The sequence below is a fragment of the Coffea eugenioides genome, unplaced genomic scaffold (assembly GCF_003713205.1).
Source record: "Coffea eugenioides isolate CCC68of unplaced genomic scaffold, Ceug_1.0 ScVebR1_531;HRSCAF=1224, whole genome shotgun sequence".
Classification (NCBI taxonomy): domain Eukaryota; kingdom Viridiplantae; phylum Streptophyta; class Magnoliopsida; order Gentianales; family Rubiaceae; genus Coffea; species Coffea eugenioides.
Genome location: NW_020864378.1, coordinates 5,218 through 77,306, shown reverse-complemented (window position 1 = coordinate 77,306; position 72,089 = coordinate 5,218). Strand labels below are relative to the sequence as shown.

The 72,089-nt window shown below is 39.7% G+C and overlaps 2 protein-coding genes across 2 annotated transcripts; both read left to right on the top strand.

Moving 5' to 3' along the window:
* Positions 1-16,725: 16,725 nt before the first annotated feature.
* On the top strand, positions 16,726-28,589 carry LOC113758478. Its single transcript, XM_027301319.1, has 4 exons — positions 16,726-17,113; positions 17,211-19,301; positions 27,677-27,942; positions 28,527-28,589. The coding sequence occupies exons 1-4, from the start codon at positions 16,726-16,728 to the stop codon at positions 28,587-28,589; spliced, it is 2,808 nt and encodes a 935-aa protein (XP_027157120.1).
* An 8,809-nt stretch (positions 28,590-37,398) lies between these two features.
* On the top strand, positions 37,399-41,018 carry LOC113758476 (the record flags this gene model as incomplete). The annotated part of the gene is made up of 5 exons (XM_027301318.1): positions 37,399-37,861; positions 37,978-39,192; positions 39,276-39,409; positions 39,492-39,567; positions 39,683-41,018. Coding segments are annotated over exons 1-5 (3,224 nt in total), but the record flags the coding sequence as incomplete, so codon positions are not given.
* Positions 41,019-72,089: the final 31,071 nt, after the last annotated feature.

The following is a 72,089-nucleotide window of genomic DNA, read 5'->3' as shown; positions in this document are numbered from 1 at the left end:
GAAATCTAAGAAACAGGGCTACATTTCATCAGAAGGCCTCAACAACCAATTCGGAAGCAATTCCAGCCAAAATAACCAATTACAGGCCCAATTCTTACATTCGGGTAAAACCAGGATAGCAAGGGTAATTTCGACTTTTCTCATTCCACGCTACTCCGATTGACCTGAAATTTTGTAAGCACCTCTAAAATGTCATTACCTACAACTTTAATGTTTTAATCCAAGGCCAATTCGGCCTCTAACTAGGAGCTATAAATTCGGGCGGAATGTATCCATTAGAACCCTAACTTTCCAAAAATTTCTTCCAAAACAGAAATTGGTTGCAATTATCCACTTTTTCCACCTTCTAGAGTCATTATATACCATTTCCAATCATCATAGATAGCCACACAATCATGCTCATTTTAAAACAGAAAAATCCCTAAAAATAATAAAACTTCATCACTTCAACCACAAATCACAATATAATCCATAAAGTTGCATCTTATACCACCACTAAGCATAAATTAAGCATCATTAGAGGGAGGAGAGTGGTTCTTCATAACTCACCTTAGAAACAAGAGAGAGAGAGCAACAAGTCCTCTTAACTTTCCAAACAACTCCACCAAACCCCACACAAACACTCACTTAAGGTTTTCTATGGAACCAAAGTAAGATTAAGTGGTTGTTTTGATGATTTGGAGCAAGATGGAATCAAGAACTTGGAGAGTTTCTTTCTTTCTTCTTGAGAGAGAGGGCCGGCCAAGATGAAGAGAAAAATGGTGAATTTTTGGTGATTTTTGTGATTTATTTGGTCAATTGGACAAAAGGTGAATAGTGGTCTTACTTAAGACCAAATCCCATGGTGACACTTGTCACCTTCATTAATGCTTGCCTAACTTTTGTCTCTCTTATACCAATCCACTTAGCATCCTCTACTTATCTCTTAACACCCGGTAAATTAAATCCAGTATCCAAAACTTAACCTAGTTGGCCGAATTTTTCCGAACATTTTCGCACTAGTGGGTCCCACGTTCGATATACACTCTTAATTTCTCAAAAACTAACCGATACTAGAAAAATCATTTTAAAACTATCTTTGCTCATAAACTTTATCTGGGGAATTTTTCTAATAAAGAAACTGTAGAAAAGGCGGGCGATTAAATAAAAGAAACCCTAGAAAATTAGAAAATTTTCGGGTTCTCGCACTCATTCTTTTCGGGACGTCACAGGGACCCAATCCAGATGTAGTCGAAAGGTGGCTAGAGAAAATGGTGGATATCTTTGCTGCCTTGCACTACACGGAGGAAAGGCAGGTGACTTTTGTTGTCTTCCAACTGGAATGGGTGGTTCGTTAATACGACAAAATTGGGACCGAGAACAAACGCCCAGGACCTGGGTGAATTTTATGCGGGAGTTCAATGCTAAATTCTTTCCCCCTCTAGTTCAGGAACGAAAGGAGGATGAATTTATCCGGCTTCGTCAAGGGACCCGGACAGTGGCCGAGTACGAGAGCCAATTCACTCGGCTGTCCAAATTCACGCCCGAACTCATCGTGACAGATCAACGAAGAATACAGCGATTCGTCCAGGGTCTGAACGTGGAGATCTAGAAGGATCTAGCCGTAGTCCAAATTAACGCTTTCAGCGATGCAGTAGAGAAGGCGAAACGAGTGGAAAGCGCCAGGCTCCAAGTGAGGAACTTCCAAGCTAAAAAGCGAGGATTTCCTGGTAGCGGTTCTGGACAGGGTGATAAGAGTACCCCTTCCAAGTTTGGATGGGAAGCCGGAGGTGGAAGGCAGCCGGGAGTAGCGAGAGGGGCTCAGTCCAAAGATGGCCAAGCTGGGCGAGGCCAAAGAGGAAATTTCCAGGGGGGCTCAGTTTCTGTATCTCGCGGTCCCTGTGGGCATTGTGGGAAGTCAAACCACACAGAAGACAATTGCTGGAGGAAAGAAGGGAAATGTTTACGCTGCGGAAGCGCAGACCACTAACTTGCCACTTGCCCAGTTCTAAAGCAAGATGGAAAGGGAAGCCAACAACCGCCGAGAACCAATTCTGGACCAACTAAGAGAGAAGGGACTAAACTCAAGGTGCCGGCTCGAGTGTACTCACTAGAGCCACAGCAGGTCTCAGACTCTTCCGAGGTCATAGAAGGTACGATCCCTGTATTTCACCGATTTACGAAGGTCTTAGTAGATCTCGGTGCCACCCATTCCTTTGTTAACCCTAATTTCATGTGTGATATTGATATCAACCCTGCTAGTTTACCTTATGACCTAGAAGTTAGTACCCCCACTGGGGACCATCGTTTGATCACTAGCATGGTTTATAAGGACTGCGAGGTTTAGGTAGAAGAGAGAAAATTGCTAGGGGATTTGATAAGCTTGTCCATTAAGGGGTACGATGTAATCTTGGGCATGGACTGGTTAGCCAAGTATAATGCTCAATTAGATTGTAAGAAGAAGGTGGTAGAGTTTCACATTCCTGGGGAAGCGACCTTAAGGTTAGATATAAGGAGAAAGTTAGCCTCATCGGCCTTGATCTCGGGCATTCGGGCTAGAAAACTGCTTAAGTAGAGGGGCACAAGGGATCTTAGCCTTTCTAATCAATACCCCCACTGATAAATTGAAGATAGAGGATGTACACATAGTAAAGGAATATCCAGATGTATTCCCTGATGAGTTAGTAGCCCTACCTCCAGAGAGAGAGATAGAGTTCAAAATTGACTTGTTACCTGGAACGTCACCTATCTCAAAAATCCCGTATCGGATGGCACCTGCTAAGCTTAGGGAGTTGAAATTGCAGTTACAAGACCTTTTGGAACGGGGTTTCATTCATGAGAGTGGGTCTCCCTGGGGAGCCCCTATGTTATTCGTGAAGAAAAAGGACGGGAGTCTGCGTATGTGTATCGACTACCGGGGGCTGAACAATGTGACGATTAAAAATAAGTATCCATTGCCCCATATTGATGAGTTATTCGACCAGTTGCAGGGAGCCGTGGTCTTCTCGAAATTAGATCTTTGACAGGGGTATTACCAATTGTTGATTAGGAAAGAAGATATCCCGAAAACTGCTTTCAATTCGAGATATGGGCACTATGAATTCGCAGTCATGCCCTTCGGACTAACCAATACCCCTGCCGCCTTCATGGATCTGATGCATAGGGTTTTTAAGCCCTACCTGGATCGATTTGTCGTTGTCTTTTTTGACGACATCTTGGTGTACTCCAAGACTCGTGAGGAGCATGAACAGCACCTAAGAATCGTTTTACAAACCCTAAGAGAGCATCAGTTGTATGCCAAATTTAGTAAGTGCGAGTTTTGGCTCGAGAAAATTTCTTTCTTAGGGCACGTAATTTCCCAGGAGGGGATCTCGGTTGACCCAGCAAAGGTAGAGGCCGTGACAGATTGGAAGAGGCCAAAAACCCCACGGAGGTCCGTAGTTTCCTAGGATTGGCTGGGTACTATAGGCGTTTCATTAAGGACTTTTCCAGACTGGTCGGTCCATTAACCGATCTGACGAAGAAATATGGTCATTTTACGTGGGATGCCAAGTGTGAAGCGAGCTTTCGAGAGCTAAAGAAAAGATTAACCATGGCACCGATTCTAGTTTTGCCAAACGGAATAGACGGTTTTACCATTTATACTGATGCCTCGCGGGAAGGTTTGGGGTGTGTATTAATGCAAAATCGGCATGTGATATCTTTTGCCTCTAGGAAATTGAAACCCCACGAGCAGAACTACCCAACCCATGATCTGGAGTTAGCTGTAGTTGTTTTCGCTCTGAAAAAGTGGAGACACTATCTATACGGGGTAACTTTCGAGGTTTACTCAGACCATAAGAGTCTTGATACCTCTTCTCGCAAAAGGAGTTGAATATGAGGCAGCGACGATGGATGGAATTTCTGGAGGACTATGACTGCACTATCAACTATCATCCGGGGAAAGCCAACGTGGTGGCGGATGCCTTAAGCCGGAAGGCTCAAGTAGCGGGGTTAATGATTAAGGAGTGGGATCTGTTGGAATCCGTTTGTGAGTGGAAGCCCTACCTTGAGAGTGTAGACACCAAATTTTTAAATATTTTTTATTCTATTTTTTATTTTTTGTTTTTTTGTTTTTTGTGATAATTCTTATCTATTTTTATTTGTTAATTTCATGATTTTGGTTTTAAACTTTTTTTAGCATTTTGTATAGTATTTTAGATTATTATTATCTATTGTTTTATTTTTGTATTCGTTTTTGCCTTTTAGCTGTTTATTTTTTATTGTAAGACTTTTTAGCATAAAATTTGTCAAAAGAGGAAATTATTCACAAAAATAATATGTTTTATTTCCTTTTACTGTTCATTAATTGAAAAAAGAGAGGAAAAATCATCTTTTGTTTCATCTTTTGTTACTAGTTTTGTACATTTTATTCAAGTTTTTTGCTTAAATTGTTATTTTGTGTTATTGTTGTTTAATTAAGTGATTAAAAAAAAAAGGGAAAAGTCCACGTTTTTGGTTTCGGCTGCAGCAGAAAGGAATTGCAGCTGCATTTCTCGGCTATTTGCCTTGGGTTTTGGCTCCGTTCGATCGTCATAGTACAAACCATCTAGCTTAATCTAAAAATCTCAATGGTTGAGTATCAAGAACCATCAGATGGTTCCCCAAAATACGGCTGGCTTCATCCAAACCATCGTTGAGAGGGTTTAGTTTCTGGGGCCATATAAAAGGAAAGAGAGACGGCAAGAAATGGGGAGAGGGGGGAATCTGGGGTGACGAATAGGTTTTAGAAAAGCAACAAAGGGAAAAGGGGCTGAGGGAAGAAGGCGAGAATGAAAGTGACGGTTGGAAAATCTGAGGGAAGGTAGAGTAGCGTAGAAAATGAGAAGCTTTCGACCAAGAGGAAAACCAATAGAGAGTGAGGAGAGTTTTAGGGAGGAAAAATCTGTGTAGACACCAAATTTTAAAAATAATTTTTATCCTATTTTTTTTTTTATTTTTATTTTATTCCGTCATTTTTAGTTCTTAGAATTTTAGCATTTATATAGCACTTTAGTATTTTTTAGATTATTATTATCTATTATTTTTATTTTTATTTTATTTTTAGTTGTATTTTGCATTCATTTTTGCCCTCTTAGCTATTTATTTTATTTTTTTTATAAGACTTTTTAGCATAAATTTTTGCCAAAAAAAGAGAAAATTAGGGAAAAATATGTTTTATTTCTTTTTATTGAAAAAAAAGAGAAAAAAGAAGAAAAAGAGGAAAATCGTAGCTTTTTATTTTTTATCTTTTGGTTACTAATTTTGTACATTTTATTTAAGTTTTTTTAAATTGTTATTGTTATTTAATTAAGTAATTGAAAAAAAAAGGAAAAAAAAGGAAAAACCACGTTTGGTTTCAGCCGCAGCAGAAGAAAATTGCAGCTGCATTTTTTCAACTATTTTCCTTGTTTTTTTAGCTCCCTTCGATCATGTTAGTACTGTTACACCTGGCTTTCATCGACAAGCCAAAGAACAATTTAGAAGTTGAGGCCAATCCGATGGCTGAGAGAGAAACGGTGACCTGAAGCTGTTTATGAACCATCGAGATGAGGTTTTTAGGGTTGGAGTCTGATATAAAGAGGGAGCTAAGGGTTTAGAGGAGCGAGAGGGGAAGGAAGATAGAGGTGCGGCGGCGGAGTTAGAGAGAAAAAGAGGAGAAAGGAAAACTGAAAAAGGGGGTTTTTTTGAGAGGCAAAAAGAAAAGTGCAGCTTTGAGCGTGAAACAGGAACGAATTGAAGAAAACATAGCAGGAAAGGAGAGGTTTTGGTTGAGACTAAACCTGAGGGATACAGAAGAGGGAGTGACGGCTAGAATCTGCAACAGATAGAGAGGCCGAAAGAGCTTCGGGTGGAGAACAATTTGGGTAAAGCTGCGAAGAAGGAAAACCAGAGGAGGAAGCAGATCTGGTGCTGTTTTTTGAGAATCAGCAAGGAAGTGCAGCGGTTCTCAAGCTCACGTATTCACCATCATCATCTGTACAACTTTGTAAGCTATTTTTCTGCCTTCAAATTTCAGTTTTTAAGTATGGATGCTTGAGGCTCTCTGTCATGTTTTTATCGCAGTTTCTTGGTGATTTTTCTACGTTTTTCTGAAAAATTACTGTTTTATTTGAGTGGGTGGAAGTTTTCTGGGTTTTCTGATAATTGTAAGACTAACCGTGACTTCCTTGGAATGGAGAAATCTGTGAAACCTTCGTTTGGTGTTTTGCCGTGAGGATGAGTGATGTCTACTTTGTTTTCTTGAGAATAATGCTTACATTCCTTTTGTTTTATGTTTGGAAAAACTGGTAAATAAGATGAACTCCTAGCCTGGGCTCCGTGAAATGTTTTGAAAAATGCATGTTGTTGGCCTCTCCCTGTTATAGTTCTCTTTGTTTGCATGGTCAGCCTTGTGATAGTGTTGGTGGTAAAAAAAAAAGTGCTTAGTTTGTTTCAAACTTTCCTTGGTTGCTTGTTGCGAGTTTTTCTGGTTTGTTAAAGCAGCAGACATTACCATGTAAATGCTGAAATGTTGGCCGCTCCAAGCTTAGGTCCTTTTGCGGCCTTTTACGTTCAGTTCCATTATTGGAATTTCCGTGATTAAACCATTGCATTTGGATGATAATTAACAAAACGGGTAGAAAGCTACAACTTTGAGCTTTGGGTCATCTTTCTTGCCTTAATCTCGCCCATGCAATGCTTTATCATCGGATTTTGTTAAAAATGGTAATCTGGAATTCTTGTTTGAAGCGAGAAAAGCTGCATTTCATGGTCATGTTTTTGTTGTTTTTTCTCCTTCCCGCAATAGCCCACAAAAAAACTGGTTTTGGTCATCTATTGTGCTAGCTGAAATCTGATGTCTAAATAATTAATGATGAAGTTACATGTTCTGATCTGAAGCTACAAAGGTTTTGGTGTGACTGTTTCACGGGTTGAGGCTACGCAAATAAGAAAATTGCAGAAACCTAAAACCAGTTACGAGGAAGGATAGATGATTGTATTTGGGTGATGTTAATGACATTGGGTTGAAATCTTTGCATTTCGGTTTGGGCTGTCAAATTCGTAGAGTTTGTTTGAGTTCTCACGCACAAACATATCTAGGCCGAAGTAGAAAAAGCTGCCGCATTCATTCTCATGTTTTGCTGCATTCATTTCTTCCCGTAACCGCCCACAAATCTAGTTTAGTCATGCTCAAGCTAGTAACAATGATAGTGGTAGATGATTTGACGAGGTTTGGGTTGTGTTTTGAAGCTTTTGCCCTCTTTTCTGGTTGCCAATAAGCTGCAGAGTTCGCAGCAGGAAATCGCAGAAGCAGTAAAAGCTTTGGTCACCAAATATCTGTTTGCATGCATGGAATCTTTACAAAAATCATACTTTAACCCCCCAAGTCCCTTTTTGTTATACTACGACCTGGAAATTTAGGAAAAACGGTCAATTGAGTCCCATAAAAATCTAGTTTTGATTGGTATGCTTCAATTTGTTTTTTGCATTGAATATCTATGAGTCTTGGGATGAGATTTTGGAGATTTGACATTTTTGGTAATCTTTATAGTCCTGATTTGAATTTTTAGTAGAAACTTGGAATTTTCGTCGTGTAACATAGAAAATGGTCTCTTATTTTCATGTTTAATCATTATTTTCATGTTTAATTTTTACTTCATTGATTGTTAATTAAGTGATGCCTTGACCTTTTTCTTCATTTTGGAGGGTAAAATAAGTAATTTTCATCCCACTAGGTCGTCAATTCAAAGGAGGTACACTCTATCCCATATTTTACTTTATTTGACCCTATGTGTACTTATGTGATTTATGTGTTTAATTGCATGCCTTTTGAATGTTTCCATTCTATTTATTTATTTATTCGCTTTGGCCGTCTTAATTTCGTATATTTATTTTAGTTTATTTTGATTATTTTGAAAGGCACTTGAATGCCAAAGTTGTAATAGTTAGGTTATTATTTTTATTATTCCGTTTCCCCTTTTAGATTGTAGCAGGCCTCCCCCTCTAAAAAATGTAATAGTTATGGCTTTAATTGCTTTATGTGTTTTTGCATGCTTAGGTGCTATGTGTTTAATCGCTTTCTTAGGTTTTTGGCATCTAGATATGCATGCTTATGTGTTATGTGAATTACGTGCTCACATGTCTACTTGCTTTAATTATGCATATTACTTATATACGTGTATGATGGATGTAAATGCACGTAACCGTGGCTAGTCCAATGCTAGTCATGGTTGTCCACTCGAGCTCTTGCAAGTCCAATGCTTGTGAGAGAGCGCTAGTGAAGGACTAGTCCAATGCTAGATCCAATAGAGCTGTCCCTCGCTAGTACATTCGCATGCCTTCATCTCATGCATATTTTTTCACTTTTTAGGGCCTTTTTCACCATATTGCATGACACTTTCCTTATATATGTATACCCCTTTCCCCCATATTTTCCCTTATATGTATATTACTTGCCCCTTTTGTGTGAAACATGACATTAGACTCGCATCCCATTTAAGAATTAGAACTAGGCTAGTACATTTGCATGATTAGATTAGGGAAATAGACCCCTTGGATATGGGATATGGACGAGTTGGGCTTTTTCTAGCCTTAGCACGCTCGTATTCCCTCTATTAAAAGGGAAAATTAAGTTACGAACATTAGTCCCCCGCACCCGACATGATGCATTCCTTTAAGACATGTATATTTGTATAATTATTTTATTTCTTTTCTTTTCTTAGAGTCTCATATTTTTTGCATTATTCGTGACTTCTCCAAAGGGTCATTATTGGGCATCACAACTAATGTGATTGGCACCACTCGAGTTTTGAAGAGAAATTTTGCCCCCGATGCCCCCCTAGGTCTAGGTTTTTGCATTCATATAGCACATCCAAATGTGATAAATTTCTTGGTTAAAATAAGAAAATCTTTGACTAAATCACGCAACTAGTCTTGGCTAGGTCGAAGGGGTGCCTTGGATTTCATCCTTGCCTTCCCCTTCGTCAAATGTGACTCCCGAACCTTTTTCGTTGGTTTACGTAGACTAGGAGTCATTTAAAAGGGGTTTCTTTCTATCTTTTTCCTTTAAAAAATTCATTTTTAGGTGACTTGGTACACCTTAACTCTATACCAAGTGGTGACTCCGATTTTTATTTCAAAAACGCCTTTTTAAACTATTTTTGGGTCAAATCGTCGCATTTTCAAGTCCATTTAGACCACTTTCCTTTTGTCAAAGTAAAATCATTTTTCAAATCAAAAATTCACTTTTTAAACCATTTATTTATTTATTCATTTATTTTTCTTATAAAAAATAAGGCGCGACAGCTGGCGACTTAGAGAGTCCGAGCATTTGATTTCGTCGATTATTTTCTTCTTTTAACCTTCTTATCTATTACATTTGGATGTTTAGGATTGCATTTTTTCTTTTTTAGGATTTTTGCATTTCGTGCGTATCAACTCACTCACTTACACCATTGGCGTACGATTGTTTGGATGGATGGATGGTTTATTTATGTGATTCCGCGCTTTGCATTGCATTTGGGTAGGGGATATTACCCTAGAGCCTTGCGTTGGTTCTTGATCCCTCCCCTCCAAACGAGCACTAGCATACGTGCATACGCTTTAATTTTTCACCCCTCATTTATTTTTCTTTTAGTGGCTTGTCACGCCACTCCACCCTATTAGGATTAGGCGACCCACTTGGACATGTGATCGCGACACGACATGTGCGTAGCATGATCCGAGGGGTCACTCAATCTTCCGCTTTAAGCTTTGGGTTGATAGCCTTTAGCTTTTAGTCGAAGGTTGAGGATTTTTGATAGATTCACTCAGACATGTAGCCGTAACACGACGTGTGCGTAGCAATGTCTGGGGAATCGCTCGAGCCACCGACAAAGAACCTTGGGATTGATGACCCTTGGTTTCCAAGTCTGAAGGCTCGGGGACCTAAAACCTATCGAGTCTAGATGCATTAGTGAGCCAATACCTCATGCATCCATGGTAGTTTGCCTAGGGTAGAGTCTGCTTTGCTTTATTAGGGACACTACTCACGAGGGGAGGGATCCAACCCCTTTTTCCCTTTTATTACTTTATTTCTTTTATTGCTTTATCTCGTTGCTACAATGTGATATGTGTATTTATCTGGCTGAACTAACTTTTCTTGGTTTTGTCCCCATTGCATTCACAAACCCTAGCAAATAAGAGGTCTGGCATGACCTTCTTTTAGAACCTACCCTTGTAGATAGGCTATTGCACGTTTAAGAAATTTTTGGTATATCTTGTTCATAAATTAATAATGCCATACCATTTTAGGCCTACCCTGGTAAATAAAGGGTTTCTTTAGGTCACGTTTCATTTGTGTATTGCATATTTATTCGCTTTAATAAAGTGGCATCATGCATAAACCCTAGAGGGAATGCCACTTAGGGAATCCCACATTAGGGACAAGCCAACCCTATATCCCCGTGGGTATTTAACCCTATCTTGGGATTTGCACGTTTAAATTCATGTTTAACCAGAGAAGTGGGACCTGTATGTAAGGTATTTGACATCGGTTTTTGTTTCTAGATGGAAAGCCCACGCCGAGTCCAACAGATGTTGGTAGTACCGTTGGAGGTACAAAGATGGCCCACGTTGCTTTCACCCAGTGAGATTAACCAAGTAGCCACTCGATTAGGGCACATCGGGGATTTCAAGGACATTAAGTCCGACGGCTTTTTGGTGGAAGCTTTGGTGCATCTATGGGACCCCACTTGTTCCGCTTTTAGACTAGGGAAGAGCGAAATGACCATAACAATCGAGGAGGTCGCTGGATTTCTCAATTTTCCGATTCAGGGAACTGCTGTGATATTTCCATTAGTGTCTGATAAGGCCGAATTTTGTCGCTTCACCGGGTTAAAGGAATCAGCAATACGAGGGTCGGACCAAAATATAGAGGCAAAGTTCCTATTTGATCGATTCGCGTTAAGGGATGGGTTTGAGAGGCACCTAGGAGATTTCTCGTTCACTTCCAAGGAAGTCTGGGAACGAAAGAGAGTAGGGGTGTATGGTTTGGTTGTGGCTGGAACCTATTTTTTCCCTAGAAAAGATAAAAAGATAGCCTTTAAGCTCACTAAAATCTTGTACGACCTATTCCTAGGAGTGAAAGATAAACAATGTTCTATTATACCAACCGTTTTGGCAGATATCTTCGTAGGCTGTACTACCTGTCAGAAAGGGAGAAAGTTCTTTTGTGGTTCAAATTGGATTTTACATGTATGGGGTATGGAGCACTTCATGAGACGACCGTCTATTCCCGAGAGTCGACCCATGACTGCGTACGACTGGATAGCCACACATTATAAGAGGGTTAAGAGAGAGGATCTGCCATGTGATGCATCTGAGTTTGTGAATTTCTTGAAGAATATGACTGATCAAAATATTAGATGGGTATTGGATTGGACCAATTGTATAAAACCCGTTCTCCGCACCCAAGCATCCGAATTTGTTCTCTTACTGGGCACCTAAGGAGTCACCGCATACACACCAAAGAGGTTTCTTAGACAGTTAGGACGTACCCAAGAAGTGCCGCCTGCATTTGATGTGAGTGAGTTTACCATCATTTTCAATGAAGAAACGTGCCCAAGCCAACTCCCTATGAAAGATCGGATTATTGAGGCCTGGGTGACGCTATCTGATGACGAGAGCTTTAGATACATCCCGGAGCTCAAGCAGAAGGGTTTGACGACTCCACAATACGAAGACTGGGTGAGAAGGTCCACTGCACAAGGGAAACAAGATGAACCAGCCGAGGAGGTGGAAAAGTTGAAAGCCATTATCGAAGCAAAGGATAAGGAAATTCTGCAGTTAAGTAAGTCTGTCGAAACATACAAAGGGATAGCGGAGCAAAACAAGCAATTGCACGAAAATGAACAAGAAAGGCGTCAAGAGCTGAAAAGGAAATACGGAGAATTGTATGACCAAGCTGAACATGTTAGAATTCCATATGCTAGAGAAACCAGGGATTCTGTATTAGATAGGCTTAGAAGTTTTGGCAATCTTGTACGGAATCGTCTTCGTGACATGATGTAAATATTGGCAAGTTTATCAATGAAAGCGATTTTTCTTTTGCACTCATTTGGGATTGTTGTCAAAAACAGGTTTGTGTTACAGGTCCCATTTCGAAGGTGTTGCATCATACTAGGCCCACCCTTGGCGCAAAAAGGGCTCCCCAATAGGACATGCATCCGAATTTTTTCGGATATTTACTAACTCTTGTCTTTTTCTTCTTCTTTGTTTTATTTTGTTGGAAAAGCTAAGCCAGGGCTAAAATCTAAAAGCAAGCCATTTCATATTTTCAGGTAATATTTAAACATAGCTTCTCGTCGAAGCCCCATCATAACGCGATCCCGTAGTCGAGCCCAGAGGAGTCGTGTAAACATGAGTTCACAACCAGAGCAATCAGATAGGTCTGCTACTACCGTCCAACCTGAGACTACGAGTTTGGGGGTTCAGCTAACTGAGATGCTTACAAAGTTTGGTGAGATGGCTACCGAGATGGCGGCCCAAAGGAAATTGATTGACGAGCTGATTAGCAACAGAGTTCAACCCGAACCTGTACCCGTCAGGCAGCCTGAACAAGAGCCATTTGTCATCCCTCCGACTCAAACCACCGTTACACCATCTTTCCCTATTCCACCCGAAGGAATTTTCACCTATCCCACCATAAATTTGCCATACACTTACCCTCCTAATCCTTCATTTTTTCCTACTCACGTGCAAGGCCCACAACCCCAAGCCACTTCAAATATACCACCTGAGCCACATACCTTTTATCACACTGCTGCTGAGCCATTCCTGCCAGACCATATTGTCCAAGCTAAGCCAGAAATAGGGGAATCTTCTGCTCCCGTTGACATGAAGCTGCTCAAGCGTCTAGACCGTTTCGATGAGTTTATGAGGAAAAGTCAGGGGTTGAACAAGCAAGGAGTCCTAGATTACGATGAGCTTTGTCTTTTTCCGAATGTACAGTTGCCTGAAGGGTTCAAAACCCCTAAATTTAACAAGTATGATGGGACGGATAATCCCAAAACACACCTCCGACTGTTTGCCAACAAGTTGGGAAAGCCCGTAGACGACCAGAATTTGCCTTTGACGTTGTTTCCCGAAAGTCTGGAGGGGGATGCACTCGATTGGTACTCAAATTTGAAACCTGAGGAAGTCAAGACTTGGATTGACTTGTCCAATGCCTTTGTGAGGCAGTAGGAGTATAACTGCGAGCTGGCTCCGACACGAACCACGCTGGAAGGAACAAAAAGAAAACCCTCTGAGGACCACAAGACTTATGCCAAAAGGTGGAGGAAGATAGCTGCAAAAGTCGAACCACCAATGACTGAGGACGAAATCATACGCACTTTCATTAAAGCACATGATCCGCCGTACTTTGAAGAAATTTTCCGCATGACTGGATGCTCGTTCGCCGCCATTGTCAATAAGCTTGAGGAGTACGATGACTTCGTAAGGGCTGGAAAGATCATTAACGTCTCTGCCCTCAAATCCCAGTTGGATGCTTTGCAATGACAAGAGAATAGTGGGAAAAAGCCGTAATTTAAAAAGAAAGAGGGGGAAGCTGCCTTCATATGGGATCAAAACCCTACACCCAGACCCAGATTTCAACATAAACCAACATATTCACCTTATCCTTACTATCCAAATCCTTCCCCTGTTTACAATACCAATATCTCGCACCCCCGACCTTGCCCAAACTACGCCAACCCGCCTACGACCCCTTTTTCAAATACCTCAACCTAATTTTCAACAAACTCGTCCTCGACCTCCTTACCCTCAAAGATTTCCCCCACCAAACAGACCCACCTACAACTATCCCCAACCTGCTGAAACCTACAATCAAAATCGTGCTCGAACATTCACTAACCTTGGCAGGCCTTTGGATCAGTTGTACGAGCAATTAAAGGCTACCGGTAAAATAGGTGTGATTCCCCCTCCAGCTTACCCGTATGGCGTGCCAACTGGGTATAATCCATAGGTTACTTGTGCTTATCATTCAGGAGCGCCTGGTCACTCCACGGCCAATTATCGACTCCTTAAACATAAGGTTCAAGACATGGTAGAAGCGGGGGAGATCGTGATTAGGAAAAGAGAAGAGCAAGGACCGAATGTGAACCAGAACCCCTTGCTAGTGCATGCTGGTACTGTTGGAATTATTATGGAGGATGAGGAATTCAAAGAGGTTGTCCGGAGCATGTCAAATGAGGTAGAAGCGTGTGGGATAATGGAGCAACCTTTTGTGATAGAGGAAGCATCATATAAGGAAGACAAAAGGCCCTTCATTTTAGACCTGACTCCATCCGAAAGTGCGGCCTTAGAACCTGTGATAATTGAATTCCCAGAACAGGCGCCAGTTTTAAGTCTACGACAAGTGCCGTGGAATTATAATGAGCCCGTTTTGCAAATCGGAGGCAAACCAGTTTTGAAGGAAGAAGTGTCTGTTGTTACGAGGTCAGGGAAGATTGCAAGTCCCTCAACCGCTAACGCCCCAATTCAAGTAAACAATCGTGAGCCGACTACCAAACCTGCAGTGACCGAAAGAGAAACATGGGATTTTCTTAAGAGGCTTAAGAGAAGCGAATACAATGTGGTCGAATAGTTGAACAAAATGCCTGCCCAAATTTCCATACTGGATTTGCTTTTCACCTCTGACTCGCACAGGGATGCATTACTTGAAGTGTTGACCAAGGCTCGTATTCCCAAGGATATTTTGGTTGATAATTTCTCGCACATAGTTGGAAATGTATTGGCTGCTAAACAAATCACTTTTTCTGACGAAGAGCTGCCTACAAAAGGAACTAGTCATAACAAAGCCTTATATGTAGCTGTGAGGTGCAATAGAAAGATGTTGCCTAAAGTACTGATCGACAATGGGTCTGCCCTTAATATTTGCCCTTGGAGCACATTGGTGAAGTTAGGGCTGCAAGATGTTAAGTTGAAACCCTCAGAGACCGTGGTTCGAGGATTCGATGGAGCCCAAAGGGAGTCCATAGGAGAAGTAAATTTGGTGGTTGAAATGGGGCCCGCTCAATTTCAGATAGTTTGCCAAGTTATGCACTTTCCTAGTGTCTATAATGTTTTACTCGGGTGACCATGGATTCATAGCTCGGGCGCTGTGCCCTCTTCCTTGCATCAAGTATTGAAATTCGTGGTGAACGATCAGTTGATAACCATTTTTGCTGAAGAAGATTGCATTGTAATTGCCGATTTCGAGCCTGAGGAGGATGGTGACCGAAATGCCTCTGTGTCTTCCTATCGTGCAGCTGATATTGTCTCCGTGAGTTGGGTAACAAGTGAGGACTCAAAAGATAAAATGTTTTTGCCAGCCGCCAGTGTCATGATGGCCAAGGAGATGATTCGCGGAGGATATGAATTTGATAGGGGGTTGGGACGCAATCTGCAAGGCATGCTGAAGCCCGTGGAACTCATCGAAAAGAAGGACCAATTTGGGTTGGGATTCCATCCAACTGCTAGGGATATACAAGAGATGAAAGCGCACAAAAGGGCAGAAAAGGAAGGCAAGTTAGGTGCTTTAGACATTTCGCCATTACGCTATACCTTTCCAAAGCCAGCTGAAGTCATTACATCTGAGTTTAGCCCAATTGACGAACTGGAGACGAGCCTGACTCATTTGTTTGTGGGAGCAATATCCGAAAATGGGCCGTCAGATGATGCTGAATTCCCAGACATTCCCCAAGGAGCTATACAGAACTGGACCGCCGAGTACTTCCCCGTGCAAAAGGAGTTTCGATAAATCTACAGGGGGTTGTTATTTATTAAAGTTCATGAAAACTTTTCTTGCATATGTAAATAGTTCAATGAAAGCATCTTTTGCACTTATGTTTTACCTTGTTTCTGTTTTGATCTGAAGTTTTATGAAAGTGCATAGTTTGTTTTATCATACCGTTCATTTATGTGTCTATTTACTTATTGTCTCGAATTTCTTAAATTCTTTCAGATGGCCAAAAGTAAAATTATTTGACCCTTTGGATATCACTGTTCTGGAATCTGATGATGACAATCTCTATATCACTCACGACTTGGAAGTTACGGAATCCGAATTTCAAAGCGAGAGTGAATAGTGAGGAGTGTTTGATTCTTTTCAAAGATCTTGAACAATATGAGGAGAAATCTAAATCGAACCTGGAAGAAACAGAAGTTGTTAACATTGGTACTGAGACCGAGGTTAAGGAAATACAAATCAGCATTCATTTGAACAAAAAGCAGAAAGAGGAGATGATTGAATTTTTGTCTATGTTTCGAGATGTGTTTGCATGGTCTTATGACGATATGACTGACATTTTGACTGATATAGTAGTGCACAGATTACCCACAAACCCAGCTTTTCCACCAGTGAAGCAAAAACCCCGTAAATTCAAACCAGATATGAGCCTCAAAATAAAAGAGCAAATTGAAAAACAGCTTAAGACTAATATCATCATTGTATCCCATTACCCTGTTTGGCTCTCCAATCCAGTCCCTGTTCTAAAGAAAAATGGAGAAGTGCGAGTCTGTGTTGATTATAGGGACCTTAATAAGGCCAGCCCTAAAGATGACTTTCCTTTGCCAAATATCCATATCATTCTAGACAACACGGCCGGGCATGAAATTGAATCTTTCTGTGATTGTTTTGCTGGGTACCATCAGATCTTAATGGCTGAGGAGGATAGAGAAAAAACTGTTTTTATCACCCCTTGGGGCACCTTTTGCTATCGAATAATGCCGTTTGGTTTAAAGAATGTTGGAGCTACTTATCAAAGGACTATGACTACCTTGTTTCATGACATGATCCACAAAGAGATGGAGGTCTACGTGAATGACATTATAATCAAATCCAAGAAAGCCGAAGACCATTTGGTTGACTTGAGGAAGTTGTTCGAAAGGTTGCGAAAATACAAATTGAAGTTAAATCCTGCAAAGTGCGCCTTTGGAGCACCAGCTGGTAAATTGTTAGGCTTCATTGTCAGCAAGAAGGGCATAGAAATAGACCTGGTAAAGATCAAGGCAATTCGAGACATGCCAGTGCCGAAAACGCAGAAAGATGTGAAAAGCTTTTTGGGGAAGATTAATTTCATTGGAAAATTCATTGCCCAATTAACGGCGACGTGTGAGCCACTATTCAAGTTGTTAAAAAAAATGTGCCGTTGCATTGGAATGAGGAGTGCCAACAGGCTTTTGACAAGATTAAAGATTATTTGCTGCAGCCTCCGGTCCTAGTGCCACCCAAACCGGGCGGCCTTTGATCATGTACTTATCTGTGCTCGACGGAGCAGTAGGGTGTGTTCTGGGGCAGCACACCGACTCGGGAAGGAAAGAGCAAGTCATTTACTATCTTAGCAAGAAATTCACGCAGTATGAGGCTAATTATTCATTTATTGAGAAAAGCTGCTGTGCTCTGGCCTGGGCGGCTCAAAAATTAAGACACTACCTGCTAAGTCATACTACCTATCTCATCTCCCGTTCCGATCCTTTGAAATACCTCTTGGAGAAGCCAATGCCAACTGGGCGTCTGGCCAAATGGCAGATGATTCTTTCAGAGTTTGATATTGTTTTCACTTCGCAAAAGGCCGTCAAGGGGCAAGCTATAGCCGATCATTTGGCAAAAAATCCAAAGGACGATGATTATCAACCACTCCATACCTATTTCCCTGATGAAAAGGTCTTATTTGTTGGTGCCGTGAAAGACATGAGCGAGCAGTGCCCTGGGTGGAGATTATTTTTCGATGGTGCAGCCAATTCTTTTGGAGTCGGAATAGGAGCAGTTCTTGTATCTCCGGAAGGGAAGCATTACCCTGGAGCCGCTAAATTGCAATTTGCTTGCACGAACAACATGGCCGAATATGAAGCATGTATTTTTGGTCTTAAAATGGCTTTGAAAATGGAGGTTAAGGAGTTAATAGCCTTCAGTGATTCGGATTTACTTGTGCACCAAACGTTGAAGCAATGGGTAACCAAAGATTCAAAGATTCTGCCATACCACTGTAATTTGCTTAATTTGGCTAGACAATTTCAAAGCCTGGAGTTCAGACATCTCTCACGAGCCCGAAATGCATTTGCAGATGCCTTGGCCACCCTATCTTCTATGATACAATATCCGGACGAATTAGAAATCGAGCCTATCCAGATTCAACTCCAAGACAAGCCTGCTCATTGTTGGGCTGTAGACAATTCTTTTGGCAAAAACCCTTGGTACAATGATATTACGGATTTCATCAAAATCGGGTCTTACCCTCCAGAAGCTAGTGCGAATGAAAAGGGTTTCCTGCGCAGAATGGCCTCGAAGTTTTTCTTAAATGGAGAGGTATTATACAAAAGGACCTCAGATTTGAACCTCTCAAGGTGCGTCGATGAAGATGAATCTCAATACATGATGAAGGAGGTGCATAGTGGTGTCTGCGGGCCTCACATGAATGGACATTTGTTGGCGAGGAAAATCATGAGAACCGGGTACTTTTGGCTTACAATGGAACGCGATTGCATAGATTTTGTCCGGAGATGTATTAAATGTCAAATGCATGGCGACGTCATACGCGCTCCTCCTACCGAGTTGCATAGCATGATTGCTCCGTGGCCCTGCTCAATGTGGGCTATGGATGTGATTGGCACAATCGATCCTCCTGCTTCAAATGGACATCGATTTATATTGGTAGCAATTGAGTACTTCACCAAATGGGTCGAAGCAGAATCATTCAAGCACGTGACAAAGAAGGTGGTAGCGAATTTCTTAAGAGATCACATCATATGCCGATTTGGGGTGTCGGAAACACTAATTACAGACAATGCCAAGAATCTCAACAATGACATGGTGGACGGGCTATGCGAACAGCTCAAAATCAGACATCGCAACTCTGCCATCTATAGGCCGCAGATGAATGGAGCCGTGGAGGCCGCAAACAAGAATTTGAAAAAGATCATTCGCAAGATGACTGAGAAGCATTGGGACTGGCATGAAAATCTCCCTTATGCACTAATGGCGTATCGGACTTCTATCCGAACATCAACTGGGGCAACACCCTACTCGCTCATGTATGGAATGGAAGCAGTGCTACCTGCCGAGGTCGAAATCCCGTCATTGCGTATTCTAATGGAGACCAAGTTGGAGGAGGCTGATTGGATAAAGCAGCGTCATGAACAACTATCTTTGATTGATGAAAAACGGCTTAATGCCATTTGTCACGGCCAATGTTACCAAAGACGTATGGCCCGGGCCTATAACAAGAAGGTCCATTTGCGTACATTTGAGGAAGGCGACAAAGTGCTGAAGCGGATTTTGCCAATGCAAGATGAGGCCAAAGGTAAATTTACTTCGAATTGGCAAGGGCCATTCATTGTCCAAAAGGTATTATCTGGCGGAGCCCTCATTCTGGCAGAAATGGATGGACAAACATTTCCTCAACCTATCAACTCAGACATGTGCAAGAAATTCTTCATTTGATTATGCAAAACTCCTTTTAGAAATTCGTGCAAATGATGAAATGCAAGTCAGGCCGTCTTCTTTTCCATTTGAGACATTCAATCCCTAGTCGTCCCTTTTGAGCTATCAGACTAATAATTTTCGTTTGGCAACCCCTGAAAATTGCAAACCCCACACTGTGGCAGATTTATTGTGAGAAAGAAAAAAGACAACAAGAGAGGAAAACCCCACACTGGGGCAAATTTAGAAAAATGCAAAGGTAAGGAAAATGCAATACAAAATGCAAGGAGAGAAATCCAATCAAACTAGGGCAAATTTTCCTCAGTTTTCGTTCAAAATTGGAGATGATTTTAAAATGATGCAATCTCAGGTTATTTCAAACTTTTCATTAAAATTTTTGCTTTCAAGCTTCAACCCTTCTTGAAAACACCCCACCTGACATCATTACAAAAGCCCAAAATCCTGGCTTTCGTCACTTGCGGTATTTCTATTAAGAGGTTCGCTAATCACTGGCAAGTGATGTCCATAATGCCTTCACCTAAACTGATAAGGGAAGCGCATTTTACTGATGCCAAGCGAATCTTTTCAACTCGCCCATATCTGATCGATCATGGTCCCGAGTTTTTTTCACTTTGTTCCTTATGTGAAAACCGAAAGGGCACCTCAAAAAAAAAAAAGAAAAAAAAACCAAACAAACAAAAGCAAAAAAGGGTGGGGGCAACCTGGGTGAAAAACCCGAAAGGGCGCCAAGTGTAGGGTTCTAACAATACGAACAAGCAGCGAGGAGGAGCAGACTGGTGGACGTTCATGTTCATCTCAGATTTCTCTTCGTTTTTGTAACACTTCCGTCAATATTGAATTCCGGAACAAAGATATCCGGAGATTCGAATATGACATCTGTTGGCCAAAAGCTGTGTTTCACTTTGAATAGATAATCTTTTGCTAATACATTCTTTTAAAATTCATTTTCCCTCAAATATTTGTATTCATGACATTTTCATGGGTTTAGGCATGATTGATCGCGTTTGCATCCTGTTGCATATTCATCCCAGCATGACATGTGAAATTATTTTACATACATCACTTTTGCATCATTGAATTTTAGTAAAATGACAATCCCCGTGATTTGTGCAAAGCATACTTTGGATTCAATCATCTTTGGTCAGTCTGAGAAGAATCAGAAAGTCTTTGAAGTAATAATTCAACTAAATCAGATACCACAACAAAAGTTGACAAAGGCAGCAAAAGACTCATGTTTACACGATTCTCAAAGGGAACCGGATCAAATGATGGTGGCAATTTTTTTATTCTTTCATTTGTGCAGAAAATTTCATGCATAGAGGGAAACAAACACATCTCACACTGGAGTCGGTATCGGAAAGTTTTCCGGCAAACAAAGGTGGATTGGACAAGTTGCAAGCAAGTTTCATCAAAGGCACAACCAAACGGTAAGCATACTGGAACTTTTCCAACTGAAAAATTCAGGCCTCGGGTCAGTCCCGATTTTAAATTTCTGTCTCGAGTCAGTCCCGATTTTAAATTTCTGTTGGGGTCAGTCCCCTCGGGTCAGTCCCGATTTTAAATTGCATGTTGGGACTGACCTCTGGGTCAGATCCCGATTTTAATTTCTGTTGGTCAACTCCCTCTGGTGTGCGATTTTAATTTTATGTTGGGATGTCAGTCCCGATTTAAATTTCTTGTCTGCGGGTCAGTCCCGATTTTAAATTTCGTGTTGGGGTCGGTCCCCTCGGATCAGTCCCAATTTTAAATTTTATGTTGGGGTCAGTCCCCTTCGGGTCAGTCCCGATTTTAAATTTCTGTCTCGGGTCAGTCCCGATTTTAATTTTCTGTTGCGGGTCAAGTCAAATTTTAAATTTCTGTTCGGTAGTCCCTCCGGGTCAGTCCCGATTTTTTAAATTGCATGTTTGGGGTCAGTCCCCTGCGGGTCATCCCCGATTGTTAATGTTGTGGGTCAGTACCACTCGGGTAGTCCCGATTTTAAATTCCGTTTCGGGTCAGTCCCAATTTTAAATTCCTGTTGGGGTCAGTCCCTTTTAAATTTCCTGTTCGGGTTAGTCCCGCTTAAATTTTCTGTTTGGGTCAGTCCATTTTAAATTTCTCGTTCGAGTCAGTCCTCATTAAGGAGGTCAACCCTCGTTTCAGTAGTGACAATCATTCGAGTAGCTGCAGCCGAATAACACAGGTAAGTATTTGGTGTCTATTTCTTTGTCTCAAGTTTTTCCAAAACTCAGACAAAAAGGGGCAAACTGTAGACACCAAATTTTAAAAATAATCTTTATCCTAATTTTATTTTTATTTTTAGTATCAGTTTTTCTTAATTCCATGATTTTAGTTCTTAGATTTTTACATTTGTATATAGCATTTCATATTTTATAGATTATTATTTTTTATCATTTTTATTTTTATTTTATTTTGTATTCATTTTACTTTTTAGCTATTTAAATATTTTTTTTGTTTTATTGTAAGACTTTTTAGAATAAAATTTGCCAAAAGAGAAAATTAGAAAAGATGTTTTATTTCTTTTTATTGAAAAAAAAAAATCCACGTTTTGGTTTCGGCCGCAGATACCTGATCCCAATAAGGAGATAACAATAGCTGCCTTTACCCACGGGTTCGTTGCCGAGGTGTTTAATATAGGAATACACAAGAAGTATCCTCGCACACTCCAGGAGCTCTGGTTGAAGGTTGAAAAAGGCATACAGGTCAGTCCCCTCGGGTCAATCCCGATTTTAATTTTATGTTGGGGTCAGTCCCCTCGGGTCAGTTCCGATTTTAAATTTCTGTCTCGGGTCAGTCCCGATTTTAAATTTCTTGTTGGGGTCAGTCCCGATTTTAAATTTCTGTTCGGGTCAGTCCCCTCGGGTCAGTCCCGATTTTAAATTGCATGTTGGGGTCAGTCCCCTCGGGTCAGTCCCGATTTTAAATTTCTGTTGGGGTCAGTCCCCTCGGGTCAGTCCCGATTTTAAATTCCTGTTTCGGGTCAGTCCCGATTTTAAATTCTCTGTTGCGAGTCAATCCCGTTTTAAATTTCTTGTTCGGGTCAGTCCCGTTTAAATTTTCTGTTTGGTCAGTCCATTTTAAATTTCTCGTCCGAGTCAGTCTCATTAAAAAGGGTCAGTCCTCATTTCAAAAGTGTCAGTTGTTCAAATAGCTGCAGCCGAATAACACAGGTAAGTATTTGGTGTCTATTTCTTTGTCTCAAGTTTTTTCAAAACTCAGACAAAGAGGGGCAAACTGTAGACACCAAATTTTAAAATAATTTTTTATCCTAATTTTATTTTTATTTTTAGTAATAGTTCTCTTAATTCCATGATTTTAGTTCTTAGATTTTTAGCATTTGTATAAGCATTTCAGTATTTATAGATTATTATTTTTATCATTTTTATTTTTATTTTATTTTGTATTCATTTTTACTCTTTTAGCTATTTATTTTTTATTGTTTATTGTAAGACTTTTTAGAATAAAATTTGCCAAAAGAGAAAATTAGAAAAGATGTTTTATTTCTTTTTATTGAAAAAAAAAAATCCACGTTTTGGTTTCGGCCGCAGCAGAAAAAAATTGCAGCCACAGTTCTCGGCCATTTGGCCTTGGTTTGGCTCCGTCCGATGATCACAGTACAGACCACCTGGCTTAGTCTAGAAATCTCAATGGTTGAGTATCAAGAACCATCAGATGGTTCCCCAAAATGCAGTCACTTCATCCAAACCATTGCTGAGAGGGTTTAGTTTTCTGGAGCCATATAAAAGAAAGGAGGGACGGCAAAGAGGAGGGGGTTTTTTTATGACGGCTGAGTGAGACCGAGGGAGAGTAAGCAGAATAGAAAAAGAAAATAGAGAGCTGGAGAGGAAAACGAGAGGGGAGGGGAACTTCGAGAAAGGAGAAAGAGATCAGAAAGCTAGAGAAGGGGGACGGCTGGAAGTCTGAGGAAAAGAAAAGGAAAGGCAGGGAATAGAAAACAGAAAAAAAGCTTCTGGAAAAGAAAAGGGAAAAAGGAAGGTTGGGCGAGGAGAGCCACCGGAATTGCTAACCTTCACGCCACTAGTAGCGGCAGATCTTCATCAAGAAGGCCTGAGTACTGTAAGTAGTTCCTCTCCTTTAAATCTCAGTATCTCTTTGAAACGCAGACTCTTGATTATTTTGTTAACAAAAAAAGAAAGCATGTGTTTCGTGATTTTGCTTATGGAAAGATCACTGCTTTGGTTGTCTACTCTTCCGCCCCTTTTGTTTCATGTTCACCAAGAGTTGTTTCTTCGTTTGTGAGTTGAAAGGTCAAGTCTTGTGGCGGTGCGTGGGTTGCGTTTTGAGCTGGTATGAAAATTTGGAAACCTAAAACCATCAGCTTTACATTTTTTTTTTCCCAAGATCAAATAGATGTGTTCCATGGGTTCTTTTGGTGATCTCTGATGTTTCCAAAGTTTTTAAATTTTGACGGTCTGGGTATGATTGAATACTTGTAGCTGTAAAAACTTGTTGCTATTGCGTGAGACTGCTAAATATTAAAGTATCAAATAAGCTTCAGAAATTTTGCTAGGGCCGCATGGTTTTCCTTCTGATCTTTGTGAAGAAAAGTAGAAAGCATGTTTGGTCCATACTGAGGTGCTTGGTTGCTTGAAGTTTGTATTCACTTTGGTGTTCAGTTGTCGCGATAGCGGGCTGTGGGCATGCTTGCCGTGAGTGTCATTTCGCCTTTGCCGCAATTTTACATTCAGTCGCATTATAAAGCTACTGGTGCTTATAGTTCTTTTTTTTGATGCATGAAGTCTTGGATTTTTCCTACTGCTCTGTGCTTTGGATTATTTTTATTGCCTTAATCTAGCCCAAGAAGTCTTTTATCACTGGTATGCTGTTAAGATGAGAATTTGGAATTCTTGTTTGATTGAAAGAAAGCTGCATTTTTTTTTGCCATGTTTTGCTGCTTTGCTTTCGTCCTGTAACAGCCCACGAAATTGGATTTCCTCACTTTGTTTGAATGCTCAATCTTATGTTGGTGATGGTTGTAGAGGAATTGATGAGGCTTGGGTCTTGTTTATAGCGTTGGACATCTTTCTGGGTTGTCAACAAGCTGCGAGTTCGCAGCAGAAATGATGGAAGCAAAGTTGCTTCGGTTGGTCGAAGGCTTTGCATTGCATGCATGAAAAATTTGAACCTTTGCATCTGGACAGACTTTGTTTTCCTTTCTTTCTTTCTCTTGCTTGCTGAAGTTCATGCTTGCCTTAGTTTTCATGTGGGCTGTTTGCTACGGGATGGTGATGCCGTGTTTATGCTTGCCGTAATTTAAAGGCATTTGTTTGTTGCAGCAACAGGCGTTGCCTGCAACTTGGAAACATTTAGTTACTCCATTTTCTGTTTGGTTGCCACTGTCCTTTCATTTGTGTCTTTCGAATAAAAGTTGTCAATTCGCCTTCATCCGAGAATCTGGAGCTATGTTTGCTATGAATGTTGAGTCTTTTATTTTGTTCTTGATTGTAAGATGATGGTTGGGATCATTAATTCTCATTTTGTGAATTTGGTTTGAAGTCTCAGCAGATGTTTAAGTTAGTTTGGGTTGCTTTTGTATGAGTACATCTTGGCTAGATGAAGGGAGTTGCAGAGATTGCGTGGTCTGGGAATGGAATTGCAGAAAGCTTCTTCTACGTGTGCATGCATGGAAAACAAAGAAAAATTACACTCCAACCCCTTGGCTTCTATCTAATGCTTCTATGGCCCAATTAATTGGAAAACTTAATTAATTTAATCCCCTTAACATGCCATTTTCCTCTTTAATATGTCTTGACTTGTTTTGGGTAAGATTCTTAAGGAGTTGTAGGATGAATTGGAAGGGTCTAATAACTTTTTCTAGATTTATAGTTAATTTGTTTTTTTTTTGGAATTTTTGGCATTTTTGTTGTGCAATCATGGTGAATAGCTTTTCATTTATTTTGTGAGTTTTTGTCATTTGATTGGTAGTTTTTTATCTTAAGCCATTAATTTGAATTTCGTTCCTTTTAGACTCTTAATGTTCAATGAATTGACCCCTCGAAATTCTTCGACTTTTACAAGCAAGTCTCTACTTGTTTTAATTCTTAAGCATGGGTTGTTCGCCTCCTTTAAGTGCCTTTGAATTGATTAATCAATTTCATGCTTATCCCTATTGCTTGTGATTACTTCTTAATTAAAGTGGTACCTTGACCCTTTTATTGTTTTTGAAGCCATTTTTTTTCCTTCCTTTGATTACCATTGCAAGGGAGGTACACTCTATCCTTCATTTCTTGACTTTATTTGACCCTATGTGCATATATGTGTCTTATGTGTGCAATTGCATGACTTTAAGTGTTTATTTCATTTTTACCTTATTTATTTCTTTAGTTGCTTAGTTTTGCTTTAATTTTAGTTCAATTTCGTCATTTGGGAGGCACTCGAATGCCAAAATTGTAATAGTTAGGGATTTAATTGTTTTATTCCTTCTATTTCCCCTTTTAGATTGTAGTAGGCCTTCCCCCAAAAAATGTAATAGTTAGGGCCTTAATTGCCTTGTGTGTTTTGCATGTCTATGTGCTATGTGTTTAATCGCTTTCTTAGGTCTTGGCATCTAGATATGCATGCTTATGTGTTATGTGAATTACGTGCTCACATGTCTACTTGCTTTAATTATGCACATTACTTATATATGTATATGATGGATGCAAATGCACGTAATCGTGGCTAGTCCAATGCTAGTCATGGTTGTCCCCTCGAGCTCTTGCAAGTCCAATGCTTGTGAGAGAGCGTTAGTGAAGGACTAGTCCAACGCTAGACCATTAGGAGCCCTTCGCGCGTTAGATCATGATTGCATGATAAAAACACTTCGTTTCATGCATATTTTCACTTTTTAGGGCCTTTTATCATTTTGTATGATGTCCCCCTTATACGTATAACCCTTATCCTAATTTCCCTATATATATATACCCCTATGCATGATACATGACATTAGAATTGCATTTCATTCTAGAAATAGGGTTAGGGTAGTGCATTTGCTTGATTAGATTAGGGAATAACCCTTGGATATGGGATATGGACGAGTTTGGCTTTTCTACTACCCTTAGCACGCTCGTATTCGCTCTATTAAAAGGGAAAATTGAGTCACGAACATTAGTCCCCCGTACCCGACATGATGCATTCCTTTAAAACATGTATATTTCTATTTTATTCCTTTTCTTTTCTTAGAGTCATATTTTTTGCATTATTCGTGACCTCTCCAAAGGGTCATTATTGGGCATCACAATTAATGTGATTGGCACCATTCAAGTTTTGAAGAGAAATTTTGACCCCCGATACCCTTCTAGGTCTAGGGTTGCATTCATATAGTACGTCCAAATGTGATAAATCTTTTGGTTAAAATAAGAAAATCTTTGACTAAATCACGCAACTAGCCTTGGCTAGGTCGAAGAGGTGCCTTGGAATTTTATCCTTACCTTCCCCTTCGTCAAATGTGACTCCCGAACCTTTTTCGTTGGTTTATGTGGGACTAGGAGTCATTTAAAAGGGGTTTCTTTCTACATTTTCCTTTAAAAAATTCATTTTAGGTGACTTGGTACATCTTAACTCTATACCAAGTGGCGACTCCGATTTTTATTTCAAAAAACCCTTTTTAAACTATATTTTGGGTCAAATCGTCGCATTTTCAAGTCCCATTTAGACCCATATTTTTCCATTTTTCTTTTTTCATCAAAATTCACTTTTTAAACCATTTATTTATTTTTCAAAAAATGTGGGCGCGACACTGCTCACCTCAGCCGTGCCCGCCGGAATTGGAAATTTGAAACTCAGATGATACGTAGAATATACAGCACGCAGAGCATTGAGTGTAGGTCGGCCCATGAGCAGGTTGTAGGGGGAGTCAGCTCTAACCATAACGAAGTTGACAGGGATGGTACGATAGCGGGGATGATGCCCCACAGTCACCGTCAGTTTGACCATCCCTTTAGGGTATACTACGTGTCCCCCGAACCTGACCAGGGGGTCCTCACGGAGGTGAGCTGCTCTCTGGTCAACTTCAACTTCTCAAAGGTCCGAAGATACATAACGTCCACCGAACTCCCTGGGTCGACGTACACTTTCTTGATTATGTAATTATTAATGAGCACCTCAATTACCAGAGATTCATGGTTGCTAGAGGCAGTGGGGACGGGATCGCTAGGGCCGTAAGATATCATCTCGAATAGGCGAGAGCTCGGCTCGGCCTGATCAGGGTTGGCTTGCCTGTAGGTCCTCTTTCAGGAGTTTTGGCTGTCTCCTCCCATTGGACCTCCGGCAATGGTGTTGATGATCCCAGTGATGTTCGGCCCGTATCCCAGTCTATGACCAGAGAACCCGTCTTGGGGAGGCCCCCTCGTCTCCCTAGGATTCTCCAGGGGTCAACAGCTACTTCTCGACCCCCTTTGGTCACCTCGCCGTTGATCATTTCGGCTTTCACGACGAGGGTCGCTCCGTTGACATCCTCCATCTTGGCGAATGAACTGCTTCAAGTGCCCCTGCTTGATGAGGTGCTCTATCTCTCTTTTGAGGTCATTGCAATCTTTCATCTCGTGCGCGATGTCACGGTAGTACAGATAGTAGAGATTGGAGTTCCTTTTGTTTTTATTTCCGAACATCTTCGGGAGGACACGCCCTAGGTTATTCTGCTCCATTACGGAGAGTACTCGGGACCAGGTGGTGTTTAAAGAAATTAGCTCAGAATCAAGGATAGACGACTTCCCCTTGACTATCCTATCAAACACACTTCGGCAATCCTGACTGGGGCTTTGGAATCCGCCAGTGGTACCTGCCTCATTTCGGTTGGTTTCCTTCCTTCTTCGGGAATCAGTTCCCGAGCGAGTTGTTTGGACCTCTTTTTCATACGGTTGAGGTTTTCGACCTGTATGCCTTTTTCAACCTTCAACCAGAGCTCCTGGAGTGTGCGAGGATACTTCTTGTGTATTCCTATATTAAACACCTCGGCAACGAACCCGTGGGTAAAGGCAGCTATTGTTATCTCCTTATTGGGATCAGGTATCTGCACACTTTTCTCGTGAAACCTTTGTACATATGACCAAAGTGACTCTCCCAGATTCTACTGTATGGTTAGCAGGTAAGCCGAGATCCTGGTCATCGGTCTGGAGGATACAAATCGATGGAGAAATCTCTCCACTAGTTCTCCTAGGGTGGATATGCTCCTAGATTCTAAATCACAGAACCATTTTCGAGCAGTCCCCTGGAGGAATACTGGAAAAGCCTGACAAATGACTGGGTCGGGTATACAATATAATCGGAAAACTGAGATGAAGGCATGAATATGGTCTTCAGGATCACCTCGGCCATCATAAGAAGATATTGAGGGGAGCTTGAAGTTTGGGGAAGCCTTTCCTCATTGATGTCATCCGTGAAAGGTGGAGCCCTCATGTAATCAACTCCTGGCCTTTCCAAATGCCCAGGTTCTTCCTCAACCCGCTTCCCCAGCAAACCCCATGAGAATGCCTTAGTTATGAAGGCAATTCTGGAAGCAGCCTTAGAAGAGGCTCGCTTCGGGGTGCTCCTGATGAAGTGCCTTCCCTCGAATTCCTCATCGAATGGGCCTTCGGGGGACCCATCTGATTTCCTTTTAGAGGACTTGGCCTTTTGTTTGACTTGCCTCTTAAAATATCTAGCTAATTCTTCGAAGATGTTAAGGTTCTCATTTACAAACTCAGCAATACGAGTCATGGCTTCTTTATTTGCAGGCCGAGTAACTGGGGACTCCTGTCCTTCTGGGACATTTTCCTGTTGAGCTGCGGCATTGGAATTAGCTCCAATGGGATGTTAGGAACCTGAAATGCATGATAAAATGTACACGTAGCCTGTGAAAACTGTTTGGTAACGAATCATTTGATATCTTGTGAATTCGATTTGGAATTAGTGAAGTGAAGTTATGGATATAAGCTGGAAATTTTTCAGCCTTAGTCATGCTTGATAAAGAAGTACGTATGGATTTCTTTATATATTTTGGAGCTGTGGAAAAATTGTATTACTACTGAATTCGCTTTATAATACCTTGAGATGGTCATGCATTTGAATTTTGGGGTGACAATGTGATATTTTGGATGGAATTTCCTGGCTTTGGATCAAATACTTGAGTAGGAGGCTGCTGCAAAGGTGGTCTTCGGTTTTTAATAACTGTTAGTAGATTTAAACATTCGAAATGTTGACTTGGTTGTCACAAGAATTACTGGTTGGGTGCTAAGGGCTAATGATTGACGAAGCCCTTAGCCATTGAAATGATTTTTATAAAGTATTATTGGATGATGGAAGTTGATTGCTGGAATGTCTTTGGACTCCACTTTTATTTTATTTGCTTATGTTGGGTTTGCTGAAACCAAGTGCTAATGATTGATGAAGCCTTGGTTGACTATTTTATTTTATTCGGAAATGCAATTGTTGAAGGCTAGGGCTAATGATTGACGAAGCCCTAGTAACTTGCTATGTGATTTTTGCCATATTTTGATCTATATTGTGATTTCGAAACGGAATCGGAGCGGGGAAAATTGTATCGACCTTGCGAACCCGAGTAGCTGCGTTCAAAATTAACCAAAAAATATTTTCCAGCTAATACTATATTATAAAACTCTATACCTAGTGTTTTTGTCTAAAAACTTTCCATCTCGACAAATTCCTTCAGCTCAAACTAGCCTTGATAGCGCTAGAAAATAAGTTGTATAGCTTTCGGAAACTCTAAGTCTTATTTTAATTCTTTTCTTTCCCTAAGCTTTGCACTTGGATAGTCAACTATAGGAAAGTGCCAAAATACGAGTTTTAATAACTTTAGTTAAAAGCATAGGAACTTGCTCGGCAAGAAACCTTATTTTTAGGTAAGATAGTTTTAGTAATAATTTTTGCAAAAACCATAGCTTTAGAGAAATGCTCAAGTAACTTCCTAACGTGGATATTAAGAGATTTGTCGACTTATTTCAAGAAAATGATACTAGTTACCTTTTATAAGGAAAAGTACCTTAAGGAAAACTATAAGAAACATTTCTTCTACTTTTGTCAAGTTTCAACCTAAGTAGATCTTTGAATTTACTTCGAAACGATAAACTAGTTATATACTCGATAAACCTTTATAGCGATAAACCTGGAACTTGAATAGAAATTGAAAGTGTTATAATTGTGCTTTAAAGGTCAAACTTGATTTGAATAATTTTAAATAAAAGGCGCAGAAAACTTGTTTGGCAAGAAATCTTATTCAAAACAAACTGGTTCTGGTTTGCACCTCTAGAAAGGAAGAAATCCTACGAAGTATTCCATCACTTTCATCAGTTTAACTCTGGGGAAATTGTTGATTTATTTGGAGTAGATAAACTAGTTATGTACCAGATAACTTTGTATTTATAAATCAAGAACCGTATAACAACACTTATAGTTTTAAAACCTGGTTTTCTAGGGTATAGCGAGGACGTGGAATTTTGAATCCCAGCTTGAACCCTGAACTTCACTTTTGGTGAGTGTTCCTGCCTGTTCCTTTCCTACTTGAATTAAGTGCTTTCTTGACTTGATATGTGATAAATTGTAAAATGAGTTTTGATCCATCGAAGTGAGCTGTGTGTACTTTATCACACTAGCCGTTCGAGTGGTGACTTGTGCAAAAACATTTTCCTCCTGAATCCTTGATTCTATATGTAGTTACGTCGTTGGGTGAATCCCTCGACGCATGTATCTAACTACCATGAATCTAAAAGTAGTTACGTCCTTGGGTGAATCCCTCGACGCATGTATCTAACTACCTTAAATCCAAACGTAGTTGAGTCGTTGGGTGAATCCCACGACCCCTGTACCAACTACCATGACGAGTATATCTCGAGTATACTACGTCCTTAGTCGGCGAGCGAGCCCGGAATCGGGGTATGATTGGTGACGGGTTAGGTATCAAAATAAGGTGGTCTACGTGGAATTTAGGTAGTGAGAGTTGACGGAGGGTCAACTACGATAAATGGTGATCAAGTGAGGAAAATGGCTCCTGAGAGCCCCTATATCCTACCTTGTGCTGTTAAACGCTTTCCTATTTGTTAAACTTGTTTATGTTATTACTCGTTGCTTGATTTGAGTGACTGCATGTTTTGGGGCACCGCTGAGCTTTAGCTCACCCCACGTTTGTTTGTTTTCCTTACAGGAGGTGAAGATTGAAAGCATTTGCGCAGTTATGTTCCCTATGGTTGTACTTGAACAATTTGATTGAAATTTTCGGTGTGTAATGAATTCTAAGCTAAGCTTTGTATTTTCATTTTGGATTGTCACTTGAAGCTGGAAAAGTGTAATCTCTAATTCTAATACTCAATTTGTATGTTTGAATTAGTATAGTATATCCTTATCTTTTGCGAGCGTCGCTGGAAGTATTTAAGAACTGTCGATTGGCTAAGTTTTGTACTGTTATCTCTGAAGTTAATGTGGTGTTGTAAATCGACTTTTCGGAAGAATCCTTTTTGTGGTAGCTTAGGGTATTTGTCGGAGGATTTTAGGTTAGAATGCTTGCGTGAGTCCTGGCGAGAGCTGGGCAGACGGCCCGCCAACCCTTTGGTTCGCCTTAGGGGGAAGTGGGGTCGCCACAAGTACAATCGCAAAATTCAAAAGAACTATACTAGGCTAGTTCGTACCAGTCTCACGCCCTCGCTCGCATCCCCTGTAAGGAAAACAAAACTAACGGAATGAGCTAAAAGCCCAGTGAGGTTCCCATACACATAATCAAGTAGTTCAAACAAGGACATTAATCATTGAATAACATATAATCAAAAAAACATTTACAATATAAAAGCAATGGTAACACACTCATAAAAGGATACATGCTCACGCGGAGCCATTCGTTCATTCGTTCGCCAACCATTTTCTTTGTTCTTCCAACATTCAAAAAATTTGCAAGTGAAAACCCCTCCATTGTTCTTGCCATTCGTTCATTCATTTCATTTCCCCCACTAGCCAATTCTCTGGCCAGTCTCCACCAATCTTCGTGGTTATACTCGAGTATACCAAACATTATTCCAGGGTCACCAATCGTTCGACCGAGTCCGCTTCTGACTCGAGTCGATTGGTAATGAAGGGCAAGGGCCCAGTTCAGCCAAAAGACTTACATTCATGCACAAGTAGCATTTAATCATTTAATCATTGAAAATTTCACATTCATTTAGGTCGAGTGCGATAAAGTACACACTCACCTAGCAAAATTCATTTTTAGCAATCACTGAAAACATTTAACATATAATCAAACATTCACAACAATCCACAATGTTATTGGAAACATAACGTACAAAGAACATTCACCCGTTTAAGCAAAGTAACATCCAAATTTCCTTCCGGATAATACCCTCAATTATCGACAAACCCTAAGAATAACCAAGAGAAAATATTACGATTCAACCATCTAAAGTTTAGGTGAATCAAAGAAAATTCGAATAACTACTAGTACAATGTATAAAGATGATTTTTGGAGTGAAAAAAGTACATTTAGACCAAAGGACATGAGTAAAATATTTGTCAAACTCATGCTCACTCTTAAAACTTTGAAATCTCCATTTGAGTCGAAGTGACGAAAAAAACGTATTTGTATTAGTCGTTACTTTCATTTTTCCAAGGGTACAAGTTTCAACTGAATTCTAGCTTATATACCTCTACAAAAGAGGACTTGAATAGCCTAGACAATTCGAATTAGATTCGTCCTCAAATCCTTACTCAAGTCGCGAGTATATCTACCTAGCTCTCGAGTGAAAATTTGGGTAGTACGCCCTTTGTGTTTACTTATTTTCTAGCAATTTATGGCTTCATTATTTTTCTCAATTCAGCCCCAAAATCTCACACAAATAATCTTACCACAATAACCTTTTAATAGGCTCAATATCATTCAATTACAAAATAATGCTAGCAAATTTATCGGAACTAATGTTTAAGACAAATAACAAAATAACAAATTTGATGTCTCTTAGTATTTAGGTCACAACCGAAGCTACGCCTATCGGTTTAGGGTACACTTTATACCATTTCGAAGTTAAGACAAAGGGTTACTGTGACGACCCCACCTTTTCTTAGGGCATACCCTAGAATTTAGCGGATCGCCTGCCTGGCTCTCGTCAGGACTCACTCACTCACTTTAACTTCAAAAATAACATTACCATTGGACAACTGAACATTCACTCTTAAGTACATCTTGAATCAGTTTGAAACATAAATTTGTCCAATTAAAGAAATAAAATACTTGTTCTAAATATCCATTCTTAATATCACAACAACGCAAACAAAAGATTCAACCGTCTCAAAATTCAAAAGAGACCATGACTACACTATATACACCGAATAACAAATCTTCCCAAAATAACTTTCTAGTTCAATCCAATCACTCTTCAATCTCCGACTCCTGTAAGGAAAACAAAGCTAAAAGGGTGAGCTTACGCCCGTGAGGTTTCCATGCAAGCAACAATCAATAAGCACTTAAATCAGTACAATTAAGCAAGTAGTGCATATTTCACTGTACAATCACTTTCATTAGCAATTGAGGAAACACTTTACTGAACAATCACTTTTAAAAGGATACGGTGCTCGCATTAGAGCCACTTCAATGCACTACACACTCTGCTGAACTCCTCCTTATAACATCCAAAACAATAAACACTTCCCTCACTTGGATAGCCATATCAATATCAGTAATCTGCTACTCCGTGGTAATACTCGAGTATACCGAACACTTACCCAAAGCTACCGTCCTACCCGACCAAGCCCTTTGCTGGCTCAAATAGTCCGTTGAACAGAGGGTTTTGGGGCCCAGTTTAGCTAGTGTGATAAAGTATACACACGGCTTACAGTCATGCACACTTACAATATCACTTGATCAATTATCAACCTTCAAACTCAACTAAGCCGAGTGCGATAAAGTACACTCCCGACTTAGAAGGCGAGGGACAATTGAGATACACTTTGCAAAGGATCACTTAGCAATATTTCATAATACGTACATTTGTCACATAATTTCACTTAAGTACACATAAGTAGTTTAACATATAAATTCGGAAAACACTCACCAAAGATTCAATGAACTATTCGCGAGTCTCAAGTTTGTTTCCTGGCTCACCGCTACTTCCTGGGGCAATTTAATAATTTCAAGGTAAATATATAATTCGTAAGTGATCACTTATCATTCTTACTTTATTATTTAAACTATTAAAATCAAGTTTGACCTTGAAATACATATGTATTCTTTATTTACTATTTATCCTTCATTTTATTTTGAAACTTATTAATTTTATCATTTAAACCAAGAATTATACATATGTTCTAAGGTTATAATCTTATAGGTATTTAAATTAGTTGTAACCTATTTCCCACTCAGAATCCTAAGATGCAAGCTTAGAAACACTCCATTGGTTCTCCTTTTATCTAGCCAAAGCCTAAGTTGTGTGCACTTTAAATTTTATTTCACTACACGAGCTTCTCAAGTTTTATAGTCTTTAAAATACTTGTGAAAACAAGCTTAAGTGATTATAAGCCATTTTAGGTATATAGCTGTAACGAGTTACTTTGGAGTCTCTAAAACACCATAGGACTTATTCTATTGTTATCTCGGCCATCAATAAAAATTCCAGCAATATTACTTCCAATTTTCAGCAGAACTCCATTTTTACTTGCTTAAAACACTATATACGTAATATACATTTGATTCAGCATAAACTAGTGAAAATAATACCTAAGTTCAACAATTTATTCGATCAAAGTAACACACTAAATCTGCTATTAGCAGTTGTGTTATCATTAACTTTTCCAGTGACATAGCGGCTTGGTTTGCAGTTTCTTTCCTCCCCAATCTCTTAGGTTTCACTCCAGCTAGTCATGCAAAAGATAGTTTTCAAGCTACCGAGTAGCCTTAACCCACACACAAAAAAGTTTACAGTTAAGGTTTCGAAGGAAAGGCTAATCAGAAATTTAATTCTCTCTTTCGGTCATGATCATGGTTCGAAGACTCGGCCGAGACCGAGACGTCTCGGCCGAGTTGTAACCGTCTCGGCCTAGGCCGAGACGATACCGCGACGAATCGCGACCGAGATACTCGTCTCGCCGAGAAATCGGCCGAGAAGTCACCGCGACGGGTTGTCACGGTCGAGTCACCCCGAGTCATCCCGAGTCAAGGTGAATTTAACAAAAAATCTATAGAAAAAAAGCAAAAAAAGAATTAAAAAAGGGAAATTCGAGGACCTCTCTATTGCCTATATCGAACCATAGGTAGTACTAATGATCCTTCATACGGGGAAAGAAATGCGAGTGATGGGAAATAGAAACAAATTTGCCACAGTACTATCACGTGAAAAGATACGTTTTCTTTTCCACCTTGGAGGTGTACTACCTTCACTTTACTTTGAAGGTACTACCTTCACTTTACTTTGAAGGTACTACCTTCACTTTACTTTGAAGGTACTACCTTGAATAGTCCACGTTAAACATACTACCTTCACTTTACTAAATTATTGGACTAGTAGTGTTGCAGAACGTAGTAATCCTTTCCGTTTCCTTCAATTCTTCTTCATGGTAACTTAACTCTGTCTTCTTGCCGAGCTTTGGAATTCCGCCCTCTGAAACAAAGTAGAATGTTGCAAAAAGATAGTGCCCAATGGAGTCATTTGGCCATACCTTCACAGAGATAACCCAGATGGTTGTGATTCATGTCCTTTTTGCCTTGTTCTCCCTTGCCTTGCTTCAGCAGGTAATTGATTTTCTTATTGTACCTTCAGATATTCTGCTTGTAAGGTGCTCTAAGACATTAGAGTTATTAAAAGAAACTGATCCATTACAAGGGCCAACTGTAGCTTTCCCAGACAGTCGTTTCACTTATGATATGAATATACAGATTGGTTTAGGATAGAGTGTTCATCAATTAATAACAAAAGTAGTGGTAGCTTCAGGATTCATCAAGTGAATAGAATAATAGAAAAACCTCCCATTGTACTCAGTCTTCATGAGAGTGGGGGCATAAGTACTGATGGTTTTGCAATGTGTAGACTAAATAGCAGTAAAGAGATGAATAAAGCGAGGGAGGGGAAATGGGAGGTGAGTCCCAAGATTTTGGGTGAAAGGGAAGCAGAAAGAAATGGAGTGGATTTGTTTACAGCTAGAATGAGGTGGTGGATTCTCATCTGAGGGCAATCACGACATTATTGCTTTGCTCATGTGTTGTTCAGTTGATGCCAGTAGGGAATTCTTGGGGGCCTAGGTTGTTGAATAGCTGGCCGTCCTGCTCTTCCCTCCTGCTGATAGGTATCCCCAGGTGGAAATTAGCAATCTGCATTCACAAGTGACTCCAAAGCGTGAGTAAATCGCGTCTTTTTACCGGCTTTTTAATGGTTAGCAATCTTGGAGGTTGGATTTGTACTTTGCTTACTAATCCATTGCGATGCTTACTAAATTATTCTTTTTTCCAAGAATAATTTTTCCTCTATAAATTTAGTAATCCTTATGTATAAAACAAAAACTTTTGTAATTCTTGGACGACTAGGTTGCAAAGTGAGTGAAAAATCATGTGTAGTTATATATATATATATATATATATATATATGATGGTTAACAAAGAAATTGGAGAGATATGAGAATTGCTTCCACTGTACGTGTATATTTTTGTGCTAATAGAGAGGGACATTTAGTATTATCTTCCAACTTATTATAATACATAATCATCCTGGTGATCATGATCATGAACTAAAAACTATAGGAAGATGGAGAGCTAAATTATATGTTTAAGTTAATCACCCATCAACAAACAAAATGCCGAAGTTCTTATAATAAATGAAAAAATGATCATTGTTGCAGGTTTACATTATAGATTAGATGTTTAACTTACTAATATAATAAAAATAAATTATTATAATTATAAAATGTTAGAAACTGCTTGTTGTATTTTTTTTTCATATATCTTTAATTATTTTGTGATGTATTAACCATTTATATTGATATGTGTAATAGTTACAATGACGAGCAAGGATATTGGTTGGGAACATGGTAAACCCGTGGGAGGGAATAGAAAAATTGTGAGATGCAATTATTGTGGAAAAATAATGCATGGTGGCATTACAAGGTTGAAAGAACATGTCGGTCATGTCATAGGACAAGTTGAGCCTTGTCCAAGGGCCTCAAGTGAAGTTAGAGATTTAATGAAAATGCATCTAAAGATTGGTAAGATTCAAAGAGCTACAATAAAACAGAAAAAAGAAGAAATATTGAATTCTTTCCAACAAGAAAGTATGCATGGTAATTTCAACATGGTTGGCGACGAGGAGGACGAAGCCTTTTTTGAAATTGATGAAGAAAGTCGGATGGCGTTGGAAAAAAAACAAATGAAGCAAGCAATTAGAGAGAGCCAATACTTGCAATTTTTAGACGAACAACGAAGGCATTCGGTATCTGGGAGTCGACCTTCTATGTTTATGTCAGGTATGATTTGTAAACTAAAATATTATAACAAATTTGATACTATTTTATTAAATATAATTACATAAAGTTGCAATTTAGTCATTCATTTTTTATTTGTTAAATATTGTGAATTTTAGGGAATATGGGTGTTGGCACTTCAAACCCAACGACTTCTGAAAATAAAAGAGGATTGTCACGTAATTTCAGTGTCAGACAAGCAGATGAAATGACAAGCAGAGGAATTGAATCACATATGTTTCCTTCGAAACAAAAATCAGTCAAATTAATGTTTGCGAAGGAAAATATAAAAAGAGTTGGTAAGGCAGTTTCAAAGTTTTTTCATTTCAATGCTATACCATTTCATGCAGCTGACAATCCTTATTATCAATCGATGATTGATGAAATTGCCAAAGCTGGTTCTGGTATTAAAGGCCCTTCAGCTTATCAAATTGGAAATGAATATTTAGATGAAGAATTTGAAGAGCTTGAGAAATATCTTCGAGATATTTATGATAAATTTTCAACTTTTGGTTGTACACTTATGTGTGATGGGTGGAGCACTCGTACAAAACATCCAATAATAAATTTTATGGTATACTGTGATAGGCACATGATATACCATAGTTCAGTTGATTGTACCAATATTAAGAAAACTGCTGAATATATTTTCAAGTTAATGGATGAGGTAGTAGAGGTTGTGGGGGAAAAAAATGTTGTGCAAGTTGTGACAGATAGTGAATCTAGTATGAAAGCTGCTGGACAACTGTTGATGAAAAAAAGAAAAAATCTTTTCTGGTCACCTTGCGCTGCGCATTGTATAGATTTGATGTTGGAGGATATTGGCAAAATGGATAATGTAAAAGAAACTATTGCTCAGGGGAAGAAGATAACAAGTTTCATATATAACAGTGACAAAGTAGTGAATCTGATGAAGACATATACAAAAAAAAGGGAACTGCTACGTCCAGGTATCACTAGATTTGCAACTGAATTCATTTCTATGGAAAGTCTTCTTCGGCATTGTACAGAACTAAAAAGAATGTGCACCTCAGATGAATGGGCAGAGTTTAATAACACTACCAAGAGAAAAGCAGAAGCTATTAAAGTAGCTGAGTTGATATTGTCAGAGAAGTTTTGGAAAAAAGTTAGAAATGTGTGTGCAATAATGGAGCCTCTGGTCAAAGTTTTAAAAACTATTGATCAAGATAATAAGCCAACATTGCCAATTATTTATGAGGCAATGGATAGAGCAAAAATGGCTATTCAAAAGTCGGTGAAATCTTGGAAAACAATTTGGGAAGTGATTGATAATAGATGGTACAATCAACTTCATCGGGATTTACATGCGGCAGGTAATTTAAAATATTACATCCAATTTAAATATGTAATTTATTTATTTATTTATTTTCTAATTTTGTTATTTTATTGTATTTAGCATATTTTTTGAACCCGATCCTTCAATATTCTGGAACTTGTGAGTTTAATCTGGATGAAGTTCGAAGAGGGTTAAAGAACGTCATTGCAAAGTTGGAGCCAAATTTAGATGCACAAGTTGATTCAATAAATGAGGTATTCTTTTGATTATTTTATTTATTTATATTAATCAACAAATTTTAAAATTTTAACACTTGTGTATACATTATTTTTGTAGATCAAAATTTTTGCAGACAAAAAGGGAGGCTTTGGAAGTGCTATTGCAGCAAGAGCATTACCAAAATCTTTACCAGGTTTCAACTTAATTCATACTTACATAAACATCCAAATCATATAAATGAAGTTAATATTTTTATAATATTAAAATAATAATAATAAATGAATGTTATTATTACTTTGTTTGTTTAGCTGAATGGTGGCTTAACTACGGTGAAGATGCGCCAAATTTAAGGAATATTGCAGTGAAAATATTGAGTCAAACCTGCACATCCTCTGGTTGTGAGCGAAATTGGAGTACATGGTCATTAATTCATACAAAACTACGCAACCGTTTGGCAGTTAAAAAATTGCATAAATTAGTTTTTGTGCATTACAATATGCGATTGAAGGTGAAAAATTTGATGCATCAAAGAGATACTGATGATTTCTACAACCCAATTGACTTGAATCACATTTTTCACCAAGATGATATATTGGATGATTGGATAAGAGAAAATGAACAACCCACATTGCCTGAAGATAATCTGGATTGGTTGGATAAGGGCATTCATCAAACTGAATCAGAAAGTAGTGAATATCAAGAACATGACAACGATGGTTTTGGTGATACATTGTCCCAATATATTACCAAAAGAAATAAGAAAGGTCTTGCTGCATCCTCAAGTAGGAAACAAAAAAGTAAGACTAAACAAACCAGTAAGCAGACTGTTCCGTCATCTTCAAATAAAAGTGACAGCAGTAATGATGATGATGACAATGGTGACAATGGAGATGGAGGGAACAATTCTTCCAGGCATAGTGGTTACAATCGAGATAGCCAACAACCAGGAGGTATGTCATGGGCTCAAGGACAAGATAATTATTATGCCACTCAAGATACTGATCATGGCTATCGTCATGGTATAGAAGCACAGCGTCAATTCCTCAATGATTTAACTCAATTTTCAAGTGAGGATACTTTCTCTCACCATTCAGGGTCACAAAGATATAGAGGAGTCAATGATCAGATGCAAAATTTGGGTATATACTCAACTTATGAGCATGAATCTAATCAAAACCGTAGTACTAGTCAATTGGGATATGGCTATGACCAATCATATGGAATCACTCCTGACTATTACAGTGGATATCGGCCATTTGACAGACCTGGACAGGTTGAAAGGTCTACTAGCATTCATGGTAGTGGATACTATGAAAAAGAAATAGATAAGTCTCATGATGGTTCTTCTTTTGATTCCAATAACATTGGATTTTATGGTCATGATTCTACTGCATCATATGGTACCAGCGATAGTGTTAACTATCGAGGGTTTGGATACTACCATCAACAAATCATCTCCAATCCAGAAGTTCTTCCGTCCAATGATTATGGAACATCTAGTCAATCCTCACATCCAGTAAATACACCAGATAACTCGTTTACACTACCTACTCAAGGTCCTATGCCACTTCCACATCTGTTTTACCATTCATCGACCAATCACGATGATTTTGAACCACATCTCATTCTACTTGGTATTAACAGGTACGAAAATATAAAGTACTAGTATATCTTTTTACATATTTACCTTTTATCTAATATGATTTCTTTTTATTTTTGGCAGGAGATTGATCAAAATATTCCAACTTTATGCTATAAATAAATCTTTAGTTTGTATTGTTAATGGTTGATATTACTTTTGCAATTATTAGTTTTAAAATTGTGGTCTATGTTATTTTGATTTTATCTGTGATGCCATTGTATTAAATAATTAAAAGTACTTATCGTGTGTAATATGTATAAAAATAGTACATTTTACAAATTTTCTTTTGTTATTTTTTATTATTTTTGTTTAGCATACTTTTTTTTATATTATTAACAGTTTTTAGAATATTAAATGCTTTAAAATTTGCGTCTCACCGAGACCGTGACCGATATGCCGAGACCGATGTGGAACGTTCCGGGCCGCGACCGCGACCGCGACCGTGACTTTGAACCATGGTCATGATGGATAATTTTTTTGGCAACCCACAGCTTTTAAGCAAGAATTTCTTCATGACATCCTCAAGCAATGTAGCAGTCCAAATGTTCGTAGTTAATTCAGCAAGAAAGGAGCAGAATTTTGTTAAGAAATTTCAGTCACAAGCAAGTCCTACGGTTCAGCCATTCCAAATGCAGAACGGTCCCTCTCATTTTCTTCATTTCCTTACTCCCACTTATCATGCAAATGGTAACTTTGGCCACAGTATCCTACGGCAACGTAAAGTTTAAAGCTAATGGACTGAAACAATAGCTGAACTAGGCCTTCTCTCGACCAATATTGGAAGGGATTCCTGCAGCAGCTAGTTATGCAATAGGAAGCTTTTCATAGTTTCTCTATCTAGATATAAATCTTCCAAGCAAGCTGCAGCTAAAATACTATGCAACAAATCAGGTCTCAAGGTGGAATTTTTGGAGCCAACGTTCGTAAGGAAACCTGGTAAGTTTCTTTCCCTTCTCTCGGTTGAAGTGGACAGAATTCCAGCAGCTATTTCTATCATTTCCAGCTTACTCCTCTCGGTTGCTAGTTTCTTTTCCTCTCTCTTTTTAGTCAGTTACTTAGCAACGTTATGCTCAGCTAAGACTTATTCCCTCACTAAAATACAACATTTTCCAGCAAGTTTCCTTCTTTATTTTCAGCTCAAGGCTCAACAGATTCAGTCCAGTTTCAATTTCACTCCTTTATCAGATTTCTCCTCAGTTAAAACTTATTATTCTTTGCTAAAAACTAACATGCAGCCCATATATTCAGTTATATTCCAGAAATGAAAGAGTGGTTACAAGATTCTTACCTTTTTCCATTAAGTTTTAATAGTTGCGGATTGCTCATGCTCGTAGCTTCGGTCTTTCTAACTTTTGCACCAGCTCTACCCTATTTCCCTCACTGATGCAGTTGATGCGTGAATTGCAGACTGGTTTCACCTCTTGTACTCACTCTTGGCTCATGGTTCTAAGGTCACAAGCTGGATGAATGCAACTAACACTGTCTAACTCTCTCCTCCTCACTCTCTCGGTTGCACTGGAAGCAAGAGGAAATCAGAAATGCTTCCTTTTCTCCCTTTTGATTGTGTACTGAGATGAGAGAAATATGTCTTAGTTTCTCTCGGTCTTGCTCTTAAGGTCTGGTTGATATGAAGAAAAGTAAGGTGTACTTCTTCGCTCGGCTGATCACTCAATCTTCTTCACTCGGTGTTGCAGGCTGCTCGAGTTTGCTATCACAACTCCTCACTCGACCTCCCTTTTGTTTTCGTTCGTATAGATAGTGTAGACACCAAATTTTGAATAATTTTATGTGGCATCTATTTCATGATTTTCATTTTAGATTGCTTGCATTCGTTGTTTACTTTTAGTTTTAATTTTTAGTTTTAGCTTTTAAGTTTAAAATTAGCGTAGAGTTTTTAGAAAAAAGAAAAGGAAAACATCAAAAATATGTTGTAGTCATTTTGTTTTTATTCAATGCTTTCTTGAAAAGAAAAATTCAAAAAAAATAGGTTTTAGTTGGATTGGAAAAATGAAAAAAAAAGAAAAAGGAAAAAGGAAAATTTGTTCACAAAAATATGTTTATTTCTTTAAATTCAATCTTTGGGCACTTTAGTTATTTTTATTAAGTTATTTTGAGGAAAAAGAAAATGATGAAAAAGAAAAAAAAGGAAAATTTTAAAATGGCCATTTTTGTTTAGTTTTTTGTTTAAAATTATTTTTGTTTTGTTATTATTATTATTACCTGGTTTGTGTAATTTTGTTATTATTATTATTATTTATATTTTATCATTTCTGTAATCTTCAAGTTGTTTTCTTAAAAAAAAAAAAAAAAAAAAAAAAAAATTGATTCGCGGCATGCAAGTTGCCGCGACTTGCAAAGTGAAGATTCGGGTGAGCCCCTTGGGCTGCAAATACAGGAAGAAAGGACGGAGGTTTTAGGGTTGAAGGGAGGATCATTTGATATAAATAGAAAAAGGCAAGACAGCCGCAGGAGAGGGAGGAGGGAAGAAAGGTCGACGGCTAAAAATTATCAGAGAGAGCCGAGAGAGTTTCTTGGGGAAACAAAAAGTGACGGCGAGAAAATTTTAGGACAGGGGAGAGGGCTGATGAACGAGCAAAACCAGAGAGACTGAGAGTGGTAGGGGGCTGAGTGAAAAGCTGTGAGCTTGAGGATGGAAAAAGAAGATTGTTAGGGGAGCTGTTGGCTGCTGGAGAGGAGCGAAACCAAAAGGGTCTTCAGTCGCGAAGACGAAGAAGGGCTTGTGTCATCGCCCGCGCTCTTTCGCTGACGTTTTGAGGTTTCTGGCCGAATCATCTTGAGCCTTTTCTCCATTCAGGTATTGGATTCTTACCTGTTTTACGTCTTGACCGAAAGGGAATTGCAGAAAGCTTGCGGCTTTGCTTGTTTTTATGCTCGGATTTGTTTAGCTTGGACTGGTTTTGAGAGACAGAAACTCGAATGTGGTCTATCATGAATGTTCATCCCAAGTCCCTCTCCTAGCCTCTATGCTGAACTTATGACTCTGATGGAAATAAATTAATGCATAAGGTTCGGATAAGTTTCATCTGCACGAACAAATTTGCAGAATTTTTATTTCCCTAGCTTTCTGTATGCGCATTCTTTTCCCTGATTCTGTGAATTCCATGCTCAAGGCTAGTAAAGGGTTTTGATGAACCTTGTCGCCTGTTTCTAGGATGTTTTGTGTCTAAATGTCTAATGATGTAAACTCTTGGTCACACGGTTGCATGGGTCCTCGTCTGGTTGCAGATTTTGTGCATGAAAGCTTGCTGCAACAAGCTTGAAGTTGGCTTGTTGCAGCAGCGTGGATTTTCTGTTTCGATTGCCCAAAGCTCGAAGTTTTCTTTCCTTGGCTTTCTGTCCAGCATGATTTTGTATAAAAGAGAGTAGATCCATGTTTGAGGATATTTGACTAGTGCTGGGTTTCTTTGGCCGAACAATTTTTGCTGAATGTTTGCATCTGCATTTTATTATTTTTCTGAGTTGCTGTAAGCTGCGGAAGTAGCAGCAGCAATTGCAGAAGTAAAGAGGTCTTTGGCATTTGTTTGCTTGCGTGCAAAAATCAAAAACTTTGTTCAGGTTATGCTAACTAAACGCTTGAGATATTTACTGGTTTGGGGTTGATAAACCTATGAGCTTAGTGCATTTTTTTTTTGTGTGTATGAGTGGAGCCGCAGGGTTGCAACAGGAAGCCGCAAGTGTCGTCCTTTCTTTTGCTGCATTTCGTCTTCATCATTTGCTGCTTTCTTTTCTTCCCATAACAGCCCATACAAGCTAGTTTTTTTTTTGGTCATCTTGTTAGCTGAATCTGGTGTAACTAATTAAGGATAGAATTGCATGTTTTCGTCTAAATGTCTCATGATTTGCGGATGCACAAACAAGAGGGAACATTGCAGCAAGATTGTTGACCGAAAACTTTGCAGAAACCTGAGGACAGTGAAAACGCAGCAGATTCTATTTTGTTGTCGCAGCCACTGTTTCTAGTTGTCATTCGCATGAAGTGCTGCCATGAATTATATTTTTCAGAGGTGTTTAGCCATGTTTGTTAATAGAAGTTGGTTGAAAGCTTTGAATGGATCTTGCTTGCCGAATCTTGTTGAGAAATCATGGAAGCTGTTGAATGAATTGGCATGATAATCACTTGGTTTGTTTGATGCAGAGAATGCTTTCGTACGTTTGCATGCATGCATGTACTAATTCCAGAAAATTGCATCCTCACCCCCCAAGTCTCCCCTTCTCCTGCTATGGCCCAATCAATTGAATAATTTCATCAAATTGGTCCTTGATAATTTTAATTTGTGCAACTTCATTGCTTGTTTGCTTCAATTAACTACCATGCTTAGCTTAAATTGCACTTAAGTTATGACTTTAGGGACTTTATGACTAAGTGAGCCTTGTTTTGCCCATTTCTTTTAATTTTTCTTAAATAAAGTGGTGCCTTGACCTTTTTATTATTTTGGAGGGTAATTGAATAATTTCACTTCATTGGGGCGTCAATTCAAGGGAGGTACACTCTATCCCTCATTTGCACTACATTTGACCTTACGTGCTCCTACGTGTTGTGTGAATATGCCTGTCTACTTCGCTTTCCTTACCTCCTTGCATGCATTTACTTGCTTTTTACTTTTATTTAAGTTTTTATGGGGTATGTGTACACCTCTTGGCTTGTAATAGATAGTGCTCGGAGAGCATCTGGTCCATTCACCCTTTCCCTTTTATGCTTTTATGGGGTATGTGTACACCTCTTGGCTTGTAATAGATAGTGCTCGGAGAGCATCTGGTCCATTCACCCTTTCCCTTTTATGCTTTTATGGGGTATGTGTACACCTCTTGGCTTGTAATAGATAGCACTCGGAGAGCACCTGGTCCATTTCCCCTTCCCCTTGGTTGCTTGTTTTTGTTGCTACATGTTTAATTGCTTTATTAGGCTCTTGCATCTAGTCGAGCATGCTAAGTGCTATGTGCTATGTGTTTACGAGTGTTTTGGCATGTCTACTTGCTTTCATAGCCATGAATGAGTGGAATGGATGAATGTACGTTTCCGCTAGTCCAACGCTAGTCGGAATTCATAGAATGGGCTAGTCCAACGCTAGACCCTTAGGGATTTCCCCTCATTAGCATATCATTTGCTTGTTCACTACATATCATGCATTTTTCCTTAGTTTTATCATCTGGCATGCTCCTCGAGCCCCTTTTCCCCTCATTTTAGGATTTTTGCATCTCATACTAGTTATAGGGTACATTTGCGTGAGAGTCCCTTTCCGATAAGGGAAACGAGCGAGTGTGGCTACTCGATAGCCTTAGCACGCTAGTTTCGCCTTCTAATCAAAGGGAAAATCAAGTCACGATTTAGGTCTCCCCGTACCCAATATGCATGAATTCCCTAGACTCATGCATTCTCAATCCACTCTATCATTACACTTTCACTTTTGTCTCATTTGCACACATGCACCTTTTTATCACTTTCACTTGCACACGAACACTTTTTTATCTCCACTTGCACACGAACCCTTTTATCTTCACTTGCACACGAACAACTTTATCTTCACTCGCACACGAGTACTTTCATCTACATTTGCACACCTTCACTCTTACCTTATTACTTTTATCATTTTTTTACTTCACACAAACTCCCACTTTCACATGGCATGCATCCCACTCATTTTTCACGTCATTTAGATTTAGGTGTGACCTCTCCAAAAGGATCATTATTGGGCTTCACAATTAATGTGATTAGCACCACTCAACCTTTGAAGAGAAATTTCCCCCAATACCCCTAGGTCTAGGTTTTTGCATTCATATAGACATATCCAATATGCGATACATACCTTGGGTAGAAAACTAGGAAAGGTAAGGTTAAGTCGCGCAACTAGCCTTGGCTAGGTCAAAGGGGTGCCTTGGATTCTATCCTTGCCTTCCCATTTGTCAAACGTGACCCCCGAACCTTTTTCTTTGGCTTACGTGGACTAGGAGTCGTTTTAAAAAGGGTTTTACTACTTTGTCTTTAAAAAACACTTTTTGGGTGACTTGGTACACCCCAAATCTATACCAAGTGGCGACTCCGTTTTCATATTTAAAAAACCCTTTTTAAAATTTCATTTGGCCAAATCGTCGCTTTCCAAAGTCTCATGGCCTTTTTACTTTTCATTTTGCACACGTTCACACCACACTTCACACATCATCATCACACACATTCACACGCATTCAAAAAGTGGGGCGCGACAGTTGGCGACTCCACTGGGGAGTTCCTAAGTGGGTCCAAGCATTTGATTTGACCATTCTTTTCCCTTTTCTACCCTTTTTATGCATAACATTTGGATATTAGGGTTGCATTTTTCTATTTTTAGGACTTTTGGCCTTGCACGCGTATTAAACTACTCCCTCACTCACGTATGTATGATTGGTTGTTTGGATGAATATTTTATTTGTTTTATTCCGCGCTCGCATTGCATTTGGGGGGGTGTGTCACCTTAGAGCCTCGCGTTGGTTCTTGATCTCTCCCCTCCAAACGAGCACTAGCATACGCGCATACGCTTGATCTCTCCCCTCATTTATTTTTCTTTTAGTGGCTTGTCACGCCACTCCACCCTGTTAGGATTTTAGGCGACCCACTTGGACATGTGATCGTATCACGACGTGTGCGTAGCATGATCCGAGGGGTCACTCGATCTTCCGCTTTAAACTTTAGGTTGATAACCTATTAGTTTTTAGTCGAAGGTTGAGGATTTTTTTTAGATTCGCCCAGACGGGTAGCCGTAACACGACGTGTGAGTAGCAACGTCTGGGGAATCGCTCGAGCCACCGACAAGGAACCTTGGAAGTGATGACCCTTGGTTTCCAAGTCTGAAGGCTCGGGGACCTATGACTTATCGAGTCTAGATGCATTAGTGAACCCTAACCTCATGCATCCATGATAGTTTACCTAGGATAGCGTCTGCCTTACCCTATTAGGGACACTATTCACGAGGGGAGGGGTCCAACCCCTTTCTCCTTTTATCGCTTTATTTCTTTGTGCTGATTTCGTTGCCACAATGTGTTATGTGTATTTGTCTTGGTTGAACTAACTTTTCTTGATTTTGTGTCCCCATTGCATTCACAAACCCTAGCAAATAAGAGGTCTGGCATGACCTTCTTTTAGAACCTACCCTCGTAAATAGGTTATTGCACGTTTAAAGATTTTGGTATATTGCATTCATAGATTAATAATGCCATGCCATTTTTAAGCCTACCTTGGCGTATAAAAGGTCCTTTTAGGTCATGATTTCATTTCAAATTGCATGTTTTACTGCTTTAATAAATGGCATCATGCATAAACCATAGAAAGGGAATGCCACATAGGGAATCCCGTGTTTAGGAATAAGCCACCTTGTGTCTCGGATACTTAATCCAGTGAGACTTGCACGTTTACATTTTTGTACCATCCAAAGGGGTAGTGCACAAGGTAAGGTAGGATCCGATCATTTTCATAGAGTGATCTTTGGAATATGAGCATCTAATAATCACTTTTTGGCCATTTTATCAAAAATTGGTAAAAATCCCTTGCGTGAAGGACATTAATTTGAAGAAATTCACAAATGATTCCTCCTATTGAGACGATAAATAAACTGAGGCCAGAATTTGATTTTTAGAAGGTCATAGACTAATGCACCTCAATAATTTTGAAATAACCAATGGCCGGACAATTCAACCAATCCATTTTGCCAATTCATTCAATAAATTGTCAACTCATTTGACCAATTTACCCTTTTTAGGGTCATTCGGCCGATTTTTGAATAAATCACTAATTCAATTTCATTCATTTGGCCAATTTACCCATTTTTAGGGCAACCGAGCCGATTTTGAATAAATCAATTTTCGTTCATTCTAGTTGATCAATTTACCCTTGTTAGGGTGATCTGATTAATTTTGGATAAATTAAATTTCATTCAATTCATTTGACCTGTTTCCCTTTTTAGGGTAATCCGGTCGATTTTTAATAAATTGTCAATTTCATTTGACCAATTAGGATTTCAATGTCGAATTTCAAAATGGAAAACCTAGTCGATTTTGAGAAAAGCAACCATTGCATCCAGCCATTTGATCAGTTGAAGTTTTGACCCGTGCTTTACTGAGAAAAGTTGTCAAAACGAATTCCAATCTCTTCGATAGGAGGTCCGTCAAGGTCAAACTCCTGCCTTTTGTAAATCAAAGGTGATCAATCTATTCGGACGTTGTCCTCATTTTGACAAATCTCTCGTCACTCCAATTGACCAAATTCTTTCAAAAAATTATTTTTCACTCAATGAGTTGATCAGATCCATCAGGTATGGTATGGTGCCTACCTCAGAGGATTGCATCTTCATTCTAGGCCTACCCTTGGCACAAAAAGGGCTCCTCCATAGGACATGCATCCGAATTTTTTGGATATTTACTAACTCTTGTCTTTTTCTTTTCCTTTTCTTTATTTTTATTGGAATAGCCAAGCGAAGGCTCAATCTAAAGATAATCTTTCAAAATTCTCAGGTAATATTTAAACCTAGCTTCTCGTCGAAGCCCCATCATAACGCGATCCCGTAATCAAGCCCAGAGGAATCGTGTAAACATGAGTTCGCAACCGGAATTGTCGGATAAGTCTGCTACTACAGCCCAACCTGAGACTGCAAGTTTGGGGGTCCAACTGACCGAGATGCTCACGAAGTTTGGTGAGATGGCATCTGAAATGGCCGCCCAAAAGAAATTAATCGATGAGCTTATCAGTAGCGGAGTTCAACCCGAGCCTGGACTCGTCAGTCAATCGGGGCCAGAATCATTGGTCATGCCCATGACCCAAACCACTTTTACTCCACCCTTCATCATTTCATCCGAAGGAACTTTCACCTACCCCACCATAAATTTGCCATACACTTACCCTCCTAACCCTTCGTTCTTTCCTACTCACATGCAAGGTCCCCAACCGCAAATCACTTCAAACATACCCCCCGAGCCTCATACTTTTTATCACACTGCCGCTGAGCCATTCCTACCGGACCATATTGTTCAAACCAAGCCAGAACTGGGGGAATCTTCCGCTCCCGTTGATATAAAGCTGCTCAAACGCCTTGACCGTTTTGATGAGTTTATGAAGAGGAGTCAGGGGTTGAACAAGCAAGGAGTCCTGGATTATGATGAGCTTTGTCTCTTTCCAAAAGTGCAATTGCCTGAGGGGTTCAAAACCCCTAAGTTTAATAAGTACGATGGAACTGGCAATCCCAAAACGCATCTCCGCCTGTTTGCTAACAAATTGGGAAGGCCCATAGATGACGAGAACCTGCCTCTAAGGTTGTTCCCGGAAAGTTTGGAGGGGGATGCCCTCGATTGGTATTCTAATCTGAAGCCCGAAGAAGTAAAAACCTGGATCGACTTTTCCAAAGCTTTTGTAAGGCAATACGAGTATAACTGCGAGCTGGCTCCTACACGAACCACGTTGGAAGGGACAAAGAGGAAGCCATCTGAAGATCATAAAACCTATGCTAAAAGATGGAGGAAAATAGCTGCAAAAGTCGAGCCACCAATGACTGAAGATGAAATCATTCGCACCTTCATTAAAGCACACGATCCCCCGTATTTTGAGGAAATCTTTCGCATGACTGGATGCTCATTTGCTGCTATTGTCAACAAACTTGAAGAATATGATGGTTTTGTGAAGGCGGGAAAGATCGTTAATGTGTCGGCTCTGAAATCACAATTGGAAGCAATGCAAAATCAAGGCAGCAATAACAAGAAATTCCCATTTAAAAAGAGGGAAGAGGAAGTTTCATTTGTCTCGAAACAAGGCGCTTCTTTCCGACCTAGATCCCAACAATATCCCACCTACTCATACCATTACCCGTACCAAGCACACCTTCAACCTGTGTACCATACCACTATTAACCACCCTCGACCTCGACCAAATTACCCAAACACACCTACAACACCATTTCATATCTCCCCACATAACTTCCAGACTAGACCTCGCTCTCCTTATCATCCAAGACCCACCTTACCCGTCAACCATAATTACAACTATCAACAGACCGCTGGCATCCAAGACCCGGCCCGATATAGAACTTTTACCAATTTAGGTCGGCCCTTGGATCAACTATATGAGCAGCTCAAGGCCGTGGGGAAAATTGGTGCAATACCTCCTAAAGTCTATACTAAAGGAGTTCCCCCTGGTTATAATCCTCAATCTTTTTGTGCCTACCATTCTGGAGCTCCTGGACATTCTACTGTCAATTGTTGGGTACTTAAACACAGAATCCAAGACATGATTGAGGCCGGAGACATAATTTTGAAAGGAAGGGAAGAACAAGGACCAAATATAAGTACAAATCCTTTTCCTGAACACAAGGACACCTTTGAGGCATCCACCTCCAATGACGAAATTTGAAAGAGCTCTTCACAATTTGGATGGCTGACTATCTTCCCTCTCGAAGGGAATTTTGATAAATCTAGGGGTTGTCATTTGCTAAAATTCAGGAAAATTTTTTCTTGCATATGTACATAGCTTAATGAAAGCATCTTTTGCAATTTGATTATTTGTTTATTTGATTATTGTTTTGGATTTTTTGTTAATTCTTTGAGATGGCCAAAGGTGAAGTTATTTGACTCTTTTGAATATCACTGTCTAGGAATTTGATGAAACCCTTTATTGAAAATCCCTTCATTAAAAATCACTTCACTGGAAAAATCCCTTCATTAAGGAATCCCGTCACTGGAAAAATTCTTTCATTTGAAAATTCCTTCATTGATAAATCCCTTCATTTGAGAAAATCTCTTTCCGGCCAGGTTGGAAGTTGATTGGTTAAAACAGTGTCATTAACGATTGATTTTGATTGATGAAAAGGAGTTGAATGCTATGTGCCATGACCAATATTGTCAAAATGCATGGCCTATGTTCATAACAAAAGGGTCCGCCACCGATATCCTGAAGAAGGGAACAAAGTGCTAATGTGATTCAAATTGACAAAGCTTATTGGATGTTCAAGAGGTATTGCTTGGAGGAGTACTCATTTTGGGCAGAGATGGAAGGACAGACATTCCCTCGACCTATCAACTCAGACATGTGTAAGAAATTCTTTATTTGATTATGCAAATTCCTTCTAGGAAATCATGCAAGAGACGAGGCAAAAGTCAGGCCATCTTCCTTTCCAATCAAAACATTTCATCCCTAGTCGTCCCTTTTGAGCCATCAGAACAATAATTTTTGTTTGGCAACCCCTGAGAACTGCAAACCCCACACTGGGGCAAATTCATTTTGAAAATGATCAGAAAAGGGAAGAAAAACCCCACACTGGGGCAAATTTATCTTTGAAAGAGATGAAAAGGGAAAAAAGAACCCCACACAGGGGCAAATTTAGTTTTTGAAAAAAAAATGCAAAAAGTAAGAAGAATGCAATGAAGAAAATGCAAAGAAAGAAAATCCAATCAAACTGGGGCAAAATTTTCCTCAGTTTCGTTCAAAATTGGAAATAATTTCAAAATGATGCAATCTCAGGCTATTTCACACCCCTCTCATCAAAATTTGCTTTCAAGCCTCAACTTTTCTTGAAAAACACCCCACCTGACTTCATTTCAAAAGCCCAAAGTCCTGGCTTTCGTCATTTGCCGTATTTTCTATTGGGAAGTTTGCTAATCAACTGGCAAGTGATGTCCATAATGCCTTCGCCTAATCTTACAAGGGAAGCGCATTTTACTGATGTCAGCAATCTTCAGTTCATGCTCCTGAGTCGATTATGGTTGAGTTTTTCCATTGTTCCTTTGGTGAAAACCCGAAAGGGCACCTCAAAAGAAAAGGAACAAAACAAAAGAAAAAGAGAAAAACAAAAACAAAAACAAAGCAAAAGAAAAGGAGTGGGGGCAACCTTGGTGAAAACCCGAAAGGGCGCCAAGGTAGGATTTCTGCAATGAGCAAGCACAAGGAGGAACAACTGGTGGTTTGATCCATTTGGATTTCTCCTCATTTTTGTCATACCCCTGCCAATATTGAATTCCAGAACAAGGATATTCAGAGATTCGAATACGCATCCTTTGGCCAAAGCTGTGTCATTTTGTAAAACATTCTTTGGCAAATACATTCTTAGGAAACTCATTTTTACCAAATTTCTTGCATTCATGGCATTTTTGTAGAATTTAAGCACAAATAGTTGTGAGTGCATTTTTGTGCATATTCATTTTTACATGACATATGAATTTTTCTTGCATTGAATTGTGGTAAATGACAACCCCCGTGGTTTACTCGAAGCATACTTGGGTTCAGTCATCTCTTAAAAAGGGCTAAGGCGCAACCAAGCCAATTACGAAGGCTTCGCAATATGGCAAAATGCTTACCCGGTCAGTCTGGAAAAGCAGAGACATTTGAAATGATAAATCCAACCAAGTCAGATGCCGCGGCCAACTTTGACGAAGGCATCAAAAAGCTTATGTTTACACGATTCTCAAAGGCAGACGGATCAAATGATGGTGGCAATTTCTTTTGTTTTTTCTCTTTTATAGAAAATTGCATGCACAGATGAAAGTAATCACACCTTGCACCGGTGTCGGAAAGAGTCCTCTGGTGAACAAAGGCAAATCGAAAATGTTGCAAGTAAATTTGATCAAAAGGTGCAACAGCATGGCGATACAGAATCAACTATGGACTCAAATTCCAGAAATCCATCATACTGGAGCAAATTAATTTTTTGGAAAGGTTCTCAAAAGTCAAAAAAAAGAAAAGCGAAGAGAAAAGAAAATCATCAATCAAAAATTAAAAAATCAAATCAAGTTTCATTTCGGCAGGACCGGGTTTTATCCCGCTGATCGCTTATTTCGGCAGGACCGGGTGTTATCCCGCTGACCGCCAACCTCGGCAGGACCGGGTTTTATCCCGCTGACCGCCAATCTCGGCAGGACCGGGTATAATCCCGCTGACCATTTTTATCAAATTGGGACCGGGTTTCATCCCGCCAATCTCGGCAGGACCGGGTATAATCCCGCTGACGCATTTTATCAAATTGGGACTCGGGTTTCATCCCGCCAGGACCGGGTATAATCCCGCTGACCGCTTTTTATCAAATTGGGACCGGGTTTCATCCCGCCAATCTCGGCAGGACCGGGTATAATCCCGCTGACCATTTTTATCAAATTGGGACCGGGTTTCATCCCGCCAATCTTGGCAGGATCGGGTATAATCCCGCTGACCGATTTTTATCAAATTGGGACCGGGTTTCATCCCGCCAATCTTGGCAGGATCGGGTTTAATCCCACTGACCAATTCATTACTGGGGCAAATCTGTGGATACATGTTCAAATAAAGTCTTATGCAGTTTTCTTCATACAATCCCATTTAAATTCCTGTTCGGGTCTACCCCGTCTTAAATTTCTGTTCGGGTCTATCCCGTGGGGCTATCCCAATTTTACATTTTCTGTCCGGGTCTGTCCCGTTTTAAACTTCCAGTTCGGGTCTATCCCGTTTTAAATTTCTCGTCCGAGTCAGTCTCATTAAAAGGAGTCAGTCCTCATGTCAATAACAGCAGTCGTTCGAGTAGCTGAAGCCGAATGACTCAGGTAAGTATTTGGTGTCTACTTCTTTGTCTCAAGTTTTTTCAAAACTCAGACAAAGAGGGGCAAACTGTAGACACCAAATTTTGAATAATTTTATGTGGCATCTATTTCATGATTTTCATTTTAGATTGCTTGCATTCGTTGTTTACTTTTAGTTTTAATTTTTAGTTTTAGCTTTTAAGTTTAAAATTAGCGTAGAGTTTTTAGAAAAAAGAAAAGGAAAACATCAAAAATATGTTGTAGTCATTTTGTTTTTATTCAATGCTTTCTTGAAAAGAAAAATTCAAAAAAAATAGGTTTTAGTTGGATTGGAAAAATGAAAAAAAAAGAAAAAGGAAAAAGGAAAATTTGTTCACAAAAATATGTTTATTTCTTTAAATTCAATCTTTGGGCACTTTAGTTATTTTTATTAAGTTATTTTGAGGAAAAAGAAAATGATGAAAAAGAAAAAAAAGGAAAATTTTAAAATGGCCATTTTTGTTTAGTTTTTTGTTTAAAATTATTTTTGTTTTGTTATTATTATTATTACCTGGTTTGTGTAATTTTGTTATTATTATTTTATTATTTATATTTTCTGTAATCTTCAAGTTGTTTTCTTAAAAAAAAAAAAAAAAAAAAAAAAAAATTGATTCGCGGCATGCAAGTTGCCGCGACTTGCAAAGTGAAGATTCGGGTGAGCCCCTTGGGCTGCAAATACAGGAAGAAAGGACGGAGGTTTTAGGGTTGAAGGGAGGATCATTTGATATAAATAGAAAAAGGCAAGACAGCCGCAGGAGAGGGAGGAGGGAAGAAAGGTCGACGGCTAAAAATTATCGGAGAGAGCCGAGAGAGTTTCTTGGGGAAACAAAAAGTGACGGCGAGAAAATTTTAGGACAGGGGAGAGGGCTGATGAACAAGCAAAACCAGAGAGACTGAGAGTGGTAGGGGGCTGAGTGAAAAGCTGTGAGCTTGAGGATGGAAAAAGAAGATTGTTAGGGGAGCTGTTGGCTGCTGGAGAGGAGCGAAACCAAAAGGGTCTTCAGTCGCGAAGACGAAGAAGGGCTTGTGTCATCGCCCGCGCTCTTTCGCTGACGTTTTGAGGTTTCTGGCCGAATCATCTTGAGCCTTTTCTCCATTCAGGTATTGGATTCTTACCTGTTTTACGTCTTGACCGAAAGGGAATTGCAGAAAGCTTGCGGCTTTGCTTGTTTTTATGCTCGGATTTGTTTAGCTTGGACTGGTTTTGAGAGACAGAAACTCGAATGTGGTCTATCATGAATGTTCATCCCAAGTCCCTCTCCTAGCCTCTATGCTGAACTTATGACTCTGATGGAAATAAATTAATGCATAAGGTTCGGATAAGTTTCATCTGCACGAACAAATTTGCAGAATTTTTATTTCCCTAGCTTTCTGTATGCGCATTCTTTTCCCTGATTCTGTGAATTCCATGCTCAAGGCTAGTAAAGGGTTTTGATGAACCTTGTCGCCTGTTTCTAGGATGTTTTGTGTCTAAATGTCTAATGATGTAAACTCTTGGTCACACGGTTGCATGGGTCCTCGTCTGGTTGCAGATTTTGTGCATGAAAGCTTGCTGCAACAAGCTTGAAGTTGGCTTGTTGCAGCAGCGTGGATTTTCTGTTTCGATTGCCCAAAGCTCGAAGTTTTCTTTCCTTGGCTTTCTGTCCAGCATGATTTTGTATAAAAGAGAGTAGATCCATGTTTGAGGATATTTGACTAGTGCTGGGTTTCTTTGGCCGAACAATTTTTGCTGAATGTTTGCATCTGCATTTTATTATTTTTCTGAGTTGCTGTAAGCTGCGGAAGTAGCAGCAGCAATTGCAGAAGTAAAGAGGTCTTTGGCATTTGTTTGCTTGCGTGCAAAAATCAAAAACTTTGTTCAGGTTATGCTAACTAAACGCTTGAGATATTTACTGGTTTGGGGTTGATAAACCTATGAGCTTAGTGCATTTTTTTTTTGTGTGTATGAGTGGAGCCGCAGGGTTGCAACAGGAAGCCGCAAGTGTCGTCCTTTCTTTTGCTGCATTTCGTCTTCATCATTTGCTGCTTTCTTTTCTTCCCATAACAGCCCATACAAGCTAGTTTTTTTTTTGGTCATCTTGTTAGCTGAATCTGGTGTAACTAATTAAGGATAGAATTGCATGTTTTCGTCTAAATGTCTCATGATTTGCGGATGCACAAACAAGAGGGAACATTGCAGCAAGATTGTTGACCGAAAACTTTGCAGAAACCTGAGGACAGTGAAAACGCAGCAGATTCTATTTTGTTGTCGCAGCCACTGTTTCTAGTTGTCATTCGCATGAAGTGCTGCCATGAATTATATTTTTCAGAGGTGTTTAGCCATGTTTGTTAATAGAAGTTGGTTGAAAGCTTTGAATGGATCTTGCTTGCCGAATCTTGTTGAGAAATCATGGAAGCTGTTGAATGAATTGGCATGATAATCACTTGGTTTGTTTGATGCAGAGAATGCTTTCGTACGTTTGCATGCATGCATGTACTAATTCCAGAAAATTGCATCCTCACCCCCCAAGTCTCCCCTTCTCCTGCTATGGCCCAATCAATTGAATAATTTCATCAAATTGGTCCTTGATAATTTTAATTTGTGCAACTTCATTGCTTGTTTGCTTCAATTAACTACCATGCTTAGCTTAAATTGCACTTAAGTTATGACTTTAGGGACTTTATGACTAAGTGAGCCTTGTTTTGCCCATTTCTTTTAATTTTTCTTAAATAAAGTGGTGCCTTGACCTTTTTATTATTTTGGAGGGTAATTGAATAATTTCACTTCATTGGGGCGTCAATTCAAGGGAGGTACACTCTATCCCTCATTTGCACTACATTTGACCTTACGTGCTCCTACGTGTTGTGTGAATATGCCTGTCTACTTCGCTTTCCTTACCTCCTTGCATGCATTTACTTGCTTTTTACTTTTATTTAAGTTTTTATGGGGTATGTGTACACCTCTTGGCTTGTAATAGATAGTGCTCGGAGAGCATCTGGTCCATTCACCCTTTCCCTTTTATGCTTTTATGGGGTATGTGTACACCTCTTGGCTTGTAATAGATAGTGCTCGGAGAGCATCTGGTCCATTCACCCTTTCCCTTTTATGCTTTTATGGGGTATGTGTACACCTCTTGGCTTGTAATAGATAGCACTCGGAGAGCACCTGGTCCATTTCCCCTTCCCCTTGGTTGCTTGTTTTTGTTGCTACATGTTTAATTGCTTTATTAGGCTCTTGCATCTAGTCGAGCATGCTAAGTGCTATGTGCTATGTGTTTACGAGTGTTTTGGCATGTCTACTTGCTTTCATAGCCATGAATGAGTGGAATGGATGAATGTACGTTTCCGCTAGTCCAACGCTAGTCGGAATTCATAGAATGGGCTAGTCCAACGCTAGACCCTTAGGGATTTCCCCTCATTAGCATATCATTTGCTTGTTCACTACATATCATGCATTTTTCCTTAGTTTTATCATCTGGCATGCTCCTCGAGCCCCTTTTCCCCTCATTTTAGGATTTTTGCATCTCATACTAGTTATAGGGTACATTTGCGTGAGAGTCCCTTTCCGATAAGGGAAACGAGCGAGTGTGGCTACTCGATAGCCTTAGCACGCTAGTTTCGCCTTCTAATCAAAGGGAAAATCAAGTCACGATTTAGGTCTCCCCGTACCCAATATGCATGAATTCCCTAGACTCATGCATTCTCAATCCACTCTATCATTACACTTTCACTTTTGTCTCATTTGCACACATGCACCTTTTTATCACTTTCACTTGCACACGAACACTTTTTTATCTCCACTTGCACACGAACCCTTTTATCTTCACTTGCACACGAACAACTTTATCTTCACTCGCACACGAGTACTTTCATCTACATTTGCACACCTTCACTCTTACCTTATTACTTTTATCATTTTTTTACTTCACACAAACTCCCACTTTCACATGGCATGCATCCCACTCATTTTTCACGTCATTTAGATTTAGGTGTGACCTCTCCAAAAGGATCATTATTGGGCTTCACAATTAATGTGATTAGCACCACTCAACCTTTGAAGAGAAATTTCCCCCAATACCCTTAGGTCTAGGTTTTTGCATTCATATAGACATATCCAATATGCGATACATACCTTGGGTAGAAAACTAGGAAAGGTAAGGTTAAGTCGCGCAACTAGCCTTGGCTAGGTCAAAGGGGTGCCTTGGATTCTATCCTTGCCTTCCCCTTTGTCAAACGTGACCCCCGAACCTTTTTCTTTGGCTTACGTGGACTAGGAGTCGTTTTAAAAAGGGTTTTACTACTTTGTCTTTAAAAAACACTTTTTGGGTGACTTGGTACACCCCAAATCTATACCAAGTGGCGACTCCGTTTTCATATTTAAAAAACCCTTTTTAAAATTTCATTTGGCCAAATCGTCGCTTTCCAAAGTCTCATGGCCTTTTTACTTTTCATTTTGCACACGTTCACACCACACTTCACACATCATCATCACACACATTCACACGCATTCAAAAAGTGGGGCGCGACAGTTGGCGACTCCACTGGGGAGTTCCTAAGTGGGTCCAAGCATTTGATTTGACCATTCTTTTCCCTTTTCTACCCTTTTTATGCATAACATTTGGATATTAGGGTTGCATTTTTCTATTTTTAGGACTTTTGGCCTTGCACGCGTATTAAACTACTCCCTCACTCACGTATGTATGATTGGTTGTTTGGATGAATATTTTATTTGTTTTATTCCGCGCTCGCATTGCATTTGGGGGGGTGTGTCACCTTAGAGCCTCGCGTTGGTTCTTGATCTCTCCCCTCCAAACGAGCACTAGCATACGCGCATACGCTTGATCTCTCCCCTCATTTATTTTTCTTTTAGTGGCTTGTCACGCCACTCCACCCTGTTAGGATTTTAGGCGACCCACTTGGACATGTGATCGTATCACGACGTGTGCGTAGCATGATCCGAGGGGTCACTCGATCTTCCGCTTTAAACTTTAGGTTGATAACCTATTAGTTTTTAGTCGAAGGTTGAGGATTTTTTTTAGATTCGCCCAGACGGGTAGCCGTAACACGACGTGTGAGTAGCAACGTCTGGGGAATCGCTCGAGCCACCGACAAGGAACCTTGGAAGTGATGACCCTTGGTTTCCAAGTCTGAAGGCTCGGGGACCTATGACTTATCGAGTCTAGATGCATTAGTGAACCCTAACCTCATGCATCCATGATAGTTTACCTAGGATAGCGTCTGCCTTACCCTATTAGGGACACTATTCACGAGGGGAGGGGTCCAACCCCTTTCTCCTTTTATCGCTTTATTTCTTTGTGCTGATTTCGTTGCCACAATGTGTTATGTGTATTTGTCTTGGTTGAACTAACTTTTCTTGATTTTGTGTCCCCATTGCATTCACAAACCCTAGCAAATAAGAGGTCTGGCATGACCTTCTTTTAGAACCTACCCTCGTAAATAGGTTATTGCACGTTTAAAGATTTTGGTATATTGCATTCATAGATTAATAATGCCATGCCATTTTTAAGCCTACCTTGGCGTATAAAAGGTCCTTTTAGGTCATGATTTCATTTCAAATTGCATGTTTTACTGCTTTAATAAATGGCATCATGCATAAACCATAGAAAGGGAATGCCACATAGGGAATCCCGTGTTTAGGAATAAGCCACCTTGTGTCTCGGATACTTAATCCAGTGAGACTTGCACGTTTACATTTTTGTACCATCCAAAGGGGTAGTGCACAAGGTAAGGTAGGATCCGATCATTTTCATAGAGTGATCTTTGGAATATGAGCATCTAATAATCACTTTTTGGCCATTTTATCAAAAATTGGTAAAAATCCCTTGCGTGAAGGACATTAATTTGAAGAAATTCACAAATGATTCCTCCTATTGAGACGATAAATAAACTGAGGCCAGAATTTGATTTTTAGAAGGTCATAGACTAATGCACCTCAATAATTTTGAAATAACCAATGGCCGGACAATTCAACCAATCCATTTTGCCAATTCATTCAATAAATTGTCAACTCATTTGACCAATTTACCCTTTTTAGGGTCATTCGGCCGATTTTTGAATAAATCACTAATTCAATTTCATTCATTTGGCCAATTTACCCATTTTTAGGGCAACCGAGCCGATTTTGAATAAATCAATTTTCGTTCATTCTAGTTGATCAATTTACCCTTGTTAGGGTGATCTGATTAATTTTGGATAAATTAAATTTCATTCAATTCATTTGACCTGTTTCCCTTTTTAGGGTAATCCGGTCGATTTTTAATAAATTGTCAATTTCATTTGACCAATTAGGATTTCAATGTCGAATTTCAAAATGGAAAACCTAGTCGATTTTGAGAAAAGCAACCATTGCATCCAGCCATTTGATCAGTTGAAGTTTTGACCCGTGCTTTACTGAGAAAAGTTGTCAAAACGAATTCCAATCTCTTCGATAGGAGGTCCGTCAAGGTCAAACTCCTGCCTTTTGTAAATCAAAGGTGATCAATCTATTCGGACGTTGTCCTCATTTTGACAAATCTCTCGTCACTCCAATTGACCAAATTCTTTCAAAAAATTATTTTTCACTCAATGAGTTGATCAGATCCATCAGGTATGGTATGGTGCCTACCTCAGAGGATTGCATCTTCATTCTAGGCCTACCCTTGGCACAAAAAGGGCTCCTCCATAGGACATGCATCCGAATTTTTTGGATATTTACTAACTCTTGTCTTTTTCTTTTCCTTTTCTTTATTTTTATTGGAATAGCCAAGCGAAGGCTCAATCTAAAGATAATCTTTCAAAATTCTCAGGTAATATTTAAACCTAGCTTCTCGTCGAAGCCCCATCATAACGCGATCCCGTAATCAAGCCCAGAGGAATCGTGTAAACATGAGTTCGCAACCGGAATTGTCGGATAAGTCTGCTACTACAGCCCAACCTGAGACTGCAAGTTTGGGGGTCCAACTGACCGAGATGCTCACGAAGTTTGGTGAGATGGCATCTGAAATGGCCGCCCAAAAGAAATTAATCGATGAGCTTATCAGTAGCGGAGTTCAACCCGAGCCTGGACTCGTCAGTCAATCGGGGCCAGAATCATTGGTCATGCCCATGACCCAAACCACTTTTACTCCACCCTTCATCATTTCATCCGAAGGAACTTTCACCTACCCCACCATAAATTTGCCATACACTTACCCTCCTAACCCTTCGTTCTTTCCTACTCACATGCAAGGTCCCCAACCGCAAATCACTTCAAACATACCCCCCGAGCCTCATACTTTTTATCACACTGCCGCTGAGCCATTCCTACCGGACCATATTGTTCAAACCAAGCCAGAACTGGGGGAATCTTCCGCTCCCGTTGATATAAAGCTGCTCAAACGCCTTGACCGTTTTGATGAGTTTATGAAGAGGAGTCAGGGGTTGAACAAGCAAGGAGTCCTGGATTATGATGAGCTTTGTCTCTTTCCAAAAGTGCAATTGCCTGAGGGGTTCAAAACCCCTAAGTTTAATAAGTACGATGGAACTGGCAATCCCAAAACGCATCTCCGCCTGTTTGCTAACAAATTGGGAAGGCCCATAGATGACGAGAACCTGCCTCTAAGGTTGTTCCCGGAAAGTTTGGAGGGGGATGCCCTCGATTGGTATTCTAATCTGAAGCCCGAAGAAGTAAAAACCTGGATCGACTTTTCCAAAGCTTTTGTAAGGCAATACGAGTATAACTGCGAGCTGGCTCCTACACGAACCACGTTGGAAGGGACAAAGAGGAAGCCATCTGAAGATCATAAAACCTATGCTAAAAGATGGAGGAAAATAGCTGCAAAAGTCGAGCCACCAATGACTGAAGATGAAATCATTCGCACCTTCATTAAAGCACACGATCCCCCGTATTTTGAGGAAATCTTTCGCATGACTGGATGCTCATTTGCTGCTATTGTCAACAAACTTGAAGAATATGATGGTTTTGTGAAGGCGGGAAAGATCGTTAATGTGTCGGCTCTGAAATCACAATTGGAAGCAATGCAAAATCAAGGCAGCAATAACAAGAAATTCCCATTTAAAAAGAGGGAAGAGGAAGTTTCATTTGTCTCGAAACAAGGCGCTTCTTTCCGACCTAGATCCCAACAATATCCCACCTACTCATACCATTACCCGTACCAAGCACACCTTCAACCTGTGTACCATACCACTATTAACCACCCTCGACCTCGACCAAATTACCCAAACACACCTACAACACCATTTCATATCTCCCCACATAACTTCCAGACTAGACCTCGCTCTCCTTATCATCCAAGACCCACCTTACCCGTCAACCATAATTACAACTATCAACAGACCGCTGGCATCCAAGACCCGGCCCGATATAGAACTTTTACCAATTTAGGTCGGCCCTTGGATCAACTATATGAGCAGCTCAAGGCCGTGGGGAAAATTGGTGCAATACCTCCTAAAGTCTATACTAAAGGAGTTCCCCCTGGTTATAATCCTCAATCTTTTTGTGCCTACCATTCTGGAGCTCCTGGACATTCTACTGTCAATTGTTGGGTACTTAAACACAGAATCCAAGACATGATTGAGGCCGGAGACATAATTTTGAAAGGAAGGGAAGAACAAGGACCAAATATAAGTACAAATCCTTTTCCTGAACACAAGGACACCTTTGAGGCATCCACCTCCAATGACGAAATTTGAAAGAGCTCTTCACAATTTGGATGGCTGACTATCTTCCCTCTCGAAGGGAATTTTGATAAATCTAGGGGTTGTCATTTGCTAAAATTCAGGAAAATTTTTTCTTGCATATGTACATAGCTTAATGAAAGCATCTTTTGCAATTTGATTATTTGTTTATTTGATTATTGTTTTGGATTTTTTGTTAATTCTTTGAGATGGCCAAAGGTGAAGTTATTTGACTCTTTTGAATATCACTGTCTAGGAATTTGATGAAACCCTTTATTGAAAATCCCTTCATTAAAAATCACTTCACTGGAAAAATCCCTTCATTAAGGAATCCCGTCACTGGAAAAATTCTTTCATTTGAAAATTCCTTCATTGATAAATCCCTTCATTTGAGAAAATCTCTTTCCGGCCAGGTTGGAAGTTGATTGGTTAAAACAGTGTCATTAACGATTGATTTTGATTGATGAAAAGGAGTTGAATGCTATGTGCCATGACCAATATTGTCAAAATGCATGGCCTATGTTCATAACAAAAGGGTCCGCCACCGATATCCTGAAGAAGGGAACAAAGTGCTAATGTGATTCAAATTGACAAAGCTTATTGGATGTTCAAGAGGTATTGCTTGGAGGAGTACTCATTTTGGGCAGAGATGGAAGGACAGACATTCCCTCGACCTATCAACTCAGACATGTGTAAGAAATTCTTTATTTGATTATGCAAATTCCTTCTAGGAAATCATGCAAGAGACGAGGCAAAAGTCAGGCCATCTTCCTTTCCAATCAAAACATTTCATCCCTAGTCGTCCCTTTTGAGCCATCAGAACAATAATTTTTGTTTGGCAACCCCTGAGAACTGCAAACCCCACACTGGGGCAAATTCATTTTGAAAATGATCAGAAAAGGGAAGAAAAACCCCACACTGGGGCAAATTTATCTTTGAAAGAGATGAAAAGGGAAAAAAGAACCCCACACAGGGGCAAATTTAGTTTTTGAAAAAAAAATGCAAAAAGTAAGAAGAATGCAATGAAGAAAATGCAAAGAAAGAAAATCCAATCAAACTGGGGCAAAATTTTCCTCAGTTTCGTTCAAAATTGGAAATAATTTCAAAATGATGCAATCTCAGGCTATTTCACACCCCTCTCATCAAAATTTGCTTTCAAGCCTCAACTTTTCTTGAAAAACACCCCACCTGACTTCATTTCAAAAGCCCAAAGTCCTGGCTTTCGTCATTTGCCGTATTTTCTATTGGGAAGTTTGCTAATCAACTGGCAAGTGATGTCCATAATGCCTTCGCCTAATCTTACAAGGGAAGCGCATTTTACTGATGTCAGCAATCTTCAGTTCATGCTCCTGAGTCGATTATGGTTGAGTTTTTCCATTGTTCCTTTGGTGAAAACCCGAAAGGGCACCTCAAAAGAAAAGGAACAAAACAAAAGAAAAAGAGAAAAACAAAAACAAAAACAAAGCAAAAGAAAAGGAGTGGGGGCAACCTTGGTGAAAACCCGAAAGGGCGCCAAGGTAGGATTTCTGCAATGAGCAAGCACAAGGAGGAACAACTGGTGGTTTGATCCATTTGGATTTCTCCTCATTTTTGTCATACCCCTGCCAATATTGAATTCCAGAACAAGGATATTCAGAGATTCGAATACGCATCCTTTGGCCAAAGCTGTGTCATTTTGTAAAACATTCTTTGGCAAATACATTCTTAGGAAACTCATTTTTACCAAATTTCTTGCATTCATGGCATTTTTGTAGAATTTAAGCACAAATAGTTGTGAGTGCATTTTTGTGCATATTCATTTTTACATGACATGTGAATTTTTCTTGCATTGAATTGTGGTAAATGACAACCCCTGTGGTTTACTCGAAGCATACTTGGGTTCAGTCATCTCTTAAAAAGGGCTAAGGCGCAACCAAGCCAATTACGAAGGCTTCGCAATATGGCAAAATGCTTACCCGGTCAGTCTGGAAAAGCAGAGACATTTGAAATGATAAATCCAACCAAGTCAGATGCCGCGGCCAACTTTGACGAAGGCATCAAAAAGCTTATGTTTACACGATTCTCAAAGGCAGACGGATCAAATGATGGTGGCAATTTCTTTTGTTTTTTCTCTTTTATAGAAAATTGCATGCACAGATGAAAGTAATCACACCTTGCACCGGTGTCGGAAAGAGTCCTCTGGTGAACAAAGGCAAATCGAAAATGTTGCAAGTAAATTTGATCAAAAGGTGCAACAGCATGGCGATACAGAATCAACTATGGACTCAAATTCCAGAAATCCATCATACTGGAGCAAATTAATTTTTTGGAAAGGTTCTCAAAAGTCAAAAAAAAGAAAAGCGAAGAGAAAAGAAAATCATCAATCAAAAATTAAAAAATCAAATCAAGTTTCATTTCGGCAGGACCGGGTTTTATCCCGCTGATCGCTTATTTCGGCAGGACCGGGTGTTATCCCGCTGACCGCCAACCTCGGCAGGACCGGGTTTTATCCCGCTGACCGCCAATCTCGGCAGGACCGGGTATAATCCCGCTGACCATTTTTATCAAATTGGGACCGGGTTTCATCCCGCCAATCTCGGCAGGACCGGGTATAATCCCGCTGTGATGGCCAAATCCCGCAATCTCGCAGGACCGGGTATAATCCCGCTGATTTTTATCAAATTGGGACCGGGTTTCATCCCGCCAATCTTGGCAGGATCGGGTATAATCCCGCTGACCGATTTTTATCAAATTGGGACCGGGTTTCATCCCGCCAATCTTGGCAGGATCGGGTTTAATCCCACTGACCAATTCATTACTGGGGCAAATCTGTGGATACATGTTCAAATAAAGTCTTATGCAGTTTTCTTCATACAATCCCATTTAAATTCCTGTTCGGGTCTACCCCGTCTTAAATTTCTGTTCGGGTCTATCCCGTGGGGCTATCCCAATTTTACATTTTCTGTCCGGGTCTGTCCCGTTTTAAACTTCCAGTTCGGGTCTATCCCGTTTTAAATTTCTCGTCCGAGTCAGTCTCATTAAAAGGAGTCAGTCCTCATGTCAATAACAGCAGTCGTTCGAGTAGCTGAAGCCGAATGACTCAGGTAAGTATTTGGTGTCTACTTCTTTGTCTCAAGTTTTTTCAAAACTCAGACAAAGAGGGGCAAACTGTAGACACCAAATTTTGAATAATTTTATGTGGCATCTATTTCATGATTTTCATTTTAGATTGCTTGCATTCGTTGTTTACTTTTAGTTTTAATTTTTAGTTTTAGCTTTTAAGTTTAAAATTAGCGTAGAGTTTTTAGAAAAAAGAAAAGGAAAACATCAAAAATATGTTGTAGTCATTTTGTTTTTATTCAATGCTTTCTTGAAAAGAAAAATTCAAAAAAAATAGGTTTTAGTTGGATTGGAAAAATGAAAAAAAAAGAAAAAGGAAAAAGGAAAATTTGTTCACAAAAATATGTTTATTTCTTTAAATTCAATCTTTGGGCACTTTAGTTATTTTTATTAAGTTATTTTGAGGAAAAAGAAAATGATGAAAAAGAAAAAAAAGGAAAATTTTAAAATGGCCATTTTTGTTTAGTTTTTTGTTTAAAATTATTTTTGTTTTGTTATTATTATTATTACCTGGTTTGTGTAATTTTGTTATTGTTATTATTTTATTATTTTATTTTATCATTTCTGTAATCTTCAAGTTGTTTTCTTAAAAAAAAAAAAAAAAAAAAAAAAAATTGATTCGCGGCATGCAAGTTGCCGCGACTTGCAAAGTGAAGATTCGGGTGAGCCCCTTGGGCTGCAAATACAGGAAGAAAGGACGGAGGTTTTAGGGTTGAAGGGAGGATCATTTGATATAAATAGAAAAAGGCAAGACAGCCGCAGGAGAGGGAGGAGGGAAGAAAGGTCGACGGCTAAAAATTATCGGAGAGAGCCGAGAGAGTTTCTTGGGGAAACAAAAAGTGACGGCGAGAAAATTTTAGGACAGGGGAGAGGGCTGATGAACAAGCAAAACCAGAGAGACTGAGAGTGGTAGGGGGCTGAGTGAAAAGCTGTGAGCTTGAGGATGGAAAAAGAAGATTGTTAGGGGAGCTGTTGGCTGCTGGAGAGGAGCGAAACCAAAAGGGTCTTCAGTCGCGAAGACGAAGAAGGGCTTGTGTCATCGCCCGCGCTCTTTCGCTGACGTTTTGAGGTTTCTGGCCGAATCATCTTGAGCCTTTTCTCCATTCAGGTATTGGATTCTTACCTGTTTTACGTCTTGACCGAAAGGGAATTGCAGAAAGCTTGCGGCTTTGCTTGTTTTTATGCTCGGATTTGTTTAGCTTGGACTGGTTTTGAGAGACAGAAACTCGAATGTGGTCTATCATGAATGTTCATCCCAAGTCCCTCTCCTAGCCTCTATGCTGAACTTATGACTCTGATGGAAATAAATTAATGCATAAGGTTCGGATAAGTTTCATCTGCACGAACAAATTTGCAGAATTTTTATTTCCCTAGCTTTCTGTATGCGCATTCTTTTCCCTGATTCTGTGAATTCCATGCTCAAGGCTAGTAAAGGGTTTTGATGAACCTTGTCGCCTGTTTCTAGGATGTTTTGTGTCTAAATGTCTAATGATGTAAACTCTTGGTCACACGGTTGCATGGGTCCTCGTCTGGTTGCAGATTTTGTGCATGAAAGCTTGCTGCAACAAGCTTGAAGTTGGCTTGTTGCAGCAGCGTGGATTTTCTTTTTCGATTGCCCAAAGCTCGAAGTTTTCTTTCCTTGGCTTTCTGTCCAGCATGATTTTGTATAAAAGAGAGTAGATCCATGTTTGAGGATATTTGACTAGTGCTGGGTTTCTTTGGCCGAACAATTTTTGCTGAATGTTTGCATCTGCATTTTATTATTTTTCTGAGTTGCTGTAAGCTGCGGAAGTAGCAGCAGCAATTGCAGAAGTAAAGAGGTCTTTGGCATTTGTTTGCTTGCGTGCAAAAATCAAAAACTTTGTTCAGGTTATGCTAACTAAACGCTTGAGATATTTACTGGTTTGGGGTTGATAAACCTATGAGCTTAGTGCATTTTTTTTTTGTGTGTATGAGTGGAGCCGCAGGGTTGCAACAGGAAGCCGCAAGTGTCGTCCTTTCTTTTGCTGCATTTCGTCTTCATCATTTGCTGCTTTCTTTTCTTCCCAAAACAGCCCATACAAGCTAGTTTTTTTTTTTGGTCATCTTGTTAGCTGAATCTGGTGTAACTAATTAAGGATAGAATTGCATGTTTTCGTCTAAATGTCTCATGATTTGCGGATGCACAAACAAGAGGGAACATTGCAGCAAGATTGTTGACCGAAAACTTTGCAGAAACCTGAGGACAGTGAAAACGCAGCAGATTCTATTTTGTTGTCGCAGCCACTGTTTCTAGTTGTCATTCGCATGAAGTGCTGCCATGAATTATATTTTTCAGAGGTGTTTAGCCATGTTTGTTAATAGAAGTTGGTTGAAAGCTTTGAATGGATCTTGCTTGCCGAATCTTGTTGAGAAATCATGGAAGCTGTTGAATGAATTGGCATGATAATCACTTGGTTTGTTTGATGCAGAGAATGCTTTCGTACGTTTGCATGCATGCATGTACTAATTCCAGAAAATTGCATCCTCACCCCCCAAGTCTCCCCTTCTCCTGCTATGGCCCAATCAATTGAATAATTTCATCAAATTGGTCCTTGATAATTTTAATTTGTGCAACTTCATTGCTTGTTTGCTTCAATTAACTACCATGCTTAGCTTAAATTGCACTTAAGTTATGACTTTAGGGACTTTATGACTAAGTGAGCCTTGTTTTGCCCATTTCTTTTAATTTTTCTTAAATAAAGTGGTGCCTTGACCTTTTTATTATTTTGGAGGGTAATTGAATAATTTCACTTCATTGGGGCGTCAATTCAAGGGAGGTACACTCTATCCCTCATTTGCACTACATTTGACCTTACGTGCTCCTACGTGTTGTGTGAATATGCCTGTCTACTTCGCTTTCCTTACCTCCTTGCATGCATTTACTTGCTTTTTACTTTTATTTAAGTTTTTATGGGGTATGTGTACACCTCTTGGCTTGTAATAGATAGTGCTCGGAGAGCATCTGGTCCATTCACCCTTTCCCTTTTATGCTTTTATGGGGTATGTGTACACCTCTTGGCTTGTAATAGATAGTGCTCGGAGAGCATCTGGTCCATTCACCCTTTCCCTTTTATGCTTTTATGGGGTATGTGTACACCTCTTGGCTTGTAATAGATAGCACTCGGAGAGCACCTGGTCCATTTCCCCTTCCCCTTGGTTGCTTGTTTTTGTTGCTACATGTTTAATTGCTTTATTAGGCTCTTGCATCTAGTCGAGCATGCTAAGTGCTATGTGCTATGTGTTTACGAGTGTTTTGGCATGTCTACTTGCTTTCATAGCCATGAATGAGTGGAATGGATGAATGTACGTTTCCGCTAGTCCAACGCTAGTCGGAATTCATAGAATGGGCTAGTCCAACGCTAGACCCTTAGGGATTTCCCCTCATTAGCATATCATTTGCTTGTTCACTACATATCATGCATTTTTCCTTAGTTTTATCATCTGGCATGCTCCTCGAGCCCCTTTTCCCCTCATTTTAGGATTTTTGCATCTCATACTAGTTATAGGGTACATTTGCGTGAGAGTCCCCTTCCGATAAGGGAAACGAGCGAGTGTGGCTACTCGATAGCCTTAGCACGCTAGTTTCGCCTTCTAATCAAAGGGAAAATCAAGTCACGATTTAGGTCTCCCCGTACCCAATATGCATGAATTCCCTAGACTCATGCATTCTCAATCCACTCTATCATTACACTTTCACTTTTGTCTCATTTGCACACATGCACCTTTTTATCACTTTCACTTGCACACGAACACTTTTTTATCTCCACTTGCACACGAACCCTTTTATCTTCACTTGCACACGAACAACTTTATCTTCACTCGCACACGAGTACTTTCATCTACATTTGCACACCTTCACTCTTACCTTATTACTTTTATCATTTTTTTACTTCACACAAACTCCCACTTTCACATGGCATGCATCCCACTCATTTTTCACGTCATTTAGATTTAGGTGTGACCTCTCCAAAAGGATCATTATTGGGCTTCACAATTAATGTGATTAGCACCACTCAACCTTTGAAGAGAAATTTCCCCCAATACCCCTAGGTCTAGGTTTTTGCATTCATATAGACATATCCAATATGCGATACATACCTTGGGTAGAAAACTAGGAAAGGTAAGGTTAAGTCGCGCAACTAGCCTTGGCTAGGTCAAAGGGGTGCCTTGGATTCTATCCTTGCCTTCCCATTTGTCAAACGTGACCCCCGAACCTTTTTCTTTGGCTTACGTGGACTAGGAGTCGTTTTAAAAAGGGTTTTACTACTTTGTCTTTAAAAAACACTTTTTGGGTGACTTGGTACACCCCAAATCTATACCAAGTGGCGACTCCGTTTTCATATTTAAAAAACCCTTTTTAAAATTTCATTTGGCCAAATCGTCGCTTTCCAAAGTCCCATGGCCTTTTTACTTTTCATTTTGCACACGTTCACACCACACTTCACACATCATCATCACACACATTCACACGCATTCAAAAAGTGGGGCGCGACAGATAGCTAATGGTGAAGCTTCACTTTCTTTTCCCTCAGACTTGAGTCTGCTTTAGGAAGAAAGCAAGAAAGGAATCATCTTTTGTTTGTTTTTGCTCTCAGTCCGCTAGTTTCATGTCTTTAAGCTACTCTCTCATTCGGTCGATGCTTACTCAGCTAGCTTAGAAACATTTCCCTCCTGGCAGCTGTCTTATTTCACTGCCCCAAATTTCATTTCCACCACTTAATCTAATAGGGCTAGCATTCGGTTCAATGAAATGTATTCCTTTCTCTTGGTTGGTTTCTAAATTCTGATAATTTGTGTGATAGCCGCTTGGTAATTAGTCTAGACTTTTAAGGTTAGTATGGTTGTTAGTCCCACAGACAACCAAGAGGGGGGGGTGAATTGGTTTGATTAAAATCTTAACCAAGTTTATGCACTTTTTCGTTAATGAAAATTTACCTTCCTTTTTTAGTAATGATCAACCAAGTAGATAAGAAGACAATAGCAATATTGATCAGAGAAGCAAGTATAGATAAGCAATGAATATTTTATTAAACAGAAATGTAAAATAGAGAGACAAACCAAGTGTCTACCAAGCTTAACCCAAACTTGAAGACCAAACACTAGGAAGAGCAACTTCTCTTTGATGAACGAAGATCAACTAGATGTACAATGGAGGGAGCACTTCCTCCTTGCCCTAAGCCTCACTTAGTCAAGCTAGGAAGTTTTACAATCACTCAGAAAACCCTCAACAAAGCTACACTAAAGATCCTTTCAACCACAAAAGAAATGCTCAACAGAAATTCACACCACTTTAAAACAAATCTGCTTTGGAGACTATTTTCTAGCTAAAATATCTCACTAGATCTTGTAAACAAAGTGTGCAAAAGTTCCTACTTCGTTCAGACCAGTTTGATTTTAAAGAGAACCAGAAATGGGCTTCATCAATGCTTCCAACGGATAGAAGGCAGCTGAAGAGTCAACTAGCCGTTGGGGCTGTCGGACGTCCGACGATCGAATCATCGTCCGAACCAATCGTCCGATGATAGCCAAGTTGAGGTTCGGACGTCCGATAAGTTCTTTGTCGTCCGACAGCACAGCGTCCGACCTTGGGCCGAGAGCTAGCAAGTTATCTTGGAATTTTTCGGACGTCCGATGCGATTGATTAGCGTCCGATGGCAAGCGTCCGATCCTTCCGGACGTCCGATGCTTCTATGTGAGCGTCCGACGGTGCTTCCTTCCTGATGTTCTTCATCCTTTCGGACGTC

Excerpts from the sequence above, each read along its gene's own strand:
- LOC113758478 (XM_027301319.1), top strand. The coding sequence starts at position 16,726 with ATGCCGTTTGGTTTAAAGAATGTTGGAGCTACTTATCAAAGGACTATG. Across the intron at positions 17,114-17,210 it reads TGCCCAATTAACGGCGACGT|CCTCCGGTCCTAGTGCCACC; the intron begins GTGAGCCACTAT and ends TATTTGCTGCAG. Across the intron at positions 27,943-28,526 it reads AAGTGCCCCTGCTTGATGAG|GTAAGCCGAGATCCTGGTCA; the intron begins GTGCTCTATCTC and ends TATGGTTAGCAG.